The 72,089-nt window shown below is 38.4% G+C and overlaps 5 protein-coding genes across 7 annotated transcripts; 2 read left to right on the top strand and 3 right to left on the bottom strand.

Moving 5' to 3' along the window:
* Positions 1 to 14,577: 14,577 nt before the first annotated feature.
* LOC126782296 (extensin-like) lies at positions 14,578 to 15,487 on the bottom strand. The gene has a single exon (XM_050507516.1). The coding sequence runs from the start codon at positions 15,485 to 15,487 to the stop codon at positions 14,579 to 14,581; it is 909 nt and encodes a 302-aa protein (XP_050363473.1). The 3' UTR covers position 14,578.
* Positions 15,488 to 23,814: 8,327 nt separating this feature from the next.
* LOC126782526 (pEARLI1-like lipid transfer protein 1) lies at positions 23,815 to 24,567 on the bottom strand. Its single transcript, XM_050507782.1, has one exon. It carries the CDS (start codon positions 24,468 to 24,470, stop codon positions 24,006 to 24,008), a length of 465 nt encoding a protein of 154 aa, XP_050363739.1. The 5' UTR covers positions 24,471 to 24,567; the 3' UTR covers positions 23,815 to 24,005.
* A 15,242-nt stretch (positions 24,568 to 39,809) lies between these two features.
* On the top strand, positions 39,810 to 41,098 carry LOC126805548 (vesicle-associated membrane protein 711). Its single transcript, XM_050532345.1, has 4 exons — positions 39,810 to 40,091; positions 40,163 to 40,353; positions 40,434 to 40,597; positions 40,755 to 41,098. Exons 1-4 carry the CDS (start codon positions 39,875 to 39,877, stop codon positions 40,843 to 40,845), a joined length of 663 nt encoding a protein of 220 aa, XP_050388302.1. The 5' UTR covers positions 39,810 to 39,874; the 3' UTR covers positions 40,846 to 41,098.
* A 98-nt stretch (positions 41,099 to 41,196) lies between these two features.
* On the bottom strand, positions 41,197 to 44,571 carry LOC126805547 (protein FAR1-RELATED SEQUENCE 6-like). 3 transcript variants are annotated; one of them, XM_050532343.1, is made up of 3 exons: positions 44,442 to 44,563; positions 43,954 to 44,016; positions 41,197 to 43,252 (listed from the first exon to the last, which is right to left on the bottom strand). In XM_050532343.1, the coding sequence occupies exons 2-3, from the start codon at positions 43,957 to 43,959 to the stop codon at positions 41,243 to 41,245; spliced, it is 2,016 nt and encodes a 671-aa protein (XP_050388300.1). In that variant the 5' UTR covers positions 43,960 to 44,016; positions 44,442 to 44,563; the 3' UTR covers positions 41,197 to 41,242. The 3 variants fall into 3 exon arrangements, with proteins under 3 accessions (XP_050388300.1, XP_050388299.1, XP_050388301.1); XM_050532342.1 differs by having other exon boundaries at positions 43,954 to 44,113; positions 44,442 to 44,542; XM_050532344.1 differs by lacking the exon at positions 43,954 to 44,016 and having other exon boundaries at positions 44,442 to 44,571.
* Positions 44,572 to 47,280: 2,709 nt separating this feature from the next.
* LOC126782623 (uncharacterized) lies at positions 47,281 to 55,005 on the top strand. The gene is made up of 10 exons (XM_050507905.1): positions 47,281 to 48,775; positions 49,345 to 49,809; positions 49,891 to 50,192; positions 50,692 to 51,411; positions 51,493 to 51,771; positions 52,002 to 52,163; positions 52,321 to 53,259; positions 53,354 to 53,569; positions 54,097 to 54,357; positions 54,505 to 55,005. The coding sequence occupies exons 1-10, from the start codon at positions 47,344 to 47,346 to the stop codon at positions 54,841 to 54,843; spliced, it is 5,115 nt and encodes a 1,704-aa protein (XP_050363862.1). The 5' UTR covers positions 47,281 to 47,343; the 3' UTR covers positions 54,844 to 55,005.
* The last annotated feature ends 17,084 nt before the right edge of the window (positions 55,006 to 72,089 follow it).

Genomic DNA, 72,089 nt, shown 5'->3' with positions numbered 1-72,089 from the left:
GACGATAGTCGTTTGTTAAGTTGATCAAGGACTTTAATCGTCTGTCAACGTCTTATTTCATAGAGGCCTGGATCATATGGTAGTGGACCACTGGATCGAGGGCATCATAATCTATTTTGAGATGATTGAGTATCCTGAGAAAGAGAAGAAGATGATATCGACACTTATTAGTGATAGTTCAGTAGAGGAGATGGTATGATTGACTCCTACATCTATGAGAAACTCTTTATGTGTCACTTCGCATTTGGAGTGTTCCTCGAATTGGAGACAATGAAAGGCTTGTCCTATTGTGATTGGAAGTGGAGAGTTCTCTGCTTATTTGATCGTGATTCCGGATCACACCTATGATGTGATCATAGGAATTGATTGGTTGAGTACACAGTACACGGTGATTGATTGTTTTGACATGGTGGGTTTATTCGTAGACCCATGAAACCAGAGTTTCGTATCTTTGAATCAAGGCGGATAATGCCATGAGAGTTTGATTCATGGCATATGTTGAGTATGTGGATCTGAAGTAGCTATTACAGACATCGTTGTGATATCAGAGTAAAGTGAGACGTTTCAGGAGATACTGTGTTATAGCCCCTATAACGAAGACACCGTATGGATGGGACAAATGAATTCAAAGACTTAATGACTGGTGCGATCAGCTTAGAGAGGCTACAATACTCTCTGAGTTTGACATGCGATCCAAATACTGGAATGCTAACATGTTTGAGTATATAGTTTCCTATCAGGGCAGAGAACTATCAAGGAGTCTTGATAGAGAGCGTTGACCCTATATTGAGGGATGTTCAGTGTTTAAATGTTAAAGACTAGATTTTAGTTATGCAACTAATCTAAGTTGAAGCCTAACAAGGTTGAGATATTATGTTCAGGTAAGAGATGTGTAGACCATAGGTTGGAGGTGGTTAACGAAAATTTTCGTGACTGACATCTCTAACGCTATTGGTAACAGAGTGGTAGGGCGTATGATACGTCCATAAAGTGGTAATACAATTATTGAATTGAGATTCACATTTTGTCGACGTGACATTCCAAACTTGTTTTGGTTCGGCTATAGACAATTGATGTTACGCATTGTTCTTGGCTGAGCAAGAAATATAAGGTGATGGAGAAATCTCAATGTGGTGATATGAATTAATTATTTGCTAGATGAGCATTTAAATGAGAACGCTGATCTTTCAGGATTAAATTATTTTGGTGTTGGGGATTGGAACTTCACAATGCCACAGGTCCAAATGAGACGCAATGGCGGTGAAGTGACTCTATTGAAGGTAAAGTATGAGATGACCTTAGCTTAGTGGTGTTTTGATGAATTTTTCGTGACAAGCACCTTCCAACCGGTAAAGAAATGGTTGAGAATCAGATTTTCTTTTCAAGTGCAAGTGGTGTTAGTATTCGAGACTTAGATGCTCTTTTTCCCTCTATGCATCAAATTATTATTGTTGGATAAGGAGATGTTGACTCAAGTGTTCAACAAGGGATAAATTTTACGATAAGAGAGTGATCAATTATATTGCTGCTTGCATAGGAGTTATTTTGGCCGAATGCGTTGGCCATGAGAGTCATGATAAAAGTAAAGAAACAACTGTTAGAGTGGTAGTGCGGCAACAATCTTGGGTTAGTCTGGAGGAGATGGTGGACCCAATATCAGGATTCAGTTGTTGAATTGTTTACTGAATTTATTGTATTACGACTGTGGGAAAAATCAATACTATAGATGATGCCACTGGGGCGTTGTGTGGGACCATGTGTCATACATTTGAGGTATGCATGAACCAAGGGGTATTGTATATCTCAGTTGTGGTTGTGTTTATTTTGCACTGTAATTCCACCTAATTTTCATGTTCCACTATCGGGAGATAAATATTTTCTTTACCTGTCCTGCGACTTGAAGCAGGTAGCTGTAACTTCTTTTCCGACGGTAAGCTTTGGTGAAGGTGGTAGGATGCGTGATGCATCTCTCTTGTGGTGGTAGTAGAATTTTCTACAGCCTTTTGCGTATATTAGTCGATTCTCTGATGAACTGTTTGAGAGTAATTCTTAATCCAAGGTGGTGTTCTGTGGTGGTTGTGAACTCAATGAGTTAAGAGTTCTTTATCGTGTTGCCGATACAAATATGGTACTTGAGTGGGTATCATGCACGACAACTTTTTATGGTTATAATAAGATGATCATGAAAGGGGATTATTTTGTTGATTGGAAGGAATGGTAGGTTCGTTATTCTAACGATGATTTGTGGTGAAGTCATGAAGGTATTGTCTTGATAAAGCACGTTTATTTGAAAACCACTATGTGTGATGTAAGTAGTAGGCATGTGTTAATCATTGATTTGACTCATGTTAGATGTTGAGAGTTTTGACCATGCTTAGTGGTATGAGCTAACTCATGACGTGAGGATAGTCTGTCAAATCGCAAGAAAGTGGTGAACTAGACAAAAGAGGGCGTGGACGCCTCCATGCTGAAAACATCATTATGTTTCGGGAGGATGATTATATTTTGAGTAGCTCACATGCGACTATTATTGTTAGGAGATGTGACAGATTGTCTGATGGAGGAAGTTTGAGGTAACGGAAGATAGGTTGAGAGCTTGTATGCTGGATTTTAAGATAGCTGTGAAATCATTTGAGATTGATTGAGTTCGCCTACAACGACAGTTACCATTCCAGCATCGGCATGGTACCCTATGAGGCACTTAAGGTAGACCATGTCGATCACCTATCTGTTGGGCCAAAGTTGGGTGTAGTGAGATTTGACAAGAAAGAAAAGTTGGCGGAGGTATGTTGGGCCTTTGAGATTCTCGAGAAGGTGGGAAAACTAGCCTTACCTACTAGCATGTCGGACGTTCACAATGTCTTCTACATTTCCATGTTGAGGAAGTATGATCCTGATGTGTCGCATATGTGATCGATCATAACACCATTGAGGTGAAGGAAAATACCACTTTTGTTTTGAGCCGGTTTGTATTTTGAATAGATCCACAAAGACGTTTTGGAGGAAGGAAGTGGAGCTAGTCAAGGTATTGTAGAGCCATCATGATGAAGGTGATGCATCATAGAAGCTAGGGTCGGATATGAAGACGAGATACCCACAGTTGTTTATTGAGTGAACTTGAATTTCAGGACGAAATTCCTTTTAAGGGGGGGGGGGGGGGGTAGAATGTAATAACCTGAATTTTTAGAAACTAAATATCGAGTATTTTCAAAGTGTTAAACTTGTGAAATTAATTCAAGACAACAATTGGAGGTTTGCGACATTTCGAAACGAAAACGGAAACGTTCTCAGATCGTTTAATTAGAAAACGTAACGTTACCGCAACGTATAGATCGACTTTTATTCTGTCGCTCGGTTGCGAAAGCTTCCTTCACGAAAGTCGTAGAGCTCATCGATACGAGTTCGTGGACACGTCACACATTCGAATCGGACGTCGGACGCGAAAGTTATTAACGTCGGAAGTTCGTTTCCGATTTTGGAAATAGTATAAAAGAAAGGAAAGGAGATTAAAAATCAGATTTTTCTAAAAATCAGCTCGGGTTACTGTTCACCCGAGCTCGGTACTGTTCACCCGACCAAAAAAAAAACTTCTCCGGCCGATTTCTCCACCATCCGACGTCGCCTCGTGTCGTGCCACCTATCAAACTGACGGGCTCGACGAGCTCCATCTTTTGGGCTATGCCTTGCACTCCGGCGACAACCACACACGGTGTAGCAACCACCGGAAGTTACTGCTGTGGCGGCGCCACCTCCTCCGGCCACCATGGCTCGAGATTCTTGGGGGGTTTTGCTTGTCTCAGTCCCAGCAACATTCCCACAAAAGGAATCGAGCCAAATCGAAGTGTAAGTACCCGAATCAAAATTTCAATTTCTAGGGTTTGTGAATAGTGCCGAATATATGTTCTTCGGTGTTTGGACTGTTTAGGCTCGGATTTAGAACTTTGTGTCAACTAGGAAGTTGTTGGAAATGTTGTTTAGGTTGTGGTGCTGAAATTTGGTGATGATTGGTGGCGGTCGGTGAACAGTAACGCCGCATGAATAGTGACTGTGAATAGTACCGTCGCATGAATAGTGGTCTGTAACATTAACTGTGAATAGTAAACTGTAACAGTAATTTGAACAGTGACATGGTAACCAGTAACTGTGAACAGTGTTTTGGTAAAACAGTAACTGTGAACAGTGTTTTGTAGAAAACAGTGATTAGTAACATGAACAGTGTTCCCGTGAACAATGTTTTATGAACAACACTTAGCTGTGCTGAACTCGTTACCTGATATTTTAAGTATCATTTTCTAAGCATTTATCGTGCTATTAGGTGACTGACGAAACGAGTGAGGAAATTACTTTCAGGGTCGTGGAAGTTGCACGCAGGAAAGAAGGTGAGTAAAATCTCACTTATTTACGAATCTACCCTTGCGGTGATTCCAAGATTTTTGCAAGAGTTTTTAATATTGAATTACGACACGTATACAATATAGTGGATTACGTATATATTGTATAAATGGTAATAAGTACATATATATATAGTTTGCTATATTATATACTGTTATGAATTCATTGGAATTGGTCATTTCGAATGACGAGAATTAAATGTTGAGCATGTGATGTGATTTAAATGGTACAATATGATGTGAGAATATTGTACGTAATTCTTCAGGTGTTTATGAAATATGACATGTATAGGATATAGTGGACTATGTATATATTGTATAAATGGTAAATAAATACGAATATATATAGTTTGCTATATAATATACTGTTATGATTTTTATTATGGTGATATCGTGAAAGTTTTAAAACGTACAATATGATGAGTGATTATTGTACGTGATTTTAACATTGTGATTGTTAAAATGTTGATTTGTCTTCGGACGTGATTGGTACAATATGATGTGAGATTATTGTACGTGTTTGGCAAGTCGGAACCTAGCCTTTGGCCGGGCGAAAGTTACGATACAGTTAGAGCTCTAGTCTGTCTGCCTTAGTACTGCATGTGAGGTAACGGGTGGTTATCTGCTCATGGGTACTCAGATTGTTTTGGATGTTGGGTAGCGGGTGGCTATCCAATATCGGCGGTGTATTACGAGAGGGGTAACAGATGTGTACCAGCGTTCTTGGTACCCGTATTATAAATGCATTTGGGTAACCAGAAGGGTTACTTAATTCCTCATGAGCGCTTCTTTTTCTTTGGGACAACCAGATGGGCCGTCCACTGACTCATGAGTGCATTTATATTTGTTTGATTTGTGGATTTTCGTATATATTGATATGCGAGTTATATATTTTCATTTTACTCATACGAGCTGTAAAAGCTTACTGGGTTTGTGTTTACAATCCCGGTGCACCAATTCGATGGTGTAGTGGATAACTCCGCATGTGTGGATTAGCGGGAATTGACGGACCGCTCAGAGGACTTGAAGTTATTTATCTCCAGCTTGTGTGAGGATTTTGTGTGACTATCTTGTGAGGTTGTTGTGAGGATTATACATTTCCATTTGTTATAATGTTGAATTATAATTTGGTTTGTAATAATCGGTTTGACTGAGTTGTATTTTGAACTCAGAGATGATCCGCTGTGGCATTTTAAATGATTTCGATTTCATCGAGATTGTTTGGTGTTTAACGACTTTGAAATTTTGAGTTTTTAGGCTCAAAATTTTGGGGTCGTTACAGCTCCTCCTCTTCGGTCGCGCTCCACCGCTGAGAGCTCTCCTGCCCCTCGGATCTCCTCCGTCAAAATCGTCCATTGTCTTCTTCAACTAAGCAAATGCTGTCCTCCGATCCGATCCGGCGATTTTCAGTGAATTTCTGCCCACTCTCGACCCGAACCGTCCCTCTCTCCACCCGGCCCACTCTCAACAGGACCCGGCCCGCTAGACAGGACCCGGTCAAGTTGACCCGACCCGGAAACGTGACCCGACTCGGTCCACCCGACCCGACACGTCCAGAAATACTTTTTCTTATCAGTGCATACGCACCGTCAGTGCACGTGCACCGGAGACAGATTCTGCTCCATTTTGTCCTTTTTTGCTGCCGTGGTCAAATTGGTATGGCTTTCAATATTTCTCACTCTGTTAGTTTGGATACATGGATTATTGATTCTGGTGCATCTGATCATATGACTTATGACAAATCTTATTTTACCGTATTGTCCGCTCCACCCGTACCCTATCTTATTAATGCTAATAGTGAGGTATTTCCCGTGTTAGGGACAGGGTCTGTTCGTATTACTCCCACCATAGAGCTTAACAATGTACTCTATGTACTTGCTTTATCTCATCATTTGATATTCGTTCCCTAATTGAACGCTGACGCTCAGTGCTCTGTGACATTTTTTCCTATGTATGTGATATTTCAGGATCTTCTCACCGAACGGGTAATTGGTCGGGGGTATCTGAGGGGCCGGTTGTTTCATCTAGATCTGACATACACAGGAGAAAAACCAGGGGAACAGTCTCGGACCGCTTTACTCTCTACTTCTGACAAGCTAAGTGAAATTTAGTTATGGTATCGTCGCTTAGGGTATCCATCTTTTAGTGTTATGAAAAAATCCATGTCTACTTTGTTTATTAGTGTGGACGAGTCTTGTTTATGTTGTGAGACATGTGTTTTGGGTAAGAGTCATCGATCTACTTATTCCCCTAGTACTTCTACTAAAAGTTTTCTTCCTTTTGAATTAATTTATTCTGATCTTTGGGGATCCTCTAAAGAGTCTACGGTGTCAGGAATGCGATATTTTGTGTCATTCATTGATGATTGCACACGTCATTCATGGATTGTTCTTCTTAAAAATAAAGATGAGTTTTTTCCAGCTTTTCGTGCCTTCCATACCTCTGTCCAAACACAATATAATGCCACCATTCGAGTTCTTCATTCTGATAATGGGGAGGGGGGAATATGTGAATCATGTCTTTCATGAGTTCTTTAACACACACGGAATTGTTCATCAGACAACATGTCCTTACACACCTGAGCAAAATGAGGTTTCTGAAAGGAAAAATCGTCATTTACTTGATATGACTCGATGTATTCTTTTTAGTGCTCACATGCCTAAATACCTTTGGGGTGATGCTGTCATTACTTCCGCCCACCTCATTAATTGTCTTCCATCTCGTGTCCTTTAAGGGAAAGTTCCCTATGAGGTACTTGCATCTCATGTCTCATTACCCTCTTTTCATAATCTTCCTGCCCGTGTTTTCGGTTGTGTTGCTTTTGTTCATCTTCCACAACATCAGCGTTCTAAGTTGGATGCTCGGGCAGTTAAATGTGTGTTTGTTGGGTACGGAGGACATCAGAAAGGGTACAGGTGCTATCATCCCCCTACCCGGAAGTACTATGTCACTATGGATGTTACATTTTTTAGGACATGAATTATTTTTCCTCTTATGATACTGCTCTTCAAGGGGAGAGTTCATATTTTAAAGAGCTGTATCATGGAGAGGGGGAGACAAGTGAGCCAGTCGATATGGTAACAGGTTCCGTTGAAATTACCAATGTGTCAGCGACACAGGAACCACCGGAGGTCGTCACTCGAGAGATTCAGGCACCAGAAGCTGACAACACAACTGCCCCTCATGTTTCCCGTACAGCTGTTTATACCCCTGACCAATGCTCTCCTGGTACAGAAGATCACTCATCTGAGGTTAGTCATTCTATTAGGGATAATAGTAGACAATATGTTTTGCCAAATAGGTCTACTCGGGGTCAACCAACAAAAAAATATGAACCTACCCTTCAGACTAAAGCCAAGTATCTTGTGGCAAATTTTATATCTACCAAAAGATTATCTAAGTCATATGAGTCATTTGTGAATCAAATATCTACTGTATCAGTACCTAACAAAGTGCAAGATGCATTGGGAGATCCAAAATAGAGGAAAGCAATGGAGGAAGAGATGGAAGCATTACAAAAGAACAATACTTGGGAGCTTGTACCTCCACCATATGGCAAGAAGACTGTAGGATGTTGTTGGGTATTTACAGTGAAGCATAATCCAGATGGGTCAGTAAGCCGGTATAAAGCACGTTTAGTAGAGAAGGGGTTCACTCAGACATATGGCATAGACTATGATGAGACATTTGCACCTGTTGCAAAGATAAACACTATCCGGGTATTGCTCTCTGTCGCTGCTAACTTGAACTGGCCACTTAGGCAGTTTGATGTTAAGAATGCATTCCTTCATGGAGAACTAACAGAGGAAGTATACATGGATCTTCCGCCTGGATATGTGGCTGCTTTTCCAAGTAACTCCGTATGCAGATTTTGAAAGTCTTTGTATGGTCTTAAACAGTCACCTCGTGCTTGGTTTGGAAGATTCTCACAATTCATGAGGAAAATTGACTACATGCAGAGTATTTCAGACCACACATTATTTCTCAAACACCAACAAGGGAATGTAACATCCCTAATCATATATGTTGACGATATAGTAGTTACTGGTAATGATACTATTGAGGTGGACAGATTACAAAAGCAGCTAGCTACAGAGTTTGAAATGAAGGACCTAGGTACACTCAAGTACTTCTTGGGCATTGAGGTAGCCCGGGGAAGTGATGACATCTATCTGTGTCAGAGGAAGTACATCCTTGATCTACTAACGGAGACATGTATGGTAGATTGCACTCCAATTGATACTCCTATTGAGCAGAACCATCAGTTAGCAGAGTACCCAGATCAAGTGTCTACTGACAAAACTCGTTATCAGAGGCTAGTTGGACGCCTGATTTATTTGTCACATACCATGCCAGATGTTGTGTATGCAGTAAGTGTAGTGAGTCAGTTTATACATAATCCGAGTGTGGATCACATGGATGCTGTTGTGAGGATTTTGAGGTACTTGAAGTCAGCTCCAGGGAGAGGAGTAATGTTTTCTAATCACAATAATATCCTTGAGATTTGTGGCTTCACAGATGCAGACTGGGCTACAAATATTACAGATCGGAAATCCACATCAGGGTACTTTACCTTTGTTGGGGGTAATCTTGTTACGTGGAAGAGTACAAAACAAAATGTGGTAGCTCGATCCAGTGCTGAAGCAGAATACAGAGGTATGGCTCAAGAAGTGTGCGAATTGTTATGGCTTAGAAATTTGCTACAATATTTGGGTATTAAGCCTAAATGTGCTATGCAGCTGTACTGTGACAACAAGGCAACCATTGATATTTCACATAATCTTGTGCAACATGATCGTACAAAACATGTGGAGGTGGATCGTCACTTTATAAAAGAGAAGCTAGACGCGAAGATCATTAGTTTTCCTTTTGTTTCTACAGAAGAGCAACTTGCCGATATGCTCATAAAATGAGTGTCTAAAAGAGCCTTTTATGATTCACTTAGCAAGTTGGGCATAGTTGATATGTATGCACCAACTTGAGTGGGAGTGTCGGTGTGAATCCGGCGCAAAACACGGGCCGTGAATCACAGAATAAATCAAGTTAAATTAGGCTATATAATTGTTGAATCTGTATAGGAATGTATTAAGCAAATAATCAGTTTAATTCAAGTATTTGTAATGTATATACGTGTTGCTTGAACGTGGTTTCAGCGTTGTGAACTGATCGATGGATTACATGCAACAACTATCTAGAAAAACATATATATAATTAACATAGACAGATCAATGGGTACGTAGGGGGACACTCAATCTAAAAAAAAATGGGTAGGGGGACAGATTTGAATTATAGATCGCGAGTATAATTAATTGATTTCTATAATTATTTTGAAATAGAACTCATGCACTGAGGTATAAACGTAGATGGTCTTTGTCTATATTTCATTTTCATTTAACGCGGTCAGATTTTAGACATACTTTCAAATTTGAAAAACTAGACGAATTAAAATTAGTTGTACTTGTTATTAGTGATCTATATGTGCGTTGATTGAACACACAGGTTCTCAGTTCTCAGCTCTAGAGTAGTGTCTGAGGGTAAGGACTACAAGGAAAACCCCTTTAGTGACAAACTTATCTTGTCTCCGATTCTATCACTTTGTCGCCTATTTCTATGGGTGACAAAAATTATTTTGTTAAGTTTGTCTCTTATGCTATGTGACAGATAGTTTTTTGTGATAAAAACTATATTTTATCACCCAAATGGATCATAGAGAAAATATTATTCGTCTCTAAATCCCTATTTTCGTATCTAATACTGTTTAGAATTCACAAAAATTTCACAATATGACCGGAACTTCAGCCGGTTTTTCTTTTCTTTTCAGTTTTACGTTATTATTATTTTCTAAAGTAACATAAATCATATATAATCAAAATTCTAAAATAATTAAGAAAAATAATAATACTGAATATTGTATTAAACTTATTTCATTTGATAGAAAAACATTTACATTGTACTCATCATAATACATAGAATATTTGACTAAAAACTTGAACAATTGTCAACAAATGTCTTCTCCCTCTTTGCTCAGCATGACTTAAAAATCGAGCGGTATCCCCACAAATATGCATCTATTATTAGTCACCCAATCTAGCAAAAACACGTCTATTCGTTAGTGAACAGCAAAACATAAGCCCAGTGATAAGCCTATATATGAAGTAATGTCCATATCGAGCGTAGTCTGCAAGCACATAAGATATCTTTTAAATAAACAAAGCACCAAACATAAAGCCACTGTGAAAAACACTGGAAATCATTTCAAAAGATAAGCATGCCTATGAAATCCATTTGTATACATAAAAATACCCCCCCCCCCCCCCCCCCCCCCCGCGCTTTACTCTTCTTTATCTGTATGTTGTCTCTTGACAAATCAAAGATGTCTGTGTGTAAGAAGACGTACAGTTAATAGTAGTGTCATCATATTCAACTATCTATGTTTATGTCTCAAAGGATAATGTATTTGAGTCATTGCAGTTCTGCATACCTTCTTTTATTGTGTAGATCTCCATCTATAAGAGAAACAAACAGATGAAGAAAATTACATATATATATAAAGGCGTTGCGATAATTATGGATTCTAGTGAAAGATAAGTATATCAATACCATTCAAAATTTGATACAGTACTTGCCTTTTCCTTTGGAAACCTTAATGCAATCAAACAGTCATATCAGCCACTCTCAAACTAACCCTCTCCTACAAATTGCATATCATTATGCTCAGCGTGAGGTTCATGAACTCAAACAACTTCTATTAGAACATTACCTCCACACTGATCGTGCAGCTGATGGCATCAACGTACAACATCTGGATCATCATCACCAGCATTAATATGAATAAGAGCATTTCATAAGAAAATAATAAAATTTATTAAAGTAATACACTAAACCATATTATGTTGTAGTTGTAGTCTTGTAGAGGATTAAGATTATAGAGCTAACCTCTCATATTCCTCTCATTACTCCACTTACCAGTGTTGAAAACCATGGTATATGTATTTCTCCACTTTTCCAAAATTCCAACCCATTTGGTCCAAACTTATGGTTGTAGCGACCTGACCATCTTATGGGGATAATTTTAGAAGGTACAATACTTGGTAGACTAATGTTTTATACAAACACTGAAAAACTCATATTGTAAGTTAGCTATCACCACATATATAGCAATGTCCACAACCTCACAAGGAGCAATTTCAGAGGTCACTTCAACAAAGACTAATAAGAGAGGAAGAAAGAAGCATAACAGCTAAAAATAAGAACCATGATTATAATCGTGGAATATTGAAAGTTAGAGATTTAACTCACCTCTAACACTATGCCCCAAGTTAACTTTCCTCTTTTTTTTTTCCAACCCTCCCAGTCTCTGTCTCTTCCTTGAACTTAATTGGCAAAAGAAACCTCCAAAAGAATTGCTTCAGGTGTAAACTTATATAAAAAGATGCCGAGACACATTACTTAAATAACAATAGCAATACTACTAATAATAAAAAAATAGCCTTAGAAATTAAATTTCAAATGTTTATACCAATTAAACAAAACAAGAAATATAGTGCCAGTCAAAGCAAATAACATAACAATAACCATTTTTCAAATAAAGGAGCAAGAACTCTCATCTTATCATCAACTCTCTCCAAACTAGAGGACAAAGTTCCTACCATGCAACTAGTATGCACCCTAAAAAAAAGACAAAATAAATGACAAATATCTTTTCAAACTCCAGTAGTTAATAAAAACCAAAACAAGAAAAAAATGCAACATCTAATATAATATAATAAACAAAGAAATAATTTCCTAAATAGACTAATAAATGTGAAGCAATTTGTTGAAGCAATCCTCCTCTCAATATATGATTATCATCTCCGAGGTTCTATCTTTTTAAAATTCAGATCAACTAGTCAACATGTTGTAAAGTTTCTTAAGTAGCTCAATTCTATCTTCTTCAACAAATATAGGAATCACTTTCTAGAACTTGTCAGACATTATTTGGTACTAATCTTGGCACATAGAGAGAGAAAAGTAACTAGTGCTAATCTTGCATTTTTGGCTAATGAGGAATGCATAATATGCATTTTTTCTGGAATATATGTTAATTGTTACTGTTCTTGAGATAACTCAATCCATACATATAATTAATTGAATGTCTATCCAGCTCAATCATCATGATGAACTAGCCATAATTTCACGTACCCATGATTCTCCCCCCAAATTTTTTAGTCTGCAACATACTCCCCATCATCCTCTCCTTCATATGGATTACTCCATAGTCCATACCCTAATATTAGTCGTCAATTGGTTATATTTACAAAGCAATCTTCAAACAATAATATATGGGCAATGTCTCCCCCACATATGCAGTGGAGTTGAGGTTATTATATTTTGTAATTTATTATGCTAGGGAAGAATCAAAACCAGCTAACTTGCTAAGTTTATATCAATGAGAATCCCTCACCAAGAAGAGAATTACAAAGGAAACTCCTCTCAACTGAAGAACACTCAAACATTCACGATCTCAAATTCTCAATCCCTCAACTACTTTAACTCACTTGATAAGTTTTCACAAGTGGAACTTTATTGATAAACACATGTCAAGAAACTAATTGCCACGACCAATCTACAGTTTATGCCACTAATTACACTGTATCGATTTTCATAACTTCCAATAGTAAGGAACATTAAGGATATCCAGTATTATGGTGCAGTAGAGAGCCACATTACTGGGAGAATGAATAGAGTGGGCTAGAGAGCGAGAGATTTTCAAAAACAGAAGAATTTCATAAGAAACAGAGGATTCTTAGCTGTACAAGGGAGATACAAAATGACGAAATTCCCTAGAGGATCACAAGACCAAGCCTTTAGTAAAATATTATTTAAATTTAAAAATCTGATTTGAATTTGGATTACAGTAGGTAACCATTTCTATAGGTTTCAAACACAACTCTTATACTACAAATGGTCATACCAACAGAGACAAAGGATCACAAGACCAAATATTTTAGGATTCAGAATCTTTACCACTCAAATCCCTAATACCCACAACATAATTAATCTATGATGTTCATCCAAATGAAAGGATAGATCAAATAAACTAACCCATAATCAAATAATAATTGCAATCATACAAAAAGGAAGAATCATTTGAAACGGTGTGTCCACAATCGTTAACAATAATTAAATTCAAATATGGATCGATCTTATGGCGATTTAGAGAACTTACAGTATTAAAGATCTAGAGAGCTTTGCCGCTTAGCTAATCAAATAGGAGAAGCGAAAATTGAGAGAGAGAGAGAGAGAGAGAGAGAGAGAGAGAGATGGAGGGATCGTCGGTTTATATTAGGTTCCCTTGTAATTTTTTGGTGTTTTCAATGGTACACATTATCATATTGAAAATTTCATTTATTTGCGTGCACCTCCGTGTTTTTTCCGATTTAGGAAACTATGAAATTGGAAACAAAATCTTATTTTGATGCTAATAAGAGACACATAAATTTTTTTTGTCTCGCAAACATAAGAAAGATCTGATTTAAGTTGACGATGTTTAGGTGACAAACTCAATTTTTTATACCCATAACTGGTATTAGAGACGGAAATAATGTTTTTCACCTAAACTTTTGTCACTAAAAGGGTTTTTTATTGTAGTGGCGGAATCCATGAGCTCTAAGGGTACGGAATTATGGTTGTGCCCTTAAATCCTCTGGCTAGTAGTGTCTCATTACAACCGGGTAACATACATCAACAGTTTTTGTTATTTTATAAACTTTTTTTTGTTACATTACGCTGTTGTTTCTGTTCAATCTTTTTCAGAAAAGTTTAGGAAATGAATTTTTTTTGTTTGTTTTTGTAGTAGTTTATATAAAATTATTGATGGTAATTAATATCAATACCGCTAAATTATCTAATATATACTGGGTCACTTGGACTACTGATGTATTCATTGAACTGTATTGATAAAAATCAAGGAGATCCAAGGCAAACATGCAAAGCATATAATTACTCAATCATGAGCTGAATTCAACATACATTATTACAGAAGATTTACTCAGACAAACATGCATGTTTGTTCTTGTTATTGTACCAAATTGGGCATCATCAGTGCCCTATACACGTACGCCTAGAAGGCAAAGCAAGACATAGTGCAAACAAACCCCAATTAAGACCACTAAAACAAAGACAAGAATATTATCTTATATATGGATTTATGTGCATTCAAAACCAGGAGGGATAGTTTTCTGGCAAGCACCAACAAGCAGGCTCAAAGCAATTGGCACGTCCAAGTTAATACCAAGCACATTGGCCTTAAGCGCGGTGCATAGACAAACGGCGGCTTCTGAATCAGCCAAGCCCTCAAGTAGTGAACAGCATGGACTGGTTAATGGAGATCCAATTTGAAGGTTCACAAGCCCCAGAAGGTTTGCACAAACCCCTAACTTCAACGTGTCTCTCGGGCAAGTTCCCGAAACTGGTGCTGGTGTTATTGGTGATAGCGCTGGTGTAATAGGTGATGGACATGGTGCTAGTGATGGTGGTGCTAATATTATTGGTGTCGGGGCCGGTGTTAGAGGTGATGGTGCTGGTGTTATTGGCATTGGTTCGGGTGTTAGGGTTGCTGGTGCTGGTGCTGGTGCTGGTATCATTGGTGTTGGTGTCGGCGTTAATAGTGCTAATGCTGATGCAACTGGTGTTGGTGTTATTGGTGTGAGTTCTAGTGTTGGTGGTGCTAGAGCTGGTGCTGGTATTATTGGTGTTGGTGCTACTGACGACGGTGCCAGTGCTGGTGTTGGTGCCTGTGTTGATGGTGCTAGTGCTGGCGATGCTATTGGTGGTGCCTGTGTTGATGGTGCTAGTGCTGGCGATGCTATTGGTGGTGCCAGTGTCGATGGTGCAAGTGCTGGTGTTGGTGCCAATGTTGGTGATGCAGCTTCTGGTGTAATTGATGTAGGTGCCGGTGTAGGGGGTGTTGGGCATGGTGGCGGTGTAGGTGGTGGTTTTGGTGGTTCTGGTGCAGGTCTGCATGCATATGTCCCGCAAGCAGTGGAGAGTGTTGAAGAGTAGAGAAGAACTGAGAAGATGAGAAGGGTTGCAGAGAGGTTGGTGGAAGATGCCATTGCTATATGATGGAAGGTTATTTGAGTGCTTCATTGAAGGGAGGGGTGCCTCGTTTTATAGGCGCGCAGATGTGTGAGGTCACTGTTCTGGGTAGCTGATTGATTGGATAGAATTGAGCGAGAGTGACACGTACTGTACATACCAGCCTGAAATTTCTTTGCAGAATAGTGCACGTCGATAATGTGAAGCAATGAGAACTTGTCTTTTCTTAGTCGACTGGCTAGCTCGATATGATGTATCATACACCAAATAATGTCAGTTTCCTACTACACATATCCTAACCCAATTAACACCTGCCACGTTTTAATCCCCTCCTTCCTCACTCATCCACGTACGTCTGGGATACTTCATAGTTCATAACTTCATATGATTAAAACGCCATCCAGAGGAGCTAGGGTTGTGGTACGTGTGGTAGCTACACGGTGGCGGATCGAGTCCTCAAAGATAGCTAAGCGGAAAAATAATTCATGAAGAATAAATGAAAAAAAATTATATAAGTCAAAATATAATTCTTATATAATATTCATCAAGATTTCAAAAGAGATATAAAAATTGTAAATAAAAAAAATTAATTGACACCTATGAAAATACATAATCTCATTATAAATATTATATGCTCTATTTTACGCTCGACGATGTCTAATAGATTCAAACTGTTCAAATACAATATCTATATCCCAATTCATAATTTCATAAATAAACCACCCATCACAGAATATATAAAACATATATTGGATTTGGAAATTCAAATTATATAAAACACAAATTTTCATAAGTTTGAGACTTTAGATTGTTTAATATGCGATGAGATTTTGAAATTGAGATTCATTATAAAATACAATCTCATTTTAAACAAGTAAAAACAACTCAATATCCAAAATTAAAGAAAGAAAAATGAAAAGAATGCACAAAGAGAACTCCAATTCTAAAATCTAATTCTAAATCCTTAATTAAGTTAAGAAGAGACTTGAGTTTAGACGGCTAAGAGGTCTCTTTCCATTGGTGGATATGTATGGGAGACAGGAGAGTTGAACAGTAGAGAGAAAATGACCACTGAGAGCAGAGAACATGGCATGCCCAACTTTCATCTTCGGCTAATGGGTTGTGGGTTTCTGATTTCACCCCAGTAGGATTTTTTTTGAACGTGACCCAATTTTTCTTGCATACTGCTAGGTCCGCCTCTGCAGCTACCATTATTTTCATTTGCACAATGAGATGCACTGATTCATTCATCTTCTATCGTTCTATTCCAGGTAATTAGTTGAACAAGTTGGACCAAATATGAAACAGTTCTCTTAATTGTTTCCTATTTATTTTGAACTTTTATCATATACCCCCATGCTCATGTCGGTTCCGGCTGCTAATAAGTTTATAAGACCATAATATATTACAGAAAAACACAGAATTTGGAGGAAGAAAGATGGCTTGCTCGAAGTTTAGCTCTGTCTCTGAAAAACAAACACGTACACCAAAAAGACGAGAAGATCTTAAACTCAGAAAGCTGCTCTGGTGGGTGGCTTCTGCATGCGTATATGGCGTATATGGATTGTGCTCTATTTCTGTTCTGAGCTGAATCCAGTTGTGCTAGTGTGTTTTTATTAGTCTTGCTTAGAAACGTAATATCTTAGCTAGATTCTTTCCAATGATTTTCCGGTAACACTCGTACGCACGTACCTCTTTGCTTCTTCATATATAAAGTGGATAACCCGAAGAAGAAACTACGAATTTATGAAGGCCAATTTTGGAATGGAATCAAACAAGATATATAGGATCAACCAGAAGCAATAATAGGAACACAAGTTTTGGTGGTACGTTGTGCGGGATAATGACCTATTAGGTCGGTAATACCAGGCAAATTTTTCTGGGTAGTATCAGCGCTAATGGATGAATGGATAATTGCACCTTCTGGCTAGGTTGAGACAAAGATGGAGCCAGAGGTGTTTTCATTTCTTGTATTTTGTTCAGTAATGGCCTAATGGGATATCCTTTCAAATAATCGAAGCAATGTGATATGACGTTCGAGTACGTTCACGTGAGTTGATAACATAAACTGCAGGCTCTGTATATAGTTTACACATGCAATACTGAAGAAACTTACTCTGACGCCATTAACAATTGAACCTTTAAAACTAACTTTTCTCAATACTTAATTAGAGATGTCGTTGTTGTTGTTGTGTTGAATAACATTATGTATGTGTATTAATTATATAATTGCTTTGAATTTACGATGATGATTGCTAGCTGCTCAGTCGGTGGTTCATAATCCATAGATCAGAACTAGGTGAAACTTCTCGATCTGCGAAGATGTACATGTATTTGGCGGCAATTGCATTAGGCTAACATACGTACATATGTGGTTGCCTGTTTCAGCCAGACCTTAGAGGCTTAGAACAATGTGGACACAATGCTAATCAAGACGAGTTTGGTGCTAATTAATTGCCTATTATTGGGGATTTTAACACTGTTGGGAGCTCAAAAAACATCAGGGGTCCTCCTCCATCTCGTATATGCTCTTCAGAGTTCCAGAATATATCAGATGCTTGTGATTTTGTCCATTTAGCTAATTAATTAGTTGCCTGAAGATGTGCAGCAGCGACTTGAACCAACTTGGATATTTGGTTCACCGCAGTGAGGATCAAGACTAAAGAATGACCTAATTTTCTAATCATTTCAATGGCTTACTTTGAAAGCTAGACAATTTTAAACTTTTTCTAAAACTGACCATATATTAATTGACCGTCCTTTACTCCAAAAAAAGAAAAAGAAAAAAGAAAGTCATTGATCGGCTTCCGCGAACAATTAATTAAGGGAGAAATTATTATATATACCCGTCACATATCTCACGTGTCGTACTCTTTTAATGTTATGAGTTTATTTTTTACTATAATTGTTTCTGATTGGTTCTTACATGTAAATAAACTTTTGTCATTTTCACCGCTAAGTACACCACATGACAGTGTCACGTGGTGTGGCGGATACACAAAATAATTACTCTTAATCGAGATCTCAACCTTTAAATGTTTTCCTTCACCATATACTTCTACCTCTATTTGGGATCCACTTGAGCGTAAGTAAGAGTGTAACTGGTTCTTCTCCACCATTAATTAATTTTTACCTCTATCTACTTAATTAAGTGAAACTGTTGAAACCCCAATTGAGATGTGAGAGATTTTAAATACACACCTCAAATTTCTTAATACACACTTATACTTAATACACCATCTATTTCAATTCTCATTCCAATATTTTTATTAAATACACCACATAAAAAACCTAAAATACCCTTGAATTAAAAAAATCACAAAATACGTCATTATTTGGATTTACAAGACTACTTTTTACCATGATTAGTATATTAATATATATATATATATTCTTCATGTTGTTTATCATTTTTATGGTTAAAGAATTTGAAAAAAAAACAATTGTAATCTATATGATTCGTAAGAACAAATAAGAATATATATATATATATATATATAAGAGAAATGAATAAATTGATTGTTTTGAAGAAGATTAACATTTCTTTGTTAAGAATGTATGAAGATGAAATTTAATGAAGGATGAAAAATTATAATTCTTTTTCATGAATGACCTTTGTAATAACCCTAAATTTCAAATGCATTATTTGAATTAATTTGAGTTCTTTAAAGACATGAATTTCAGTTTAAATGAACATGATTGTTGCAAACGTTATGAAATCGGAAACGAAAACGTTATCGGAACGTTTAATTCGAAAAACGTTACGTTTCCGAACGATTGTATCGACTTTTATTCCGTCGCTCGAATTCAAAAACTTTCTTCACGAAAGTTGTAGAGCTCGTCGATACGAGTGCGTGGATATGTGACACATTCGAATCGGACGTCAGACGTAAAAGTTATTAACGTCGGAAGTTAGTTTCTGATTTGGAAACGAGTATAAATAGAATGTTTTGTGATTAGGGTTTTCCACTTTTGGAAACCCTCACTCTCTCCGCCTCCCTCTTTCTCCCTCTTTTCTCTCTCTCTCTCTCTCTCTCGGTTTTCTCTCTTTCCCCGACTCACCCTCCCCTCCTCAGAAAACGCCACTCCGATCTCCCTCACCTCTCCACCGTGTCGCCCACCGCCTGCCTAGGAAGCATCACGCGACCCTTCACTACCGACCCCTAGCTCGACACGCCGTTCCACACAGCGTCGGAGCTCCACCAGACCCCTGGATTCGGCAGAAGGGACGTCCCCATCCTAGGCGCATCCCCGACGAAGCACGAGCACGGAGGAGGACTTCTCTACGCCGATCCTCGCCTTGGTGCTCTCTGCCTGCATCTTGGAGACCATCGACGATCCAAGCCCTTCTGAGACCAAATCAGAGATTCAAACTTCGATCAAGGTATTAATGGATGTGTTGATTGGTTTTGAGTGTTTGATGTTGAATTTGGGATAGTTTAGAATGATTGTGGAGTGAGAATCGGAGGAGGAGGAATTTTAGGGATACCGCCGCCTTAGGCGGCGCGTGTGGAGGCGTGGGGTGGCGTAGGGGCTGCCTAGGAGCGGAGGAAGGAAGAGGGGAGAAAGGAGGAGAGTTTGGAGGCGGCGGTGGCGTGATACGCGCCGTGGTTAGCCTCGGCGCGTGTGGCACACGCGCCGCCGTGTGAGGCGGTGTGATTAGTTTTGACTGAAAGGGTATTTTGGTAATTTACTGTGTAACGGTAAATGTAAATGTAAATTTTATTTACTACGGTAAATGTAATTAATTTTTACCTTCGGTAAATGTAAATATAAATTACTTTCAGTAAATGTAAAAAGTAATTTGTAAAAAGGGTAATTTAGTAAATTTTATTTACTGAGATTGTATTTACATTTAAATCGTACGTATACGTACAGAAATACGTATTAATATTTATACGTACAGAAATACGTATTAATCGTATATTTGTACAGTAACCGTGAATAGTAACAGTGAACAGTAACACCGAACAGTAATTTCGTAAAACCGAAAATTGCTGAACAGTAACCGATTATTACTGTTTCGGCATTTAAAGGTTTACGAAACGATTCTAAATTCTTTTCTTATCTGTTCAAGGTGATCGATAAATCAAGGAAAGGAATTATCTTCGGAAATTGTGGAATTACGCTCGAGTCGATAAGGTGAGTAAAATCTCACTGAATTACGAATCTACCCTCGTGGTGATTCGACATTTTTGCAAGTGTGATTATTGTACGTGGATTTAACATAGTGTTTGTTAAAACGTTTTGTCTTCGGACGAGTTTTGTTTTCGAATGAGTTTTGTTTTCGAATGAGTTTTGTCTTCGGACGTGTTTATGAAATATGACATGTATATGATATAATGGATTATATATATATTGTATAAATGGTAAATATGTACATATATATAGTTTGCTATATAATATACTGTTATGATTTTAGCGTGTTTTATGTCATTTTGATGACGAGATTTATATATCGAGCATGTGATTTTGATTTGTACAATATGATGTGAGATTATTGTACGTGATTTTAACATTGAGATTGTTAAAATGTTGATTTGTCTTCGGACGTGAATTGGTACAATATGATGTGAGATTATTGTACGTGATTTTAACATTGAGATTGTTAAAATGTTGATTTGTCTTCGGACGTGATTTGGTACAATATGATGTGGGATTATTGTACGTGTTTGGCAAGTCGGAACCTAGCCTTTGGCCGGGCGAAAGTTACGATACAGTTAGAGCTCTAGTCTGTCAGCCTTAGTACTGCATGTGAGGTAACGGGTGGTTATCTGCTCATGGGTACTCAGTTTATTTTGGATGTTGGGTAGCGGGTGGCTATCCAATATCAGCGGTGTATTACGAGAGGGGTAACAGATGTGTACCAGCGTTCTTGGTACCCGTATTATAAATGCATTTGGGTAACCAGAAGGGTTACTTAATTTCTCATGAGTGCTTCTTTTTCTTTGGGACAACCAGATGGGCCGTCCACTGACTCATGAGTGCATTTATATTTGTTTGTTTTGTGGATTTTCGTATATATTGATATGCGAGTTATATGTTTTCATTTTACTCATACGAGCTGTAAAGCTTACCGGGTTTGTGTTTACAATCCCGGTGCACCAATTCGATGGTGTAGTGGATGACTCCGCAGGTGTAGATTAGCGGGAATTGACGGACCGCTCAAAGGACTTGAAGTGATTTACCTCCAGCTTGTGTGAGGATTTTGTGTGACTATTTTGTAAGAGATTTTGAGAATTATTACATTCCAACTTACGTAATGTAAATTATAAATTTGGGTTGTAATAATTGGTTTTCTGAGTTGTATTGATAACTCAGTGATGATCCGCTGTGCACTTAAATGATTTCGATTTCTTTGAGATTTTTTTTGGTGTTCTAACGACTTTGAAATTTTGAGTTTTTAGGCTCGAAATTTTAGGGTCGTTACAACCTTGTTTGGGACTCTAAAAATAAAAATGATCTTTTTTGGTGAAAATTAAGGAATGAATTGATTGTTTGAATCTCTCGCTTAATTTTCCATCAAAATATATACTAATTTAAATTTTCCTGTAAATTTTCTTATTTTAATTGTTTCTAAAAATAAATTCTTAGTTTTGATAATTTAATTTGTTTTTAATTTTCTGAATTATTACATGTACCTATTTTGATCATTCAACATACATGCAAAATGTTATTTGAATTATTGAATAATAAGAGTGTATCAAGAGTTTATGAGTGTGTATTTAAAACTTCTCTTGGGAGGCACCTAAAAGATAATAGAAAGGTGGAGTAATTTGCTTAACGAAATAACGAAATAATGGTCGATGCAAAATTTTGATGACCATAATTGAAAATTTGAAGATTCATTACCCAAGTCTTTTACCCATTTGCAGCACGTACATGCAGGCAGTACGTATATTTTGTTTTCTTTGAAAGGTCTTCTATTATTGGATTGTCAAAGCTATATGTAGTGTCGTATGATACAACTCATACAAGGGCCGGTCAGTTGTGTGGATTGTTGCTGTTGTACAGTGATCGTTATGTTGCTTGAATGTGGTAAACTCAGTGAACTGATGGATGAATTGCATGCTATATTTGCTTATTATTATTTTTTTAAATTGATTTATAGCTGTATTTTAGAACTCTAGCTAAAGTTAACTAAATAATAATTTCCACTGTTGGAGATATGCAATACATGCATGCTTACTACTACAAATATGATGGCAAAGGGGACATTGAAGTTGGGGATACAAGTGTACCTAATTTCATTTATTTGGGATATTGGGGGACATATTTTAGCAAGTGTACCTATTGAAAAAGAAAAGGTATATGACCCATAAATATCCCCATTTTGACAACTTTATATGGACTTTCTGTTTTTCTTTAAGAATTCATACAAATAACGAGAATACGATGTTCTTGTGTAGATCGAATCTCGTCTCAACACCTAAGTATACTTCATTTCCTTCTCGCCAAATGAGGATGCTTATTATATAGCTTAGCCCTTGGTCGCTAATAGTCGGCCATCTCCCCCTTCAATGATCACCAGTTAGACACTATACGCGGGGTTCAATAGTGATTCTGGTATTCAGGACAGTTACGTACGTACCCTAATAGGCTAATATGAGTTATATGACCGATCAATTATACCGCCATATATAGTACGTGTGCTTATTATTGTTATGATCATCACCAATTCACCGAGATATTATAAAACCCATCGATCAATTCTCTTTTCCTCCAACGACATTTGAAAAAACTGAAAAATTCTATTGAATTATGTATATTTCATAGGAACTGTTTCAAATATTTTTTTTTGTGAAACCTTTTTTTATTTATTTAATAAAGGAATGGGCAAAAAACCTGACCTCCTATGTCTGATAAACTTCAACAAAAAAAGATATAAAAAAACTCAATCCGGCATGTGTATACTCACACATGTAAAACCATAGATATAAAAACTCCTAGCAAATAGTAAACACTCAGCCAATAAATCTTTAATCAAAAGACGGGATGAAACTGGTAGCATTGTCAGACAGTTGTGAGATGCCAAGAATAGAGAAAATAGACATCTCGTGATGCTTCTTGTAAGGATGAAAAAAATGCAGAGCATACTCTCTAAACAATTCCAAAAGATGAATTATGTATATTGCATAGGAACTGATTCAAACATACACCGAAGATTGATTACTGCTGTATTTTCTTGAGCTAGACAGGTAAAAAGTCCGTGCCATTTACTATAATTGGATTAATGCTACGTTTCGATACATTAATTCCAAGTCTCAACATCATCAAATTAGTAATCTTGTTCAGAATCAAATCGTTACAAAGCAGCCAAAAGCATAACTCTTACAACTAACAGATTACGACAAGAAGAGTTACTGAATATTTATTCAGGCAAACAGGCTCGCCTCGTTATTGAACCAAATTCAGCATTACTCCCACATACGTCGACTAAAGTACAAAGCAAGACAAAGTGAAAACAGACAAACACCAATACTCAAACATTAATTTAAAGACGACTTAGACTGTTTAAGCACAAGATTAATCACCTTATTCGCATTGAAAGCTAGGAGGGACATTTTTCTGGCAAGCACTAAGAAGCAAGCTCAAAGATATCGGCACGTTCAGGTTAATACCAAGAATATTGGCCTTCAGCGCGGTGCAAAGACAAAGGGCAGCTTCTGAATCAGCCAAGCCTTCAAGCAGTGCACAGCAGGGACTGGTTGCCGGCGATCCAAGTTGAATGTTCACAAGCCCCAGAAGGTCCGCACAAACCCCTAGCTTCAACGTGTCTCTTGGGCAAGTCTCGGTGCCTGGTGCTGGTGCCGGTGTCACTGGTGTTGGTGTCGGTACTGGTGGTGCTGCTGCAGGTGGTGAGCAGGGTGGTGGTGTTGGTGGTGGTTTTGGTGGTTCCGGTGCAGGTTTGCATGTACCGCACGCACTGGAGATTCTTGAAGAGTAGAGAAGGATGGTGAATATAAGAAGTGTTGCAGAGAGCTTGATAGAAGAAGCCATTGCTGCAAAAGAAGTGGGATAGTAATGAACTTGTGAGGTTTCACTAGAGGGAGGGTTGCCTTGATTTATAGGCAAGAAGATTGTGAGGTTTAGCAATGAACTGATATTTTGAGAGATGAGAATGTGATTGATTTGAAGAGAGTGAAAAACAGAGAGGCTTGTGTGACACTTTAGTTATTTGTAAGTTAGTGCATGATGAGCAAGTGAAGCCACCTAATTTGGGTTCTGTTATTATTACTGAAAATTCGTTACAACGAACGCTGATCGATTAAACAAAGGTCATGATCATGCAGCAGGTGCTCGAGAAAGATTTAAAACTCAATACCATAACACACCACTTATGGAAACAAAGATTGCATGTGAACTTCAATGGAAAGTAATTTGGATATAAACCCCAAATGGATCCATCCCAAGTTCCTTGTTGACTCTTTAGAGCATATATATGATGAATTTTGATTTACTTCGTTGATTTCCGTAGGCATAGCTGAACTGATAGATCGTTATACCAAAATTAGTCGAAATATGAAAACAATTAATAACCATTTATAGTGTATACTCAGATGTTACGTACTTATACACACCAACTTCACAAGTACTCACTATTCATCCCAGTAGTCAAAACATCTACAGACATTTTAATGACCATTCAAGATTATTAATTGTACGTTTGATGTATAATGTTTATAGAGACTATCGGTGTACACATACTTACGATGGTATAGACACTATATATAAACAAAGGTGCGGTAAATTCATAAATTAATTTAAAAAAATAACATAAATTAATGCGACACTTGTAAATAGCAAAAGATCATTACACCTACATCACTATATTCGTACTTAATTATACGTTATGTCTCTTCTTGTAACATACCATGTGGAGCTCATCATGAAATGGAACACCCGAAAAGGAAAATACGAAGGCCAAGTTTGGACTGGAATCAAATTAGAAGACTCAATAATGAGAAATAGCAACACCAATTTTGGTGGTGGTGAAGAAAAATGACGTACGAAGTCGGTAATACAAAGCAAAGCGCACTGGGGTATTAACATTGATGGCTTACAGCTCTGTGACTAGGTTAAGACAAAGATGAAGGCAGGCACCTTTGGCTTCTGGTGTTCCAATTTTCTTGTGTTTTGTTCTGTAATGAGATACTCTAACAGATACTGGAAAGCAATGGGGAGTAGATGCTGCTAAGGTTCACATGGGCTTGCTATAAGTGTCGGGGGCAGGGGACTACGTAATTGCCAATTTTGGTCATCAAGAGGAAAAAGAGGTACGTCCAGAGGTTCGGTGATGCTCCAAAAATATTTCCAGTGATCGTTCTCCTATGAATGATATGAGAATTATGAGACCGATTGAGGAATCATCAGTGGATATCCTTCACCAATTTTCTCAAATCTATTCTCGCGAAAAACCATGAACAATGTCTTTGACGTGGTTCTTTAAATTACTAAGTGAATGAATTCGCTTCTAACCGCTCTCTTCATAGTTCATATAACGCTCGACGTAAGATCGAGGACTCATTTGATGCAATGGAAATGACGAAATTGAATGGCAAGGGTGAGCTCAACCTGTAGGAGGGCCACGACCATTGGCAATTTCTTCGGATATATACATACGTACCTTTTATTTTTGTAAATGATTTCATACGTACCTTGTTAATGATAATCACATGTAAGCATGCATGCATGCAATGTACGTTCCAGGATATAAATACCCAAATTCATAAAACCCTAGGGCCGCCAAAATACATTATTAACCATATGATCAACCAACTTAATTCTGTCCGCACATAAGTGGAGGACACTTTGTAAAATCTTTCTTCACTCAGACTGAAAAAGCTGTGATCTTCAATGAAGAAGGGGTGAGAATGGAAACTAAGCGAGCCACGGAAGTTGAGGTAGCCGGTGCTGCAAAAATGGTTGGCCACCCTATTATCATCAGTGGTGTGAATGGCTAGCTAGGAACGATATCTCTTGTCGAATCCAGTAACGGATCTAAAGTTCAATTGCGGAAAAAAATTCCAACAAGAACTTATATCACTAAGAATCAAATAAGATAAATAAATCAAATAAAATTCAAATAAGATAAATAAATCAAATAAGATTAATCTGAAGAACAATTGAAGGTATTTTTAATATACATTGAATTTTATTTTATCTCAATCTTTTTTCATTCATTTTTCTTGTGTAAAGTGATGTTAGAACTTTAGCCGTTCAAAGAGAGCAACATACGTTTTTGAAAGATGAGCCATGTAAATTAAGAAGAAGAAACAATAGAAAGTTCAAACATATGTGTGTAGTATTTGAGGTATGCCTTATTAGGTCACAAAGTAGGGTAACTATGAATTGGGCTTGGGTTGTAAAATAAAAACTTTAAGCCATCATTGACTCTTAATGACAACCATGTCTTGGGACTCGATTGTTTTGCTAGAACTTATACGTATTAATGTCATTTTCGAATGAGTTTTTGCACAACTTGTTCACTTTCATTATTACTTTCAAAATTCCAATAGAGAAAAAAAAATGGCCGGTAGTCCTTCTGGTTGTGAACTTGTGATGACATGTTTATTAGGCTACCGCCACCTTGTGCAGCAGCCATCCGCCTCATATTAACAAACCGTTTCCTTTTTTTATGAGCAATTAGATATTGAAAACTGAGGACATGGGCAACCTGAGGAATAACCAACTCTCTTCCCACATAAAGTACAATGTGAAGTAATCTTGTTAGTCTATTGGGAAAAGACAACCAATTCTATCAGTCCTTGCAACCGTGCAACTTATTTTCATGTAATGACAGTCATATACTTGTAGCTGAGAGAAATTGTACTGAGAAACATATTTAAGTGAACATACCAAATATTATGAATATGTGACTGAGATAAGATAGTTGTTGTGAAACTATGAGCAAGAGAAGATCACTGATCAGCAGAAAAACAAACGGATTTGGCATAATTTTTTCCAGTGTTGGCACTGCCTATATACATATCTTCCTCCATTTTCAAAATCAAGAACAAAGCAGTAGTAAATTTTTTTTTTCAATTTCAAAAGCTTCAACACCTCCATGAAGTACTGGAGCCTCTATTACATGAGCCAACACAACTGCTGAATCCGCATATGCTTGGTCATAAGTAAAGCCGAGATAGTGATTAATAAACTCCAAACATTATAAACCAGAAATTAGCAACATTCAAAACAATGTATCGAAACGTAGCATTAATCCAATTATAGTATCAAATGATGGTCTAAGCTCAATCTCTTGATTGTGTCTCTGCAACCCAATATGGCAAAACTCAAGAATATGTGAAAGTGCAGTACCAAATCGTAGAAATGACTGCAAATTTTTCTATCAAATCATTTCTCCACTAATGCTTTCCGAACCAGCTGAAGAAGAAAATTAACCAAGTTGTTGTCAATACTAGTAACCAGTAGGGAGTTCATCAGCTGAGTAGGAATAATGTCTTTAGCAGTATCATGTCTTAAGTAGTCATGCACATGGCTACACATTTTCCAAAAATACTGGACCTTTTAATTTCAAACTTTCAAATGAACTCTGGAGGAACACAAATGGCAATCTTGCCACCGAAAGTTCAAACAAACATGTAAAATACATCACAGAGAGGAGGCACATTCTTGCTCTTGCATGGTGCTCATTGAGTCATTGGTAGATAGTTCTCTACTTATATTAGCAACGCCTTGATCGAGCTCATTAATTATAATCACCAAAAAGAAATGCCAGAAAATTGGTTTAGTTGTCTAAAGCCATGGTTCCCAAAGGTAGGCAACATTAGAAAGCTTTTTGGAAACTAAAGTTGCAATACATGATTATGAAGAGCACAGTCAACATCCAAGATCACACGTCTTCAGCTACCACACACTATATCAGGAAACAATCTCTTAATCAAATCAAGGTTATGAAGAGCACCACTCTCACTCTCAGTGCACTAAGAATACTAAAATCATTTGGGGCAACAGAGAACAAATCACATGACAAGCTACCATAGACCATATCCTTACCCATGAATAATATCCACAAGCTACAATGTCTTCTATAGTTTGCATGTTGATAAAGAAAACAATCACAACCAATAAATGCTAGATGTTGTTACCCTCAAAATCAGTATCCTTAGAACATAAGTGTCTTGCAAACTTGAGCTCATAAACTCTGAATTGAGGTGTACATGATGCAATGAGGAACTTGGGTTGATAAACATCAAAACTGAATATTGTTTTCAGTGTGATTAACCAAGTTGCTACTTTAGCTCAGAGACCTCAACTGTTTGAGTGGATGGTGGGTATCAGAAGGAAGATACATGAAAACCCAGAACTGAGACAGTGTAATATGCTTGTCATTTGTCGAAATCTGCCCAGCGGATATAGCATATTAAGCCCAGCCTCCAAAATTTTCTCCCAACAGCCGCTGGGAACGCCGTAGCATAGATCCGCCTCTGGTCGAATCAGTATGTCGAACGATATCTCCAGGGAATTATGTAGACCACCTTTTGCAAATCTCTTTATCAGAATTATAGTATTTCCAAGCAGGCGCGGATCTAGTATAGAGCTGGGGAAGTCCTCCCCCTAAAATCTTGGAGGAAAAAATTTATAGTACTATTATATATATCTATGAAATTAAGTCCACCCTTAAAACTACTCAAGCCCACTTGAGAGAGGCACAGTCTAGCCCACATTTGGGTCCTCTTAATTAATCAATCAGCACTTCTTTTCTCAAACAAAAAAAGAAAAGAAAAGGAAATGGGTTGTATTTGTTCGACACTCCCTACTATCCCTGCGAGTTCTCCAGCATCTCTATCTTAATTTTTCTTCAATTGCCCTAGCTCTTAAAAAATTGGCAATCAAGTCTCTGCGAGCTCTTCATTCTCTCAGCCATCCTAGTTAAATCCAATATAAGTATTTCAATTCAATCAATTGAATCAATTTTAGGGTTAAACTAAAAATTTGGGGGAAATATAGTAATCTACATTTAGGAAGATCTAATCTAGATAGAGTGATTTGTAGATATCATTCAATGGCGGATGTGGATCCATTAGTTAGTCCATTACAAGTTTACAACTTTGTAGTCTGTTGAGTGCTGCTGAGGACTTAAGATCAATCTGCTGGTGTTTTGTTCTTCTTTGGTTGTCTTCTTTTAATTACAAGGTAAGACAATATGTTCTTATATTCAACTTTACATTACGAAAGGCAGTAATATGTAGTATTATAATATATATATATATATATATATATATATATACATACATTTAAGACATATTGGTTGATTTGTTATTTGTTAGTGACTTAGTGTGTTTCAATAATTGGATAATTAGGATTCAAATTTGAATATCTATGTTTTGATTTATATGGGTTAAATTATAATGTCTAAGTCTCTACCGAAGAGATCAAAATTTATTACTTCATGGTTTAGAAAAATGAGTCCTCAAGTTCAAACCCAATTTTTGAGCAATTTGTATGCACTACACATATTGATTATCTGAGCCAGATCTTCCATTCCCGAGCCAGCAAATAATGTTAATGCTCTTGAGCAGGATCTTGATTGACCGTTGTCCCATTTGGCAATATCCATTTAAGGATAGAGATAAGATTCAAAAAGACTATTGTTTTTGTATTGAATTTGAAGAGTAAGATTCATTATGTAAGTGTATCTTTTTTTTTTCTAATCAATAAAAAAATTTCACATCATCGAGATTTTTCATTATAATATTTTATTTATTTTATTAACAAACTCAAGTCCCCCCCCAGACTCTAATTCCTGCATCCGCCACTGTTTCCAAGTATGCATCCTCCTAGCTAGTTATAGAGCTAGCGTATCTTGGACATCGTACCATACTGATCGATCATCTATCAGCTTATTTTGGGTTTGATAAGATCGAACGTTGAAAGATGACGATGGTATGCAAATATGAATTAAAGAATTCTCTTGGGCGATCTCAGCCAAGCTTATCCTGGTTCACATATATATATATATATATATATATATATATATATATATATATATATATATCAGTCGGAGTCATATAATGTAATTTAGGGATGTAAATCATGTAGTTAGTACTTATTTTTTATGTATATAGTAGGACATAGTACATAGGGTTGTAGTATAATGTATTCCATATATGTAGCTTCTAGTGTGAGATGAATAGATATGAGAAAATTCATTTTATAAATTGTATCATATTTGACTTGGTATCAGAGCAAAGATCTAAAAAGACTTTGTCATTTTGTTTCAGCTGCAATCTATTTGTGGAATTAAAACCTTTTTGTTAGGGTTTGTTCAAGTTCGAGTGTTATACAATGTCCGACATCTTGGTGTTTTTTCCAAGCTTTAGCATCGTCCTGGTCAATTTCTGTTTGGTGTTGTCTTCAACTTGGGCACCAAAACATTTTGTTTGAGCACCCATTCATATCGACCTCATTAGATCGTTAGTCCCAAGCTGCAGTCCGGCGTTAGTTTCAATCGAACCAGTCCTGACTGGCATGATTCTAGTCGGTGTTTCCCGTTCAGTTTCAATCGACATTCCTAACCGTTCTTGTGAGCCCCAGAAATATTAACGAGCTATATTGAGATCGTATGGTAATTATTTTACGATCTCAAAAATTATTAAAGTAAATGTTCGAGAATATTTTTTCAGAGTTTTTTGATAAGTGACTCTCTTGAATTAATACTCGTATACATTATGTTGAGTACTTGAGAATGTTTGGTGATTTTTTTGAATTACGGAGTTATTTATATGATTTTTTGAAGTTTGGAAATGTAAATGAATTATTTGGAAAATCTGAAAATGTTTACAGTGCAACATGAGCCATCGATTAAATCTCAGCCCTTGGATTTAAGTAGGTGGGGGTGATATATATGTAGAGGAGAAGTGTACAAGAAAAAGAAAGGAAAAAAAAACAGAGAAGCAGCTATTTCTCTAGGGAGGAGTTTGTGCTAGGATTTGAGTATGCGCTAGAAAATTTCTAGTAATTGTGTTGAAATTTGGTGCAAAATTAAAGAACTTGTTATCTTGTTGAGTTTGATGAGTGAAGTCGAGCCAAATTGAGGTGCAAAATTTAAGAGCTTGTTATCTTGTTGAGTTTGATGAGTGAAATCGAACAAAATTGAGCAAAATTGGAGTGTGTATATGTTTGAGGAGCCAAATTGAGCAAAATTGAGGTTTATATATGTTTGAGCAATGAAATTCAGCAAAATTCAAGAGGTTATATCTTGAGTTTGAGTAGTGAAATCGAGCGAATTGAAGTGGTTGTTCTTTGTTGAGAAATTGGTGAGAGTTATAGTGAAAGTGGGATTTTGAGTTGTGTTTTGGTGTTATGGTGAAATTGAGAATCTGAGTAGAGTTCTAGTGTTGTGAAATTGAAGAGGATTTGTAGGTTGTTTAGTTGAGAAATTGAAGCAGATTTGTTGAGCTGTGGTTATTGTTTGTTGAGTTGAGGTTGCTGAATTGGAAAATTGAAGAAATTGTGTTTGATAATCTTCCGCTAGTTGTTGTTGAAAAAAAAACTCTTATTATATTGAATTTGTCACATAGATTCATATCAGAAATTTGCAATGACTCCACAAGCGACACAAGCTACTCTTGCTCCTAAGCCGAGTCTAACACATTCTGATGTTCACTATATTCTGAGTTGTATCACTATGCGCCTCAGCGAGAGAAATTTCATAAAATGGAGTTTCCAATTTCAGTCTACCCTTGCTGGTAATGGTCTCCTTGGTCATTTTGATGGGACTGAATGTGCTCCTCCTCGCTATGCTCTTACTATTGATGGAGGAGTTACAAATGAAGAATCATGAAGCTACAGGGTGTGGAAACAAACGAACATGGCCTTATGAGTACTAATGACAACTATAGATGAAGATATTGTAGATGTCATTCTTGGCTGCAAAGCATCTAGACAAGCATGGCTTGCACTCGAGGAGTGTTTCTCATCAACATCAAGGGTAAACATTATGCAGCTAAAGACTGAGTTGCAAACTCTCAGGAAAAGTGGAGAATCTATAGAGAAATATCTGCAGCGCGTTAAGAATGCTCATAATCAACTTCAGTCTGTTGTGATATTAAATGAATTGTCTGATGAGTACTACATGGTGAGAACTGTAATTGAAAGAAGATAAACTCCCATTTCTCTAAGGGATTTGAGGTCTTAGCTGCTTCCTGCAGAGAGGCGTATTGAGGGCAGTTTTTCTCTAGGCTCAAACATGGCTGCTATGGTAGCAAGGGGTGATGGAGCAAGAAATTGAGATAGAGATGGAAATAACAGAAACGAGTATAAAGCTAAAGACAACAAGACAAGTGGGAATAGAGATGTCTCTGAGTGTCAAGTGTGTGGAAAGAAGGGTCACACCGTGGATACTTGTTTTCGAGTGCATAAGTGTCAAATATGTGGAAAATATGGTCATCTTACTAGTACATGCTTTCAAAATCCAAGTTATAAAGGAAGTGTACAAGCTTCTCAAGCTGCTCAACAAAACAGATCTTCTGGTCCATCTCCTGAGTGTCAAATCTGCTCAAAGAAAGGTCACACAACTGCCAACTTCTTCTACATGATAGATGTATCCTCTAACCATCCTTCATTATCTATTCCGACTTGTCAGATATGTGGCTTAAAAGGTCATGTAGCATTAAACTGCACGCACATGACTAATTTTGTGTATCAAGGATCTGATCCTCCATCTACTCTTACTGCTTTGACAGCTCAATCATCTGGAAATTATAATGTTTCTTATCAACAGCCTCAGAGCAACTATGTGATTCACCATGTGTCGTCTAGTTTAGCTTTTCCGGGTGGCTATCACCCTAGCAATGGTGCATCTTCTTCCAACTCTGTGGTATCAAATGCTCATGTAACAGTGAAGTCTGGGTAGGTGACTCTGGAGCTACCCATCACATGACTTCAAACTTGAGAAATCTCACTCTTGCTCAACCCTATACAGCTGACAACAAGATTACCATTGGGTTGGTACAGGTTCGCAAGTTACTCATACTGGTTCTAGTCTCATTAAACTGGCCGATCATATACTGAAACTTAATACCATTCTACATGTCCCAAATATTGCAATGAATATTTTGTCTTTTACTAAGCCGTGTAGAGATAATAATTGTTTCATAACACTTCATGAAAGTGACATTTATGTGCAGGACAAGGCATCCAATAGAATTATGTACCAGGGTGTTAACGTAGTAATTACCGGATGGGCGGCTGATCACACAGTTAGCTATTAGTGAGTGTTAGTTTGACACGAGAAGTATAGTGGTTCACCTCCCTCTCTTGGGGTAGGCTACGTCCACTTGAATCCACTAGTATAGGCAAATAGCCTTAAGGTATACATGTCGTGATCCCCTTCTAAGTGGGATGAGAGGTCCATTTTATAGGTGAGGGAACCCCTCTCATTTACATATTCTTCAATGTGGGACAAGTCCCCTCTAGGCTTACTATGGAGCCATCTTGATGAGGTCGGAAAGGTGACTTCTCGGTGGTGTCTTGGTGAGTTCCGACTATCATTGGAAAGCTTGTATGACGAGGTACGCTATGAATATCACGGTTGAGCCACATAGTGACTTGTAGATCCTCCTAGAGAGTGATGATTATGCTCGGTGGCATGCCATACTAGCTCTGTGCTAATAGGGGTGCCAACATGTCCCCCCGCAGTCCATAAGTAAGAGGAACTTCTTGCTTGGGGAGTTTATCAATCAACATGTCACCGAGCATAAGTGTCCGGGTGGTGGAATACCCCTAACAATCCCCGAACTCCTTAAGCAAGAAGAGACTCTCAAACCTGCAAAACAAAGATAAAAGCATATGTGCACGAAGTATGTCCGTTGTCATGGATAGCATAAGAATGTACGAGCGCGATGTGTGTGTGACACATGATGATGCGTGTGTATATGTATGGTCCCGAATATGATCTAGTACGCAAGTGTGCGTAAGTCCTCGAAACTCCTAGTCAGCGAGGCGGTTTCGAGTGACATGGCCTATGTGTGCAGTGTGCTTAGGCGAAGTAGTCTTCCGTGATGACGCTTTGGACTTATATGGCCACTACGGGCGAGTGTGGCTTCTATATGCCAATTTGGCCTTTGAAGGCTAGTGAGACCTCTATAGGCTGGTGCGTCCTATATTGCAGTGTGCGTATGACGGCGTTGAGCCACTGCGGGCGTAATGTTTCCATCTTAGCGCAGAGTTTTGCGCGTAGGACGTATGAGCGCTGACATAGAGCGTTGTGCATCCATCTTAGCGTAGTGACCTACGTGTAGGACTTCTTTTGGACGTTGAATTAGAGCGTGGTGCTTCAATCATATCGTAATGGGCTACGCGTATGACGTCTTTTTGGCGTTGAATTAGAGCGTGGTGCGTCAATCATAGCGTAATAGGCTACACGTATGACGTCTTTTTGGCGTTGACATTTGAGCGTAAAGCTACTATCGTAGCGTAATGAGCTTTACGCGTAGGATGTCGATCCCTCTTGGGTGTAGTACGTCCTCTGAGCGCAGTGTGCTTTGCGCGTAGGACGGCTTGAGCCCTCTTGGACGTAATGCGCATATTTACTCGGCTTGAGCCCTCTTGGGCGTAGTGCATCCATCGTAGCATAGATAGGCGTTACGCGTAGGACGTCTGGATCCCTCTTGGGCGTAGTGCGCGTATTTACGCGGCTTGAGTCCTCTTAGGCGTAGTGCATCCATCGTAGCGTAGATAAGTGTTACGCGTAGGACGTCTTTGAGCCCTCTTAGGTGTAGTGCGCGTATTTACGCGGCTTAAGCCCTCTTGGGCATAGTGCATCCATCGTAGCGTAGGTAAGCGTTACGCGTAGGACGTCTTGAGCCCTTTTGGGCGTAGTGCGCGTATTTATGCGGCTTGAGTCCTTTTAGGCGTAGTGCATCCATCATAGCGTAGATAAGCGTTACGCGTAGGACGTCTTGAGCCCTCTTGGGTGTAGTGCGCGTATTTACGCGGCTTGAGCCCTTTTAGGCGTAGTGCATCCATCATAGCGTAGATAAGCGTTATGCGTATGACGTCTTGAGCCCTCTTGGGCGTAGTCTCTCACTTTTTGGTGGGGAGAGAATTTCTGATTCTGTGATGTCTGAGAACATGTGATGAAACAGTCTGCATAAGGAATTTAATTGTTCTCCTGAACAATGGTTAGAAAAATTCCTAGTTTCATTAGCACAATCAAGTTGGACATTCAAGTATGTGCGTCACACATTCTCTAAGCATATAAGATATGGCTAAGTGCCATTGCTAGCTAACTCTACAAAGTGTTGTAGGCAATGCGTGAAAACCATGCGGGCATGCATATCAAGTGTGGTATGTTGTAGGCATGCTTTATAGCGTAATAAAATCATGCTAAGACATGGTAATAATTAACTATTCAGTAGGAGTAGGGAGGCATAGCATTTTACTTATCTTATGCCGATGTGGAGTGGAGTTGCGCTTTATGCAAGTACCAAAATCATGTTGGAGGTGTCCAAGCATGACGCTCCTTTGCGCGGGGAATGATTACAAGTAGCCGCTTTGGATTTGAGTGAGGAGATGTCCGGTTTGAAGAGATTTTCCTTTCAATTCTCTGTGTTATGGTAGTGGTTTGTTGCGGGTTGGTTGGCTTTGCCAGCAAGTCCCGTTGTGCCAATGATTTCTTTTCTCTAGCGACTACCGAAGGCTGCAAAGTCAACCGTGGAGCAGGACTATGAAAGCCGACTGTGGAGTAAGACCGTGGAGGTTGACTGTGGAGTTCCACCGTGGAACTATGGGAGCATCAGTCATGGGACTACGGGAGCAGCTGTGCACCGTGCTAGTAGTCGCGTACTACGCTAGCAGTCAAGTGACTACGATAACAGTCTTACACCGTGCTAGCAGTCGCGTACTACGCTAGCAGTCATGTACTACGCTAGCAGTTATGGGACTACGGGACTAGCCGTGCACCGTGCTAGCAGTCGCGTACTACGCTAGCAGGAGCGTGGAAGAACGTCCACCGTGCTAGCAGGAGTGTGGAAGAACGTCCACCGTGCTAGCAGGAGCGTGGAAGAACGTGACCGTGGAAGGCATGGACCACGGGAGGGTTAAAATTTTTTTTTTTTTTAAATCTGACTGCGCCGTAGTGAGCTCATGCACTGTGGGGTATGGGGGACCATGGGAGGTCTGTTGGTGGGGAGCGATGAAGCTAATTGTGAGCTTCCCACAGACGGCGCCAATGTTAACGTAGTGATTACCGGATGGGCGGCTGATCACACAGTTAGCTATTAGTGAGTGTTAGTTTGACACGAGAAGTATAGTGGTTCACCTCGCTCTCTTGGGATAGGCTACGTCCACTTGAATCCACTAGTATAGGCAAATAGCCTTAAGGTATACATGTCGTGATCCCCTTTTAAGTGAAATGAGAGGTCCCTTTTATAGGTGAGGGAACCCCTCTCATTTACATATTCTTCAATGTGGGACAAGTGCCCCTCTAGGCTTACTATGGAGCCATCTTGCTAATTGATACAATAAACTTGAGATGCAAGTCTATTTCTAATTTGTTACTTTTCCAAGGTACTACGCGCTTGTGGGGGAGGAAAAACTTTTGCAGAATGTGGTGTTTCTCGTCCGGCTGCGCAGCAGCGTTGGTGCCAGCCTTCGGCCGCGCTGGCGTGCGGCTTGTGCAGTCGGACGAGATGGCAGGCTTGTGCTCCGGCTTTGTGATCGGAGACCTAGGCAGAGTGGATCTGAGATGAGACCGAGATCTGTGGTGGTGATTGCACGGGATGGGGCTCTGTGGTGGAAGAGATGGTCCGGCCTTGTGATGGTGACGGTGCTCCTTGTAGCGATGAGGGGAGAGATCAACAGTGGTTTTGGGAGAAGAGATGTTGAGTGTCCAATCATGGGCGGATCTTTTTTTCAGGATCCGGGCTCTCGAATTACTTGGTGGTGGTGGGTGATGGATGCCGGATCTCTGCCAGCAATTGTCTTTCGTCGAATGTATTGGACCAAGTGTGGCGGCGGCGCAAAGGACTGGGTGATGGTGGTCTCGGTGTCACGGCGGTGGCGGTCTCAGTGCAACGACAGTGCATTTCTTTGTCCAATCCTTGGGCATGTTGTGCTCTTCTATAGTTGTGGGCCTGGTGGCTTCTGTTGGGCCTTGTTTGGCTTGAAATTAAGGATTGGGTTCAGTTTTTGGGCCTTAACCAGATTGTTTGGTTTGTTAGTGTGTTTAATTTTTTTGTTTTGGTTGATAATTCCCTACATAAGTTTTGTAGGGGGAGTCGGCCTTCATGTCTGTGTGTGCACTCTTTGTGCCTTGTCTGCTCTAGGTAGGCGGCGAGTTCCTTGCTTCGTCAAATGGTCGTTGCAGCCTAGTGGCAGGGTGAGACTAAGTGTCGTCGGATTGATCTTCCTGCGACAACATAGTTGGAGAGCTGTTGTATTAGACATTAGGATATGTAACTGTTGCTTCATTGTTGTTAGGGTCTCATATCTATTGTTCTCTCCTTCTATATGTCACCGCTGTTTTAAAGCAAATAGTCGCCATCAGTGTAGTACATTTGCTAGTTAGTGCTTTGTTGAGTACTCTTTGCTATATGTCACCGCTGTTTTAAAACAAATAGAGTCGCCATCAGTGTAGTACTCTTTGCTAGTTGGTGCTTTGTTGAGTACTTGTTTGTAAAGAGCTTTGATATTATGTTAGGTGTTTGTAATCATGGGTTTAGGCTTCATGTCCCCCCCTTGTATTCGATAGTTTCATTAGTGAAGGCTAGAGGGTAGCCACACCAGCCCTCCATTTCAAAAAAAAAAAAACCTTGAGATGGAACTGTTTTAGGCTTTCTGCTTTCATATATGTTAACTTGAATATTTGAATAGCGAAGGGCCGTAGAGAGTTTGTATCTATATGAGAAATGAATCGAAATATCGAATGATGTTTAGTCATATATTTTTACAATGCAACTACTATAAAAGCGAGTAGCCACATTTCACCAAATTGGGAATATGTGAATTTGCCTCTCTGACACAGACTCTTACAAAAAAAACAATCAGGAATATGATGGTAAAAACTAGAAAATGAAAAGAAATTCTATTGTTGTATATACACGGAGGAAAACTATGAGATCACAAATTCACTTACTCAATAATCATCCACGTAGTTTCCCACTCTCACACCCATAGGGTGTGTACATTTTCTAGTAACTATATGACTAAACAATTAGAGTCGAACAAGAATAATGAACTTGCAATTCTCTTTTGCAGGTTCCTGCATCAAAACAAGAATTTCGCTAATCACAAATGAGGCCGAATAAAACAATACAAGTAGTCACTGATAAATACGTAATGTAATACAAATACGTGTAACATTACGAGACGTCCATTGGACTACCATGAAGCTCCTATGTTGGTGGGACAAACCCAAATCCAACGATCCTCAATAATCCACACAGATGAAAGTACATATATTTGCCTCTATAAAGTTGATGAAGAACCAAAGAGAGTGGGAAGAATCAAATATGCTAAAAGAAATATTGATGGAGTTTCCTAGTAGGACTAAGAATTCTTTACGACATGATCTACTTACCATATAGGTAGTTTGTCGATTTGATCTTTAAAGGGTAGTTTGAGATATATTTGGAATGGTGTGTTCAAATATATTTTTCAGCAAAATAGGGAATAGATTTGAATAGAGATTGATATAGAAAAAGGGTTTTGATTAATGGATATATTTCATATTTATGTGGGTTCTTTTTCTAGTTAGAAATATATTAGGGAGGTTGTTAAGAGGTATTCATATCCGTATCAAGGAGTTGTTGAAGAGATCTCGTTATATATATTCAAATGAACAACACAAGGAGGGGTGGTGAATACCGAGAGAAGAAATTCAAAGAAAAAAGAAAAACTTTGTGCTAGGAGATTTGAGTGACTTCGTTAAAGACTTTAGTGACATAAGAGATCTGAGTGACTTCATTGAAAACCTATGTGGCAACATCGATGATTTAAGTGAAGTCGACATACGGTATGCTTACAATGATCTTAATGAGGTTGTATCGACACTTGAAACAACGATTGAAGTTGTTTCAATACTTGAGTGTGACTATTAAATAAAATATTTTACTCTTAAAAATAATAATATTATTAATTAAAATATAATTTTTATAAAATAAATTATTAAATAAAAAATGAAATTCTTTTACATATTCCATGTTATTACTCTTATTAATATACAGTTCGAAAACCAAAACTTTCACCATCGCGGTATATTTTACCATTGTTGGCCGACATCAGTGAAAAAAAAAAAAGATCAGAAAGGTCCACCCGGTCCCAGTCGCCATCAAATTCCAGCTCTACCAACAAACGAAGCTTCTCTTCTTCACATCGCGTTTTCAAATAACCCCCCGACCTCTCTGATCCCCCGACACGACGTCGTTGCGGCCGCGATGGCGGTACTCTACACTCTCGTGGCGCGTGGATCGGTCGTCCTCGCTGAGTTCAGCGCCGCCGCGACCAACGCATCCGCCATATCCCGCCAAATTCTCGACAAAATTCCCGGCGACAGCGACACGCACGTCTCCTATTCCCAAGATCGCTACATCTTCCACGTCAAGCGCACCGACGGCCTCACCGTCCTCTGTATGGCCGACGAGACCGCCGGCAGTACGTCATCGTTTTTTCGCTCTTCAATTTCCGATTTCTTTTGAATTTTGAATTCGCTGATTTTGGCGCAGGGAGGATGCCGTTTTCGTTTCTTGAAGACATCCACCAGCGATTCGTGAGGAGCTACGGCCGCGCCGTGCTGACGGCTCAGGCCTACGGCATGAACGACGAGTTTTCTAGGGTTTTGAGCCAGCAGATGGAGTACTACTCCAACGATCCTAATGCCGATAGGATTAATCGCCTCAAAGGCGAGATGAGCCAGGTGAGCAGACATTTTCTTTCAATTGTTTTTCGATTTTTCGAGTTTGATTATTGATTGCAGTTTGATTTTGAATGTGTTAGGTGCGTAATGTGATGATTGAGAACATTGATAAAGTGTTGGAGAGAGGTGATCGGCTGGAGTTGCTGGTTGATAAGACTGCTAATATGCAAGGGAACACTTTTCGATTCCGAAAACAAGCTCGCCGCTTTAGAAGCACTGTTTGGTGGAGAAACGTTAAGCTCACGTATGTTTTCGAATCCCATTACTAAAAATTAGAACTTGGGAGTAGTCTGCATTGTGTAGGGTAGAGCTTTGTTGCTGTTTTAGAACTGTGGATGGATTTGAAGTACTAATGTTCATGCAGTGAATGCCTAGCTTACGAGTTACTTTGGATTTTGCAGGATCGCATTGATACTTGTTGTGCTAGTGGTAATCTATGTCGTGCTGGCTTTTGTTTGCCATGGCCTTTTACTACCCACCTGCTTGGGTTGATTGTGGGACTCGAGTCGGGGTGGAATGTGTGCTTTCTCTCTTCAGATTTGTGTCTCCTGGGCGTATGGGATTCTTCCAGTAGTGTCAGATTTGAAGTGTTTATGTGTGTGTAGTCTTCTTGATTCATTCAGGTTGTAATTTCCTTTTTCCTTTGGCCAAAAGGCTCTTATGTTTCTTGAAACTATAGCTTGATGGGTTCATATTTATTGAGGTTTATATGGAGTTCTGTTGCAGAGTACAACTCTGATGTTTACCCTGTTTTTCATTTTATCTCTGAAAATTTTGCATTACCGAGCTTCACATGAACTCGCTCACTTTCCATATAGATGACAACTTACCATAAAGGGGAAATGAAATGGAGGAAGAGCACTGTACTCAAGAAACTATGTGTATAGTATTACTGTTCTGTTACATTGAGGGTATCCTCTACAAGATGAAACTTATTCAACAACTCCTCCAATGCTTGTAAGGTAGTCTTATAATGTACCTCGGATTGTGCCCCTTCTTCTGCAACTGGAAGAGCGAGCTTATAAAGATGGTCGTGCCAGTATGCTGGGTCGTTCACGTCAATATTACTCGATCCTTCATGCAGAAGATGCCTGCGCTTGAAATCTCTACTCCACCGTGGCAATATGTATCGGGATGGGATGACTTCCACACCATTGTAATTTAGAACGCTTAAGGCATGCCTGCACAGATACCCTTTGTAGTTGAACAAACTGCAGATGCATCGGATATCTACTTGTGTAGTTTCATACAGAACCTCGTAACATCGGATTTCCTTCTCAGTTCCTTCAACTTCAACTCGTTGTTTAACCATGTAGGTTACTATGGGCCCATTGACATTGACTTGCCTTGTATTGAAGCAGGAGGCCATTCCCTCAACCTCCAATTGGAACCTCTTGAAAATTTCTCTCGTGTACACTTTACATAGTTGCACTTCGAAATTGCATCTTGTTTGCAATTCAAAGCTTGACGTTCTCGACTCTAGATCTGCCACAACCTCTTTCATTCGCTTCCTATGAAGAGCTAGGTCATACTTGTCAACAAACTCCTTGAAAGATGTATGTTTATGTACATAACCGTCAAAAAATGCAGGCAAGCTCTCATTTTCACGGATAGGAATCATTCCGGCAAAAAATGTGTCCTTTAAGTAGACTGGAACCCAGTTTTTCCGATCCTCATACAATGTCTGAAGCCATTTATTATTCCCCAGTTCATGCCGCTTGATCATTTCATCCCAGGATGTTTCAAACTCAGATATTTTCAAGGATTCAAAGACTGATTTCTGCAACTGTCTTTTGATTGCTTCATATCCATTCAGTCCACCCAACTTCTCTGGAACTCTCTGCATGACATATGACAAACTATAGCAATGGCGAGCTTCTGGGATCACCTCAGAGGCTGCAATTTGCAACGGTTTGCATTGGTCAGTAATGATGACCTGTGGAAGGCGCTCTAGCATGCATTTAAGCCATGTACGGAGCATCCAAACATAACAATCCACTGACTCAACCCCAAGGAAGCCACAGCCCAACAGCACCGATTCTCCATGATGATTTATTCCAACAAATGAAATCAGGGGGAGTTCAAATTTGTTTGCCAAGCACGTTGTATCTACGGCAACAGTGTCAGAGAAGTAGCCATACGCAGCCCTGGACCTGGCATCAGCCCAAAACACATTCCTCAGACGTCCATCATCATCTAGATCCATCAAATAATAAAAATTCGGATTCGTCAATTTCATTCGACAAAAGTAGTTATAAACTGCAACAGCATCTCCTTCTCTAAGTTCCAAGTGATTAGAGTGATCAATGGGATTTAAACCTTCAGTTTCACTTACAGTTGAGTGTCCATTGCACCCAACATCCATTACAGGCGTTCGATACAGCTTGATTGTATGAATTTCTGTAACAGGATCTGGCTGTTGTTGTGCATTTTTGGCAGCAATTATCATTTTCTTATGCGACTTGTAAAACCTTTTGATCTGTGGACTCACCTGATGGTTGTGTTGAAGCTCTAATTCAACTATTCTCCACCTTTGGGAGTCTACCAGCTTGATAACCATCATTGCAGGACAACCAGTTCTTGTCTCTGGTCTTGGATTGTTTGCATCACTCTTTTTCTTGAATCCCGCACTGCTGCAACTTATTTTTGCTCTATACCGCTCTTTTCTCTTTGACCTGAACCATGAATTGCTTACTCTAATGCCAAATCCCTTTTCTTTACCAAAGACATTGTAGAAGTCATATGCTTCATCAAAAGAGTCAAACTCCAATCCCACAGTAGGTTGTGGGGGGACCTGTTTACTTTGTGTCTCCCCAACTCCAATATCCTGCCCTCCCTCCAAGGCATACTCATCGCCTTCATCAAACACTGGCTCGCTATTGAGACAAACTTCTTCCATCTGAAATAGCAAACATAAAAAGCAAAATGTTTTATTCGAGGTTCCCCCAAATTGTTGCATGATTAAATGTAAATTATAATTTCAAATTTCATGATTTACAGCGACTCTAAAAGAACTAGACATCCAGCTGCCAGAAGAGGGTTTCAGCTCTAGTAAATTTTTGAACATATTTAGAAGATAACAGGGCAGACAGAAAGCAACACAGAACATAAATTTCTGAAATGTTCTAGCATACCACAATTGACACATAGTATTGGTATTAAGCGGATACAAGCTATTTGAGATTTGCTCTTATCACAGTCAAATCTACTTGTAATCCTATTTTGGCATGGTAATGGAAACATTTGGAGTTCACTATTAAAAATGATTTGGCAGCTTTCATTCCTTTCAATGAACAATTGCGATTCTCGATGACACAAACTTACTTGAGACCAGTCTATATAAAAACGATTTTTCTAAATTTGAAATGTTCAAGAACATGACTGAGAATGCTTTCAGGAACAGGTTGAGCATGCTACAACAACTGCAGCATATCACAGCACCCAAAACATGTCACAACAACCGCAGCTCATCAAATTTGAACACTAAAGATGGACACTCAAACCGAGTCAATTACATAGACTGAAATGCATAAAATGAAGACTGAGGAACACTCAAGACAAGCAACGAAAGAATATATAAAAAGTCATTACGACTAGTACCTCCATATCAAACAAAATTGCTGTCAATCATGTGGTTGGTGCTGAATAATTTCCTTCCAGTCCCTAATCAAATTCATAAAGCTCTGATAAACAAGTAGATGTACTCGAATTTACTGCAAACTATTCACTTCAAGCTATAGATTCACACTCAAATCTCAGTCTGCACATATACAACCAGTAAACCACTATAACACACTGGATTCTTTATTCTTAGTACTTACTGTACTACTCAAAAGACGAACCCTCAAAAGATTCAAACTTATTATAAGCTCAGTAATTGGATACAAAAGAGATCATGGAAAGTTAACAGTTCCTTGTTTTTTCTGAGATTAATGGTTAAAAGTTTAAACATTAGTTTAGTTTTCCCACCATTTCTGGGGGATGTAGAGTTCTAGGTCAAAATGAGGGGAATTGAAATCCATTATTGGAAGTTGAGAAAAGGAGAGAAGGAATTGGGAGAGAAGAGTGGGAATTTAAGCGGATCTTACAGCGATGAATCGGGTCGGACTGGGTTGGGCGCGAGGCGGGTAAATCAACGGAGTGAGAACTTGGGGGTGTCTCCGACTTGGCTGTTGCTGGAGAAAATGTGCGAGTCACACTCGGGATTACGGAGCTTCCACAAATCTATTCACCCTTCAGGTGACACGTGTGGGTTCGATACCTCCCTGTATATTTTGCTCTCTAGTTTTTCCAATTAATTGCGTCTTTTTCAAGTATACTGTCATATGTAATTTCATATATTTAAGTCGATGAGGTGAAGGAAGATGTGTAATTGACTAAATTGTGTGTTGTCACTTGTTACTAGAATCAAATTGAAGTCCATTTCTAGGATTCTTGGAGCCACGTTCTGACAACATACTATAAAGTACAAACAACAAATTCGCAATGAGGTTATACACTCCTTTTCATAAAACTAATCAAGTTTGGTAGGGTTTAGGGTATCATTAGGTAGAATTTGGTAGTGTCGTTGAGTACACATATTTTATGGTGCATGTTATTTTTCAAAAATTATTTAAAAGTCGGTTTTTTTCTAAGTGTTAATGTAAAGGTGAAGTTGTCTCTGTAAATATGCTTGAGGTTTTTGGTATGTGATACTATTAGAGCAGTTATTTTCTTCAGATCGGCGGCAAGTAGGTTATCGACTATTTTTGGAATAAGTTTTTTACATAATTGAGCATTCTTAGTTCATATCTATTGCATTTTGCGATAGTCTTATGACTAGCTTTGTTTTCTTGTAATTTTTTTTTGTGATATATATATATATATATATATTTCATTTTCTAAAAAAAAGAAGAAGAAGTGATTACTATATATGTATGGGCCGGGAACCAGTGTAACAAAATGGTGTAATTCTGACGTACCAAATTGCTCACATGTCCTTCATTTCATGGTAGTAGAAAGATCATTATAACATTCTACTTAAGTCAATATTTCGAATAAAGAAACTTCTCCAATTCAATTAAAAAGAACACCACCCACATTTAACATAAGACTGATAAGAGTGATAAGACCATACAATTTAGAGTTTTTTTCACCAACAGTCCCTCAACTCTGGTGTACCTACCAATGTGATACCTCAACTCTTAATCGTACCAATGTGATACCCAGACTCTAGTATTGCTATCATTGAAGTACTTCCGTTAGTTTTTTTTAACTTTTCCGTTATCTTGGTGACGTGGCAGGTACGTGAGGCCCACAAAGAGGGTTAAAAGACAAAATTAACCTCATCTGAGAGGAGCAATGTTTTTCCCGCCCTTTACCTTGAGAAAGACACCCAACAATTCCAATTTTGGCGCCAATTTTCTCTCTCTACTCCTTAATTTGTGTCTCTTATCTAAATTAAAGAACTACCGCCAACCAGTCGACCACAATTTGATAAAACCTAGATCAATCTCATTTTCTATTTTTACCCTAGCACTTGTTAAACTAAAAAAATAAATATAGAAATTTATATGGAACATCTCATTTCCACAATCTCATAAGAATATAAAAACACATAACTTAACGAAATTCAAATACATGTTTAAGTACCATTAGTTGCCACCTTTTATGTTGATCTGTCATGATTTTTGCTTGTAAGAACTAATGGTACATGTAGTTGAATTTCGTTAAGTTATGTGTTTCTATATTCTTATGAGATTGTGGAAATGAGATGTTCCATATAAATTTCTATATTTATTCTGTTAGTTTAACAAGTGCTAGGGTAAAAATAGAAAATGAGATTGATCTAGGTTTTATCAGATTGTGGTCGACTGGTTGGCGGTAGTTCTTTAGTTTAGATAAGAGACACAAATTAAGGAGTATGGAGGGAAAATTGGCGCCAAAATTGGAATTGTTGGGTGTCTTTCTCAAGGTAAAGGGCGGGAAAAACATTGCTCCTCTCAGATAAGGTTAATTTTGTCTTTTAACCCTCTTTGTGGGCCTGACGTACCTGCCACGTCACTAAGATAACAGAAAAGTTAAAAAAAACTAACGGAAGTACTTCAATGATAGCAATACTAGAGTCTGGGTATCACATTGGTACGATTAAGAGTTGAGGTATCACATTGGTAGGTACACCAGAATTGAGGGACTGTTGGTGAAAAAAACTCTACAATTTACCAGTAATTTGTTCTTAAAGACCAAAACCAATCAAAGTAGAATAAATTGACCAAAACCAATCAGATCCATCAGACGGACGCTTCAAGCCCCAGTAGTGGAAGCAAATGTGATGCGCCCAACATCAACGGCAAAAGGCATTAGAATCATGCGACTCGTGACATGATTGGTCCAAAAGTTTTCAGACGTGGCCCTGTAACTCTGCAAACTAGGGCACAACCCCTGCGCCCACATAGGATCTTCCTAAACCACGTGCTTCCAACTATCTTCATTCGTCCGCGTACCCGGAAGCTCCACCTCACGTGCAATAAGTTTACACCTGCACCGCACCAGAGCATAACCCTGCAGAGACTAAAATTAGAAAAAAAAACATGTAGGGGCAAAATCGTCCTTTCATTAACATATCCGATCGCCTCTGGCGACCTCCGCCGGCTGTCTTTGGTTCATCCGATGGGTATTCAACATCATAGAACTTTTTCTCCTTGGCTATTGTTGGGAAGGAGGCATAACCGCATAAGTGGTCGGAATGCAGCAAGATTGCACGAAGACGCTCAGGATATATTGTCTGAAAAGACAACTTTACCCCTTTGAGGATCTCGGAGGTCAGCTAAAATGCGCGGCATTTTGTCCTAAAGCCTCTCACCCACACACCCTCTCGTGTAGGTCGTGTTCCTCCTTCTCTTTCTCTCTAAAAAGAAAAAGAAAGAAAGGAAAATACAAATAAAAGGGAAATTAATTAAATCACGCAGAGAGTGAGAAGAGAGAGAGGAGTGCTGCACACACACGAACCAAATGAAGCACCAGCAGAGCAGCTCATCGTCGCCGTCGCAATCGTCTGAGGCGGTCCCGTTGTCCTCGTCGCCATCATCTTCCTCCTCCTCCTCCACCTCGTCGTCCACAGTGACGACGGACCAATCCCATCCGGCCACCGCGAATTCAGCATCCGTGGCGGAGAAGCCGCTGCCACTACCGGCGGCTGCGGCGGAGGACCAGGCGGTGGGGGCGAGAGACGGCGGGGGAGGGGCGCAGGAGACGGTGACGGTCGATCGGAGAGGAGAATACTCCGCCGTGTGCAGATGGACGGTCCAGAATTTTCCGAGAATCAAAGCTAGGGCACTTTGGAGCAAGTACTTCGAGGTCGGAGGCTACGATTGCCGGCTCTTAATATACCCTAAAGGCGACTCTCAGGCTTTGCCTGGCTACATCTCCGTCTACCTTCAAATCATGGACCCGCGCGGCACCTCCTCCTCCAAATGGGACTGCTTCGCCAGCTACCGCCTCGCCATCGTCAACGCCGCCGACGACTCCAAAACCGTCCACCGCGACAGCTGGCACCGCTTCTCCAGCAAGAAGAAGTCTCACGGCTGGTGCGATTTCACCCCCTCTTCTACTGTTTTTGATTCCAAGTTAGGTTTTCTGTTCAATACCGACTCCGTTTTGATCACCGCCGATATTTTGATACTCAATGAGTCTGTTAATTTCATGCGAGATAATAATAACAACGAGCTGCAGTCGTCCTCTGCCGGCGGCTCGGTGATGTCATCATCCGTCGGGGCCGGTCCGGCCTCCGACGTGTTGAGTGGCAAGTTCACTTGGAAGGTGCATAATTTTAGCTTATTTAGGGATATGATTAAGACTCAAAAGATTATGAGCCCAGTGTTCCCCGCCGGCGAGTGTAATTTGAGGATTAGTGTTTATCAGAGCACTGTGAATGCGGTCGAGTATTTGTCAATGTGCTTGGAGAGCAAGGACACTGACAAGACGGTTGTGTTGTCAGATAGGAGTTGTTGGTGTTTGTTTCGAACGTCTGTGTTGAATCAGAAGTTGGGGTCTAATCACATGCACAGGGACTCGTATGGGAGGTTTGCTGCTGATAATAAGAGTGGGGATAATACGAGCTTGGGGTGGAATGATTATATGAAGATGTCGGATTTCATTGGGGCAGAGTCGGGGTTCTTGGCTGATGATACTGCGGTGTTTAGTACCTCATTTCATGTGATAAAGGAGTTTAGTAGCTTTTCCAAGAGTGGGGGATTTTCGGCAGGGAGGAGTGGTAGTGGGACGAGGAAGTTGGATGGACATATGGGGAAATTTACTTGGAAGATTGAAAATTTTACGAGGTTGAAGGATCTATTGAAGAAGAGGAAGATAACTGGTCTTTGCATCAAGAGCAGGAGGTTTCAGATTGGGAATCGTGACTGTCGGCTCATTGTTTATCCCCGAGGTAGGCATGATTACTGCATTGGACAATTATTTATGTCGTTATTCTTAATGACTGGTTGTAACCTTCAATAACTATTTGTTTTTGTGAATTATTGTGTTGCAAAGTTATGAAATCATGTGGTACATCGTTTACATACAGATAAATGAGGACTAGTAGTACCTTTATCATCCTATTTGAATATGGTTTTACATGTCCCTCACTATAATTCCACCTCTTGAACGTTTTGGAGCTGCATCTGTAGTTACTTGCCATCATGGGCCACTGCAAATATGGTATGTATTAATGCTATCAAAGATTTTGATAGCATAATTGCATAAGCCACATGGATTGCATCTTTTTGTTTATACTCTGATCATTGTGCTGACTGGATGCTTATCTGATCATTGTGCTCACATGGTTGCATCTTTTTTGTTTATACTTGAGCTTAGTTTGGTTGCTCATCTTGTTCATGTGATTGTGTATACTAATAATTTTGATATTCCATTCTTTTGCATAGACAGAATAGATATTGCTTAGCTTGTGCTTGAGAGAGTTCTGATGCAAAACTGGCCATATTTTTATGGTATCAGGGCAGTCTCAGCCACCATGTCACCTGTCAGTCTTTCTTGAAGTTACAGATTCTCGGAACACTGCTAGTGATTGGAGTTGTTTTGTGAGTCACCGCTTATCTGTTGTGAACCAGAAGATAGAGGAAAAATCTGTCACTAAGGAGTCTCAGAACCGCTACTCCAAAGCTGCAAAGGACTGGGGTTGGCGTGAATTTGTGACGCTTACTAGTCTTTTTGATCAAGATTCAGGGTTCCTTTTTCAGGACACTGTTGTATTCTCTGCAGAGGTCCTTATATTGAAAGAGACATCAATTCTGCAGGATTTGATTGATCAGGATACTGAATCTGCTACCCAGATTGACAAGAATGTGAAAAGAAGCTCTTTTACATGGAAGGTGGAGAACTTCCTGTCTTTTAAGGAAATAATGGAGACCCGAAAAATCTTTAGCAAATTCTTTCAAGCTGGTGGATGTGAGCTTCGGATTGGTAAGCAGTTGTTAAGCTTTTTTCTCCTTAATGCCACAGTTTATGATTGTGCTTAATCTTTTATATTTATTCTCATTGCAGGGGTATATGAGTCCTTTGACACCATATGTATCTATTTGGAGAGTGATCAATCAGTTGGTAGCGATCTGGACAAAAATTTCTGGGTGCGATACAGGATGGCTGTTGTGAATCAAAAGAACCCTGTGAAAACTGTGTGGAAGGAATCTTCCATATGTACTAAGACTTGGAACAATTCTGTATTGCAGTTCATGAAGGTTTCAGATATGTTGGAAGCAGATGCAGGGTTTCTTGTGCGTGATACCGTTGTTTTTGTATGTGAAATATTGGACTGCTGTCCTTGGTTTGAGTTTTCAGACCTAGAGGTTAGTGTTCATGAGCCTTTATCAGTTACTCCCTGTTATTTATTATTGAAGTTGCTTGAAAACTTAAGCATGGCTGTCTTTTCTTTAAGTCAAGATAATCAATTCTTAGTATAATGATATCAATTCTTAAGTCATAATTCCTAGCTGAAGTTTCTTTCCACATCATGCTGGGGATTGCTGGCAGTTTTACATCTTGTTTTTTTTTTTGGCTTCTCTAGCTATCATATGCTCTTGGATTTATCCATGGAGTTCTCATTGATGGGGAACACGATTTTATGTCTAGTTCACACCCATTATATGTGAAAATGTTAACAATGGTATCTATTGACCAGCAGTCATCTGTCTTCAGCTATCATGATTGAAAGTGATTTTAATTCAAATTGGTCGAGTTATATGTCTCAATAGTTTGGTCCAATATCAGAGAAGAATTATTTTACAAAAGCAGTGATTTGAATGTTTTCCCTTCATAATACCAATATTGATTTGCATCTTGGCTCAGGTTTTTGCTTCCGAGGATGATCAGGATGCGTTGACAACAGATCCTGATGAACTCCTTGATTCTGAAGATAGTGGAGCGCTAGGTGGTGATGAAGAAGATATCTTTAGAAATCTGCTTTCCAGAGCTGGATTTCACCTCACATACGGTGACAATCCTTCACAGCCACAGGTCACTTTACGAGAAAAGCTTCTGATGGATGCGGGTGCCATTGCTGGTTTCCTGACTGGACTCCGTGTTTATCTTGATGATCCTGCTAAAGTAAAGCGCCTGCTTCTTCCAACCAAGCTTTCTGGTAGTGGTGATGGAATGAAGGTCTTAAAGAATGATGAATCTTCCCCTAGTTTGATGAATTTACTAATGGGAGTCTCAGTGTTCCAGCAGGCTATTATTGATTTACTTTTGGACATTATGGTTGAGTGTTGCCAACCTACAGAAGAAAGTGGTGATGGCGATTTATCTGAATCGAACTCAAAAATTCCAGATGGAAGTGGAGCTGCTAGTCCACTGCAATCTGGTAGAGAAAATGGACCGACAGAATCTGTACATTGTCCCGTGTATGAACGATTGGATGCTAATGGTGATGAAAGTACCAGTGGTTCAGCTGTTCAAAGTTCTGATATGCATGGGGAGGGTATCTCAGGAAAACCTCTTCCAGGGAAGCCAATTTGTCCCCCAGAAACATCTGCAGGAGGATCAGAAAATGTGTCCCTTCGTTCAAAGGTAATAATACACTTGTTGCTGAAGTAGCTAATCACTTTGCCTACGTTATTGTACTTACTGTTTGAGCACCTTGTAATGTAGACCAAGTGGCCAGAGCAATCTGAGGAGCTCTTAGGATTGATTGTAAACTCACTGAGAGCTTTGGATGGAGCTGTTCCACAAGGTTGTCCTGAACCAAGGCGTAGGCCTCAGTCTGCAGAAAAGATTGCTCTTGTACTGGATAAAGCTCCTAGGCATCTGCAGCCTGATCTGGTGTCTTTGGTGCCCAAGTTGGTTGAGCATTCAGAGCATCCACTTGCTGCCTTTGCTCTTATTGAACGGTTGCAGAAGCCAGATGCAGAACCTTCATTACGGACTCCTGTAAGATTCTTTCTGATGGCTGTTGATGTACTTATTGTTTTGCAAGATGAGCTTCCTATTCCTGGATGCTTGGTCAAACATGATGTATGGAAACAAAACCTTTCATTAAAGAAATATTCTGAATATGTTAGTTTAAGTGAGAAAAAGTCTAGCTTGCTTGTTCATATTTGCTCAGATCGGTGTGTTCTGCTTGCATAGTTCATCTCTAAGTTGTGTGTATCATTTCCCAGGTTTTCAGTGCGCTGAGTCAACTGGACTGTGGGAGTGAAGTGTGGGAACGGGTTTTATCCCAATCACTGGAGTTTTTGTTAGATTCAAATGATGAACCTCTTGCTGCAACCATAGGTTTCATATTTAAAACAGCCTCCCAGTGCCAACACCTACCTGAAGCGGTAATGTATATAAAGTCTTATTTTTATGTTTTTATTTGGGTTATTTGATTATATGATTGTCAGCAAAAAAAGAACAGAGAAATCTTAATTATGTTATTGCAATATAATTTAAACATGGTTTCGTTTAACCTTCAAACTTCTTTCTTCATCTTTGTAGGTCAGATCTGTTCGTGTTAGGCTGAAGAATTTGGGTGTCGATGTTTCTCCTTGTGTACTTGAATTATTGAGTAGAACTGTAAATAGCTGGGGAGATGTTGCTGAAACCATACTTAGAGATATTGATTGTGATGACGATTTTGGTGATAGTTGCTCGTCTATGCATTCTGGGCTTTTCTTGTTTGGAGAACATGGACCCAGTTCCGAACAGTTTCATTTGGTGGATGAGCAGGCTTTCCGTCCTTGTCGCCATTTTTCTGATATTTTCATTTTGATTGAGATGTTATCCATACCTTGTCTGGCTGTAGAAGCTTCTCAAACATTCGAGAGAGCTGTAGCTCGTGGTGCTATTGTGGCTCATTCCATGGCCATGGTTTTGGAAAGCCGTCTTGCCCAAAGATTGAACCTTGATGCTAGATTTGTTGTGGAAAGCTTTCAGCAGACAGATTTGGTTGTAGAGGGGGAAGCAAGTGAACAGCGGAGAGTCCAACAAGACGATTTTACTTCAGTTCTTGGTCTTGCTGAAACATTGGCCCTCTCTAGAGATCCTTGTGTTAAGGGATTTGTTAAGATGCTATACACATTATTGTTCAAATGGTATGCTGACGAGTCATATAGAGGGAGAATTCTAAAGAGACTTATTGATTGTGCCACTAGTACTACAGATAGAAGTCGTGAAATTGATCTGGATTTTGATATATTGGTGACACTAGCTTGTGAGGAGCAAGAAATTGTTAGACCAGTTTTGAGTCTGATGCGGGAGGTTGCTGAACTTGCAAATGTCGATCGGGCTGCTCTTTGGCACCAGTTATGTGCTAGTGAAGATGAAATCATGCGAATGCGGGAAGAAAGGAAAGCAGAAACTGCTGTTATGGATAGAGAGAAAGCTGTCATAACACAAAAACTGAGTGAATCCGAGGCCACTAACAACCGTCTTAAGGTACTTGTCTTAACTGGTGATATGGCTAGGATTATTGCATCTTATTTATTCTTTTCGGAGAATATTAGAATTGATGCATGTCATGATGTGGCAGTCTGAAATGAAGGCTGAGACTGACTGCTTTGTCCGAGAAAAGAAGGAGCTGTTGGAACGAATACAAGAAGTTGAGAGTCAGCTTGAGTGGCACCGCTCAGAGCGAGATGATGAAATAAAAAAGCTCACTACAGATAGGAAATTGTTCCAGGATCGTCTTCATGATGCAGAAACACAGATCTCTCAATTGAAGTCCCGAAAACGTGATGAATTGAAGGTATATGGTATTATTATTACTTATTAATATTCTTGTCATCTCTTATGACCTCTCAGCCTTTTATTAGAAGCTGATTATCTTCTACAATTCATATTTAACTCAAAATGGTATTCTCTTTCCAATCTCAGTTCACTTGCTTGACCTGCAATTTCTTTTTTTAATTATGAAAATAAGTGTTTTTGGTTGCTATGTCTCCAACTTTTCTCGGCATGCCAACTTGAGTTCGAACTCTCTACTAGTTCCAATTGTGATTGTGGATCCTCCAGTAGTTTGTTTCTTCTTTGCTACATCTTTATTTATGTTTTGGGCAGAAATATGATTTTGAGTTCAGTCTCTAGTCCATAAATCTGCTTGACCAGGTGCCTTTATTTAGTCAAGGTTCCTAGTTCAACATTTTCCTGCTTAACCATCACTTGAATAGTCTAAATCTTTTAATTCATCATAAACTGTTGATGATTTTCATAAACTGTTGATGGTTTTTGTATGAAGCCAAACCATTTTCTCACTGCAATTGATAAATTTGACAGAAAGTTGTGAAGGAGAAAAACACTCTAGCTGAAAGGCTGAAAGGTGCCGATGCTGCACGTAAAAGATTTGATGAAGAACTGAAACGTTATGCCACTGAGAAGATGACTCGAGAGGAAGTTCGACAATCTCTGGAGGATGAAGTACGAAGACTGACACAAACAGTAGGACAAACAGAAGGAGAGAAACGAGAGAAGGAAAAGCAGGTGGCTCGGTGTGAAGCCTATATCGATGGGATGGAATCAAAACTGCAGGCCTGCCAGGTTTTTGCCTATGTTTTTTCTTTTCTTTCTTCTATCCATGCTCATCCTCTTCCTATTCTGGAGGCTTAAGCTTCATTTCTTATATCTTATATGCAGAAGAACAACAGTCCAATAGTTTTACTGACACTTGCTCTCTATCGTTCACAGCAATATATTCATACCCTCGAGGCGTCACTTCAGGAAGAAATGTCCCGGCATGCTCCTCTCTATGGTGCTGGTTTGGAGGCTTTATCAATGAAGGAGTTAGAGACGCTATCCCGTATCCATGAAGAAGGGCTTAGGCAGATACACACCCTCCAGCAGCATAAGGGGAGTCCAGCTGGCAGTCCTCTTGTAAGCCCGCACCCACAGAACCATGGGTTATATCTCGCCGCACCCCCACAAATGGCCGTGGGAATGCCTACTTCACTCATTCCTAACGGTGTTGGGATTCACAGCAATGGGCATGTGAATGGTGCTGTTGGACCCTGGTTCAACCATTCTTAGATGCCTAGGGTCATGGCCTTTTTTTTGTGCCAATGTAGGCATTCGTTCTCCCAATAGAGCTGGATGATGTTGCCTATTTTTGTTTTCTCCAGCTATTTGTTGGCATTTTGGCTGTTTAAACTGTTGGGGTACGAATGGAGGAATAAGATGAAAGATGAAAGATATGGCTTCCAATCGAATGTGAGAAGAAATTCCAATGGAGTCAACAGTTGCAAATGCCAATACTCATTTGCTTCTTCAAGTTTCCAAAAAGAAATAGGTTTCGATGCTAATTCCATTGAGTAAATCATAGAAACAGTGTCCCACTTTTGAAAAATATCAGATCGGTGTCTCACCTTTTCTATCATTATTACCGGAGATAACGGCTCCGGTAAAGTTAACAGAAATTTATTTATTTATTATTATTAGGTAAAATTGTTAAAATACACCTCAAATTTAGTTAAAATTGTCAATTTGCACCCGAACTTGTATTTGAATCAATTTACCTCCTAAACTTGGTAAAAAATTACCGATTTGCACCCCATCTATTAAATTTAATTATTTCTATTCAATTTTGCGTCACATGTCATGCACATGAGGGGTAATGTTGTCTTTTTCTTAAAAACAAATAAAAATATTATTTAAAAGGAAGATTATTTTTTAATCAAATTATTTATTTACATATTTTTTCTACATACTTAACCCTACTTCGAATTATATATTCAACATATCCACCCATTCAAATATAGTGTGTTGTGTATATATATATATATACATATATTTATATGTACACATTATTGGAGGAGGAACGAAACAAGAATAATAATGACGTAATGGAACAAAACGTAACCGTTTAATTATTGATAATGAGGCATATATATAGACACTACATAACCACAATCCCGTAGGATTCGGAGTCCTAATCTATTACATAGATGCGAATTTATTTCTAACATGAAACCTAATAAGGCTAAGACACATAAAATGGTAAAATAGTAATTCTCCCAGAACACACATTTATTTTTAATTTTCAATGTATTTATTTATATTTTTCTAATATCTTTTAACATACCATATCTCGTAAAATAATAAATATATAAATCAATAACATGTTTCGAAAAAAAACATTGTAACAAGTGTTCATCTTAAGTAATTTTATTAATTTATTTCATTATTAAATATGAATAAATATATAATTGAAATATTGCCCCTCAAATGCACGACATGTGACTTAAAATTGGATGGAAAACATTAAATTTAACGGATAGAGTGCAAATCGGCAATTTTAACCAAGTTTAGAAGGTAAATTCACTCAAATGCAAGTTCATGGTGCAAATTGACAATTATTACCAAGTTTGGGATGCAAATCGGCCTTTTTGCCTTATTATTATTATTATTATTATTATTATTTTACTAAAAGTAGACTCAGGTATTCTTACAAGTTTATAAACATTTTCCTATCAAGCACTAACCTTTCATTATGCCAAAAAAACCACATAACGACCTCTTGTCTACGGTTACTTAAACTTGGCGGGATCATTGTTGTCTTATCCAGGAAAAAGGTTGAAAAACCTATAGTATCAACCTAGATTACTTTAATCCTGTCCTAAAATAAAAGATGGTGTATTGGGCTCACAATATGAATTTATTTACTTAAACATATATACAAATTAAAAACCCAGAGCCTCAACTCTTAAGTAAACAACTAAAGTTGTTTAGTTACACATCTAAAGCTGTTTAGTTACACATGACTTAAAATATATATAAACTTACTTGTAAGATAAGCACACCACACCAGATGATTACAGTAGTATGATACTTCACACCATAAGCATACTCACACTCCAACCATATTATACATTCACTCTTACACTCACACTATACTAGAACACTCTTTGACTGACTTTCTCCTTCCTTCTGAAAGATGGTGAGAATTTTTGATTTTCTCTTATCCTCTCCTTGAGAAGATTGAGCCTCTTATATAGACTTCAGACTTCAAATCAAACTTAAAATTGACATATAATAGGTGACAGACAAGAACAATTGGCAGACAAGAGGATTCCTCTTTAGCTTGAATAATTTGAACTTTACTTTAGGAAAAACAAAGTTAGTTGTTTTGTAGCGTCAGACCGTCAGTAGCAAAAAATGTCTTAGTCAGAAAAGAAAAGAATTTTGGCTTAATGCGTTGGCAACTACTCAGCATTCCATCTAGTTGATAATGTTGAGATGTGCTTCCTCATCAAAATCATAGGATGCTTCTGAGCCATAATCCTCTATCTTAGATTCAAGATCTGAATCATAGATAGAAATCTTATGTTTTTCTTCCTTCTCTATCTTTTCTAACTAGGTGGTAGTGGCTAGAGTGCAATCAACCTCTTTTCTCCCTAAGGATGTAAAGAAGTCGTTGTTCTTTGGTGGAGGGTGGTTATAGAGAAATTATTATATATACCCGCCACATATCTCACGAGGCGTACCCCCTTAATGTTAATGGTTCATTTTTTACTGTGATTGTTTCTGATTAGTTCTTATATGTAAATAAACTTTTGTCATTTCCACCGCGTGCATGTTAATTATACCATGACCTAATATGATTGGCTGGGTATACCACATGACAATGCCACGTGGTGTAGCGGGTACACAGATTAATTATTCGGTGGTTATAACAGGTGACAATTTTCTCTCCGCTCGCTAGAAGGCTTGAACTTATGTCTCTCAAAACTCTCTTTCTTGTTCTGGCAATGGTCATGACCTTCATTCATGGAATACTTTGATTAGGCCTGCCATTTTTCTTTGTGACATAAGACATTTTTACCGAACTTTGAATCAATCTAACATAATGATATGGAGAAATGTAATTGTGAGTCTTGAGAATTTTACTATACTAATTGGTGAGATTACGACAAAGTTAATAACTAATGGTAAAATTTTAAAGTAATACATCATTTCTTCTTACGACCATTTCTTAACTTCGTCAACTCTCTAATTTCTAGCTACGACAATTAAGTCCATGTAGTTATGAGTTCACCAGTATTTTTGGATTATTGTTTTGAGGTTCGAGCTGCTTTCTATGATTTTTCAAAGTTTTGCAATATTAGAAAATCATTCATATTTTTCAGAAAAAATAGGTGGGAAGATCTTGGCCATTTGCCTCTTCCACCTCTTCTCACATTTAATCTTAGCCCTCCATTTTACTTTACTTCTCCTTCATTTAAAATTTGTGACCAAGGCTTTTAATTCTAGCCTTTGGATCAACCTTCACCTCTTGATCTAGGCCCTCCATCCATTTATATAAAATAGAAGGGAAGTCAGCTTTTGGTCAAAACCAAAGGAAGAAGGGAACGTTGAAGCTTCTTCTCCCTCTCGTGATTTCTCTCTTCTTCAGACCCAGAAGAAGGACGCCGACCCGACCCGACTCTTCCGGCCAGCTTCGGCGGTGGCGCGACTTCGGGAGATCCAAATCAGCACTTCTCGGTGATGCTATCCTCCTGGTGCTGACATGCAGGCAATTGGAGAAGAAACCAAAGAGATGAAAATTCAAGTTCTCCACATCCACTGTTCATCATCTTCAACCTTGCCAAATTTCGATTCTCCATAGCTTTGGGTAAGAATCATACTTCTTTCATTGAAGTTCTGGGCTCTTTTCCCTTACTCTTTAAAATTACAATTATCAGTTCAACCAAACTCATTTCATTCACTTCCTCTGTTTTCCCGTATGTGTTCATCAGTGTATTCGTCATTTGAATTCTTTTGTTTTGTCACCGAAACGAGAAGGAATTTAGCTAAGAGGAAGGGAAACCAAAAAGGAGTTTAATCGAAGAGAAAATGACTGATTGAATTGGAAGGGCTACGTTTTGTAACTTATCGAAAAGTCGATTTTGTTAAGGTAATTGTTTCTACCTTGAACTCAGCAGTCATAAAAAACCACTTCTTTTTAGAGCTTGTTTTGGGAGAGAGAAGAGCAGTGAGACGACTAACTTGAGGAATAAAATCTCTCGCAAAATTAACAACTCCTAAAAATCTTTGTAGAGACTTAGCATCTGGGATGGTATCTGGAAACTGACTAATCTTTTTAACAATATGGTCTTGGAGACGAATCTCCCCATCCTTAACATGTATGTCAAGGAAATCTATTTCACCTTCAATAAGATGAATTTTCTTTTGTCTAAGAATGATTCATTTCTGGACAATAAGCTCGCAAATCTGTTCGAGGTGTTTTAGATGTTCATTCATAGTTTTAGAGAAAACCAGAATGTCATCAATATAAACTATGCAGAAATATGTATAAGACTTGAATATATTATCCATCTTTCTTCGAAAAATGGGCGGGGGTTGCTTTAATCCAATCGACATGACTAGCCATTCATAATGTTGTTAAGGGGTTCCGAAAGCGGTTAATGCTATGGAAGATGCATCTTGACTTGCTAAAATCCTGACTTTGCATCAAACTTGGAGAAGATTTGCTCCCTTAAGTCTGTTGATGAAAACTCTCACTTGAGCTATCTGATAACCATCCTTGATGGTTTTCTTGTTCACATCTCTATAATCTATTACCATTCTAGTTTTTCCTCTTACTTGTTTTGCATGATTTCTTATAAGGAAAGCCGAAGCATGATGATGATTGTTAGATGGCCTAATTAACTTCTTTTCAGGAAGTTTTTAAATCTGGTTGTCCATGTCTTTTCTCTATCCTGCTCTCTGTAATCAGGAATTGCCTTTTTCATGGCAAATAACATTTGCATCATGCATCTTTAGTTCACAATATATTGGATTTATTTCCCAGTATAGTTGAAGATCTTCATTGATTACAGGTTTTAGTAAATTCTCAATTTCCGCAAGGGTAGGAACTTTTATTTGTTCAACCTTATTGGCATATACCTTAAGGTTATGTTCCATTATGAAATCTTCTTCTCCATCGGAGCTTGAAGTCTTATTATCAGAATTTTGAGGATCTTCCTCTGATTCTGAGTCTTCCGAGTCTTCTAAACTCATTCCAACTGTTATTATTTCTTAATGCTCATTTAGCTGATCTTTTAACAGCAGAACCAGCTGCATTTTCGGTTCATAACCTGGTTTGTGATCATCATACTTCGCTTGCGATCTCTGATATTGCTCTGCGAAACATTCTCATGTAATTCTTACTGCAACTGTAAGTCTGGATTCCTAGTCAAACTTGTTATATTTTTCAAACCCGAGCATGTCTGGAGTTTGAGTTACTACTTGTTGAAGGAGAAAATCATTTCCTATCGACAAATCAGCTTCTTGAGTTTCACATTGCCAAAATGCTTAACGATAAAATTTCCTTCAATGAAATTTTAACATTCTTCGTGGAGATATTCATATATATCTCGTTGTTTCCCATTCCAATTCTTGTGGATGGTTTGTCAGCTTGTTCCCAATATTCTTCAGGAATAGCATAATTTCTTGCTAAACTGTATTTTGATCCATTATCTACAAATACATGTAGATGATATTTCTTATAGTTGGGAAACTTCAGACCTACAGTTAAGGGTTGTTGTAACCACTCGTCTGGACTTGTTTTAATGGTTTTAGTAAATCACTAGATACTTCAATAAAAGGATTGATTATCTTTTCCTCTTCTTGTGTAGAAGACTCTTCGACTTCTGTTGATATAGAATTACTTAATGAAGTTACTAACTTCATTTTTTTTTCAATATCATTTCCAAGACTTTGCTTGAGGATTTGTTCTTTTTCTTGCTTATAGAACATCTCATATTCTTGATCGACAAAGATATAGCATCATTCTCCATTGTCGTTCTTCTTAGCTCTGTGATAAAGCATTCCTTATGATATGTTTCTCTCGTTCTCTCAAAATGTATAGGTAATGTGCTGTCATCTTTACATTTACAATAGTGACATGTAAATACTCCTGGCTTTGGGCAGAAAATACTGATAATATCATATTGCTCTTGTTTCCAATTTTGGACATTTTTCAAAAGAATCTCTTGAAGTACTTTCTGTCTCACCATCAGATGAGTATTCAAGAGAATATATGGAGTCATTCTCTTCATCATAATAGACAACTTCAAACCCTTTTAGGTTTTCATATTCTATAGCTTCATCATATTCAGCTATTAATGCCTTAGAAGTACTCTTATCTTTCTTAGGACATTCGTTGGTATAATGACCTTCAGCTTTGCAGAGCCAACACATGTAGGTCTTCTTAGTATCTCTGGAAGAAATATCTTGTCTTGGTTTTTTCTTCTTGAAAAATATCTTTTTAGGAGATGATTTTTCTTTCTTCTCTTCAGAAGATTTTGGTTTGGAAGATTTCTTTTTGAATCTAAACTTCTTATAAGTGAACTTCTGTCCATGTTCTTTGCTCGAGAAATTGCTTGAAAACCTGTTTTTATGCTTTATGTCCTTAGAGATATTGAAACAACCCCAAAATTTCAAGCATAAAAACTCAAAATTTCAAAGTCGTGAAACACCAAAACAATCTCAATGAATCGAAATCATTTTAAATGCCACAGTGGATCATTACTGAGTTCTCAATACAACTCAGACAAACCAATTATTACAAACTAAATTTATAATTCAATATTTCATAAAAATGAAAATGTAATAATCCTCACAATCTCTCAAAAAACCCACAAATAAATCCTCACAAGTTCTCACACAAATCCACAATAGAAACCGCACCACAAGCAGGATAATGAACGACTTCGAGTCCCTAGAGTTGTCCTTCGATTTCCACTAATCGACACATGCGGTAGTATCCCCTACACCATCGAATTGGTGCACCGGGATTGTAAACACAAACCCGGTAAGCTTTACAGCTCGTATGAGTAAAATAAAACAAATATGACTCGCATATCAATATATACGACAATCCACAAATCAACAAATATAAATGCACTCATGAGTCAATGGACGGCCCATCTGGTTGTCCCAAAAATATGAAAATAAAAGTGCTCATGAGAAATTGGGTAACCCCTATGTTTACCTAAATGCATTTATAATACGGGTACTAATGAGCGCTGGTACACCTCTGTTACCCCTCACGTAGTACACCGCCGACATTGAGCAACCTCCTCGCTACCCAACAACCGACATTGGGAACCTCCTCGCTACCCAACGTCCGACATCGGGCAATCTCCTCGCTACCTAACGTCCAAAAATATGAGTACTCATGAGCCGATAACCCATCTGTTACCTCACATGCAGTACTCCGGCAGACAGACTAGAGCTCTAACTGTATCGTAACTTTCGCCCGGCCAAAGACTAGGTTCCGACATGCCAACACGTCCGAAGACTGGTCCGAAGACATAAACACGTACAATAATCTACTTATTATTTGTACAAATCGCATCAACATGCTCAATATTTAGTTCTCATCACCACTGTGATCATATTCACAAACGAAATCCTAACAGTATATAATATAGCAAACTATATATATATGTACCTATTTACCATTTATACAATATATATAATCTATTATATCATATACATGTCATATTTCATAAACACGTCCGAAGACAAAACGTTTTAACAATTCTCAACGTTAAAACCACGTACAATAATCTACTCATTTTTTGTACAAATCGCATCACATACTCAATATATAATTCTCATCACCACTGTGATCATATTCACAATGAATTCATAACAGTATATAATATAACAAACTATATATATATATGTACTTATTTACCATTTATACAAATATATATATATTCCACTATGTCATATACATGTCGTTTTTCAATATTTAAAACTCTTGCAAAATCTTAAATCTCCGAAAGGGTAGATTCGTAATTATGTGAGATTTTACTCACCTTATCAACTCGAGCGTAATTCCACAATTTCCGTAGATAATTCATTTCTTTAATTTTTCGATCACCTTGAAAAGATAAAAAAAGAATTTAGAATCATTTCGTAAACCTTTAAATGCCGAAACAGTAATAATCTGTTACTGTTTAGCAATTTCTGGTTTTACGAATTTACTGTTCACTGAGTACTATTCACGTATTTACTATTCTCGTATTTCTGTACAAATACTCATCCATTACATATTCATGTATGTGTACATACTGTTTACGTATTTTTGTACGTATACATACCATTCAATTGTAAATACTATCTCAGTAACTAAAAATTACTGATTTACCCTTCTGAAATTACTTTTTACATTTATTGAAAGTAACTTACATTTACATTTACCGTACGTAAATAAAATTTACTTTTACTGTACGTAAATTATTTTTTACATTCACCGTCGTAAAATAAATTTTACAATTTTACTGTGCCGATTCACTGTTCACGCGCCACTCGCCGGCGACTGCGCATGGCGCTCACGCGTCACTCACTGTGGCAGCGCGTGGGGCCCACGCGCCGAACCTAAAGCCGGCGCGTAGCACGCCACCGCGGCCCAATTTCCCCTCCTCTCCCTCTCCTCTACCTTCCTGCGGCATCACGCCCCTCCTCACCTCCTCCACGCTACCTCACGCGCCGCCTAAGGCGTCGGTATCCCCTTCATCCAATCCTCCTCTGATCTCCACAATTCTAACCCAAATTCAACCAAAATTATTACACAATCACATACAAACATCAATCGCATCTAATTCGTACCTAGATCTCACGGTGGAGCCCACGAATCGTCGTCGGGAGAGCTTGAGGAGCCGGCATCGTCGATCGAGCAGAGGTGTGGGCGTGCGGCGACTCCAGGTTCGACCATCGTCGTAGAGGGCTCCAGAGATGAGGAGGGGTGGAGGCATGCTTTCCATGAGCACGGCATCGACGAAGGAGCTCGGTGGAGGCAGTCCCCGTGCTTCGATCTGTCGCGAGGAAGGTTGCGGCGGCGAGATGAGGTGCACCGGGCTAGGGGTCGACTGCGGAGGTCCCTGCGGTGCTCTAGGAGTTGGCGGTGAGAGGCACGGCGGCCTGGAGGCGGAGATCGCCGTTGTGGTTTCGAGAGTGAAGGAGAGAGAGCGATCGGGGAAAGAACGAGAGATAAGAGAGAAAAAGTGGGAAAGGAAGGCGGGGTGAGGGGTTTTCTGAAATGGAAACCCTAGCTCCATTAATTGTCTATTTATACCCGTTTCCAAAATCGGAAACGAACTTCCGACGTTAATAACTTTCCCGTCCGACGTCCGATTCAAATGCGTGATGCGTCCATGAACTCGTATCGACGAGCTCTACGACTTTTGTGAAGGACGTTTTCACAAACGATTGACGGAGTAAAAGTCGATATTCACGTCACGGAAACGTAACGTTTTTCTAAATAAACATTACGATTATATTTCCGTTTTCGATATACCACTTCGCGAAGCATATAAAATTTATTTTTAAATAAATTTCACGAATTTATGAACTTAAAAACAATCCAAAATTCATTCCGAAAAATCGGGTTATTACAGATATGGCAACCCCACTGGGTTGGAATATCCATGATTTTAGGATACATATTCTCTACTTCTCTAAGTTGTTTCTTAGCTGTTCTTGACTTTAGGTTATCTGTGCATTATTTTCTCATGAGATTCTTGACTCGTTATGCTATTACACCAACCGTGAACTGAGGAAGGGGATTTTCTTCAACATATTGGGCTATTGCATCGTTCCATGGTTCTAGATGCTTTCTGTAATATGTTTTGATGAGATCATCATTTTATATGTCTTCAATTGTGCAGTAGTAATTCTGAAATTCATTCGTATATTCCTCGAAATATCTCATAGTACAAATATTCAGTTTCTGAATATTTACTCTAGCTATTTTTTTGACTTGCTCATTATGCCCTGTTATGTCTCCATAAAATTTAGCATAAATTAGCATTGCAAAGTCTAAAGGACTATTGGTTTGAGCAAGTCTGGTTGCCCAGTTTGACCACATCGAACTTTGCTTATAGGAATTATATCATTTCTGGATAATTTCTGTCAAGGCTGCCTCATAGTATGAATGAGCGTCCTCATAAAAATACTTGGTTAAAACGAGATGTAATAACCCTAAATTTCAAACAATATTTGAGTGGATTTGAATTCTATAAAATTGTGAAATTTAAATTAGAATGGATGTGTTTGGTTACGACGTTACGAAACGAGTAACGGATACGTTATCGGAACGTTTAATTCGAAAAACGTTACGTTTCCGAACGATTATATCGACTTTTATTCCGTTGCTCGGTTGCGAAAACTTTCTTCACGAAAGTCGTTGAGCTCATCGATACGAATTCGTGGACACGTCATGCGTTCGAATCGGACGTTGTGTGTAAAAGTTATTATTGACGGAAGATAGTTTCCGATTTAAGGGGGGTATAAAAGGACATTTTGTGAAGTAGGGTTTCTATTTTCAGAAACCCTCTTCTCTCTTCCCTCTCTCTTCCGCCGCCCCTCTCTCTCTTTTCTCTATTTTCTCTCTCTTTTCTCACTTTTCTCTCTTTTCTCTCTCTTTTCTCTCATTCTCTCTTCACTCTCTCGGCTATCTCCCTCTCCCTCTCCTCACCGAGCAGCTGAACCTCACCACCGTCCCTGGGAATCGCGAGACCCCTACCACCACCTCGAGCACGCCGAGCCTCCTCCTGCCGCCAAGGAGCCACAACGAAGAGGAAGCTCCTTTCAAACGTTCCCGACGGTTTTGGACTCCGATCTAGGTAAGGAGGCTTTTAATTCATGGTTGTGATGTTGTGTGATGTTTTTTTTGGATGAAATGGGAGGTTGTTGGTGGAGATCGGAGGGAGAGGTGGAAGGAGGGTTACCGCCGCCTAGAGGCGGCGCGTGGAGGAGCGTGGGAGGAGTAGGAGGCGGCCTAGGACCGGAGAGAGGAAGAGGGGAGAAAGGAGGAGGGTTTTGGAGTGGTGGTGACATCACACGCGCCGGTTTTGGGCTCGGCGCGTGGGCCCCACGCGCGGCCGGCCGGAGGTGGCGCGTGTGCCACACGCGCCGCCGTGTGAGGCGGTGTGAGCAATTTCGACGGAAGGGTATTTTGGTAATTTACTGTGTACGGTAAATGTAAATATAAATTTTATTTACGTATGGTAAATGTAATTAAATGTTACCTACGGTAAATGTAATTTATAAATTACTTTCAGTAAATGTAAAAAGTAATTTGTAAAAGGGTAAATTAGTAAATTTTATTTACTGAGATTGTATTTACCTTTAAACAGTACGTATATGTATATAAATACGTATATAGTATGTATATGTATAGAAATACGTATGTAATAATTATACGTACAGAAATACGTATATAGTATTTATACATACAGAAATACGTATACAGTACTTATACGTACAGAAATACGTATTAATTGAGTATTGTATAGTAACAGTGAATAGTGAACAGTGAACAGTAACTTCGTAAAAACCGAAATTTGCTGAACAGTAACCGATTATTACTGTTTCGGCATTTAAAAGTTTACGAAACGATCCTAAATTCCTTTCTTATCTTTTCAAGGTGATCTATAAAGCGAGGAAAGGAAATTATCTTCGGAAATTGTGGAATTACGCTCGAGTCTATAAGGTGAGTAAAATCTCACTGAATTACGAATCTACTCTCGTGGTGATTCAACATTTTTGCAAGTGTGTTTATCAAATGAATTACAACATGTATATAATTTAGTGGACTACATATATACAGTATAATGGTAATAAGTACATATATATATATAGTTCATTAAATTACGTACTGTTATTAATCCATTAACAATAGTCATTCGGTGACGGAAAATTGTGCATGAGTATGTGATTTAAATGGTACGATATGATGTGAGAATATCGTATGTAATTCTTCAGGTGTTTATGAAATATGGCATGTATAGGATATAGTGGACTATGTATATATTGTATAAATGGTAATAAATACGAATATATATAGTTTGCTATATAATATACTGTTATGATTTTTTTATTGTGGTGATATCGTGAAAGTTTTAAAACGTACAATATGATGAGTGATTATTGTACATGATTTTTATCACGGAGAATATGAAAAATTGTGATTTGTCTTCGGACGTGATGTGTGGTACAATATGATGTGAGATTATTGTACGTGTTTGGCAAGTCGGAACCTAGCCTTTGGCCGGGCGAAAGTTACGATACAGTTAGAGCTCTAGTCTGTCTGCCTTAGTACTGCATGTGAGGTAACGGGTGGTCATCTGCTCATGGGTACTCAGTTTATTTGGATGTTGGGTAGCGGGTGGCTATCCAATATCAACGGTGTATTACGAGAGGGGTAACAGATGTGTACCAGCGTTCTTGGTACCCGTATTATAAATGCATTGGGTAACCAGAAGGGTTACTTAATTTCCTCATTAGCGTTTTATTTCATATTTCTTTGGGTCAACCAGATGGGTTGACTATTGACTCATGAGGGCATTTATATTTGTTGTTTTGTGATCTTTCGTATATATTGATATGCGAACTGTATTGTGATTTTACTCATACGAGCTATAAGCTTACCGGGTTTGTGTTTACAATCCCGGTGCACCAATTCGATGGTGTAGGGGATAATTCTGCAGGTGCTGATTAGTGGGGGTTGAGTGACGACTACAGAGGCTCGAAGTCGTTCTTATCCTACTTGTGGTGAGGTTTTAGCGTGGGTTTGTGTGTGAGAAGTTGTGTAATTTCATTTGTGAGATTTGTGAGTGATTTGTGAGGATTATTACATTTCCATTTTATGTATGGATTATAAATTTGGGTTGTAATAATTGGTTGACTGAGTTGTATTGAGAACTCAGAATTGATCCGCTGTTACACTTTAATGATTTCGATTTATTTGAGATTATTTGGTGTTTAACGACTTTAGAATTTTGAGTTTTTAGGCTCAGAATTTTGGGGTCGTTAGACGAGAGCTTAAGTTAGTTTTAAGTTAGCGACCCAGTTGTCTATAGCCTTTCTCTTGTCTCCAACTTTTTCTAGATCTAAGTACACACCTCTTTCATTGACATATTGTGCCCATTTTGGCTCTGTAGGGATAAACTTCTGAGAGCTCTGTTCCCCAATCATTCATGTAGGAGCTTGTCCTTTTGGAAATTTAATCTTATTTTCTCGAATAATCCTTGTTGGATAATCGTAATATTTTGGATTATTGGTGTTGGTCTAGTATCTCTTTGCTTTGCATCCATGGATGACTCTCCAGGCTTATTTTTCGGTGCTTCTTGATAAGGAAAAATATTTCTCTTCTTCTTTTTATGCTGAATTTGAGAAATGTTTCTCATTATTTCTTCTAATCTTTTTGTGTAATCACAAGTTTCTGCTTGCGCATATAGCTCTTTTAATTCTTCTTCTCTAAGCATCCTTAGAGGTCTTTTAGAGTCTTCTTCCTCGAAGGATTCTTCGTGGAAGGTTGTGGCTCTTGACCCAGAGATACTGGCTTCATCATATCCAACAAAGGAATATCTATGATGGAATTGAAGTCTAATTTTTCCTCCTTTATCTTCATAAACCGAAGCATTTGAGCTTTGAACTTGTCTCTCCAGATGAGAGAGATTCCATTCTCTTGGGAATTTGACTTCGTTCCATTTCGTGACATGTTTTTGCTGATGATTATTTTTGGGATTGGTAAGTATGGACGTAGTAAGCCCAGGGCTGTTTATAAATTTAGTATTGGGCGCTACGTTTATAAACATCAGCTTGTAATAAATTATGTAATCTATTGCAAGTTCCATCATCCCATTTTTCATCGAACAATCTCAAACAATAAGATGCATCTCTTAAATGAGTGGTAAAATTTGGGAAGACATTAAAATATGCAACTTGGTTGCACAATGAAGTTTCAACTGTTCCTCACAGATTTTTCTCGAAATATGTTATTCTATCATCTTGTAAAACACATAAGACAGAACAGTCGATTTCATCTCTTGCTAAGAGCTTTATACCGACTTGAATAGCTCTGATATGCATGTAAGAGTATCTCTTTTGCATGGCATCATGTACTTCTTTATAGGTGATCAATCTTATGTCTGATTCTCTATTAGTTGTCGGAACTGTTAGCTCTAGGATCTTGAATCTATATGTGTCCAAGATAAAAGATTATCTTTTGTATATCTCATTGATTCTAAATCTAGGAGCATACGATTCTCTGATACTATATTCAATCTCACTGTACTCATATTCTTGAGCATTATTGAGTTGTACTGGTATTGTACTCTTCTTACTGAGAATTCTACTCAACATCTTCATGTCTCTTGTGGACTTCAGTTTTTTCCACTCGAGTAGTTTAGGTTCACTAAACTTTAGTTTATTCTCTCCTTTTGTTGAGGGCATCTTGATCCTACTAGATATGGCTTGTGCTAGCTCTTCTTCATCATTTTTTTCAATTGTTCATTCTTTCATTTTTTCTACAGATTTCTGTAGATTTAGGATTATGCTACTTAGCTCTCGAAATTGTTCTTTGAGACTACTTCCTATCTCTTGGAGGTAGGCTATGTTGTAATTCTGTTGGTGAATTATGGCTATTTTGTAATTCTGTTGGTGAATTATGGCTTCAACGTTTTTCACTGAGTTTTTCTGTAGGAAGATGAAAACATATGGCTTTACCATCTTTCTTTCTTATTTTTAGATATACTCTTTGATTCATCCTATTCGGGAAACTAGAGTTTCTAAAAGCTTTTTCAGGATTTTCTGTATATCTTTTAATTCAGCTGCTTGCTGATGAATGTTATTAGCGAGATTCTCAGTTCCAACTAACTTATTTTCAATATTTGAAAGATATTACTTCTCTTTTAGGTAATTTGGCTTGACTTCAAGTTTAGTTATTTGGGAATTAATCTCCTCGAGTTGATCTATTTGAAGGCTAAACATCTCGAGTTGATCTGAAATTTTGGCTTCATCTGTGCTTTTCTCTCTAGATAGATGATCTAGGATTTCAATTAGACTTGGTCTTGATGGATCAATTTCTGCTACTCCAATCTCTTTTATGGAGATCACTATGTTCGTCGTATAGAGTATTTAATATCCTGCAGACGTATTTGATGAAGTATTGGTTTTCTTGGATATGCCTTCAATGAAAGCACACTTGTCATTTATCACTTTCTTTTTCAGTATAAAAGAACTGATAATTCTTTGGTTTGAGTTTTTTCTTATTGGCTGAAAGGAGCCAACTTTATGGCATAAGCATGTTCTTTACCTATTTTTGAGTAAAAAAGACTCTGATACCAACTAGAGCGGATCTAACCAATGCTCAAAATATCAAAGGGTTTTTGATCTTCTTCGAAGACATCTCAAAAGACTTTAATATTTTCTTAAGTTTCAAAGATTCTACGTTGGACTATGTATATAATATTCCACTAATTTTTTTTATTGTTCTTCATGAAGTTCTTTAAAAGAGATTTTAACAAAATTTAATAATTCAAATATAGAGACTATTGTAATAAAAATAAATGTTTTTACCTTCGAGTGCAGATGATAGATTTTAACTGCAAAATGTCAAAATAAACAAACTTGAATATGGGTCCACTACGCTCCAATATAAAATATTTAACGGTGATACTTAACGGTATTAACGAAGTTCACTATTTCATATACCAAAATTGTACAAAAGTCTAAACTTGAGACACCATTTTGATATTTATGAAACTTGAGACACTAAAATGTGTATAATGCAAAATGTGAGATACTATCTATACAATTCTTCTAATTCCATTTGGCTTGAAAGCAATCAATGATTCAATGTCCAAGGGCCTAAGGTTATGACTTGGCTAATTCACCAAAAAAGGTTATGTAACGATCCTGAAATTCTGAGTATAAAAACTCAAAATTTCAAAATCGTTAAACACCAAACAATCTCAACGAATCGAAATCATTTAAAATGCCACAACGGATCATCTCTGAGTTCAAAATACAACTCAGTCAAACCGATTATTACAACCCAAATTATAATTCAACATTATAACAAATGGAATTGCGTAATCCTCACAACAACTCACAAGATAGTCACACAAAATCCTCACACCAGCTGGAGATAAATAACTTCAAGTCCTCTGAGCGGTCCGTCAATTCCCGCTAATCCACACCTGCAGAGTTATCCACTACACCATCGAATTGGTGCACCGGGATTGTAAACACAAACCCGGTAAGCTTTACAGCTCGTATGAGTAAAATGAAAATATAACTCGCATAACAATATATACGAAAATCCACAAATCAAACAAATATAAATGCACTCATGAGTCAATGGACGGCCCATCTGGTTGTCCCAAAAAAAATATGAAATGAAGCGCTCATGAGAAATTAAGCAACCCTTCTGGTTACCCAAATGCATTTATAATATGGGTACTAAAGAACGCTGGTACACATCTGTTACCCCTCTCGTAGTACACCGCCGATATTGGGCAACCACCCGCTACCCAACATCCAAAAATATGAGTACTCATGAGCAGATAACCACCCGTTACCTCACATGCAGTACTCTAGCAGACAGACTAGAGCTCTAACTGTATCTTAACTTTCGCCCGGCCAAAGGCTATGTTCCGACATGCCAATCACGTACAATAATCACACCTCATATTGTACCAAAAATCAAGTCCGAAGACAAATCAACATTTTAACAATCTCCATGTTAAATTCACATACAATAATCACACCTCATATTGTACAAATCAAAATCACGTACAATAATCACACCTCATATTGTACAAATCAAAATCACGTACAATAATCACACCTCGTATTGTACAAAACAAAATCATGTACAATAATCACACCTCATATTGTGCAAATCAAAATCACGTACAATAATCACACCTCATATTGTACAAATCAAAATCACATGTTCGATATATAAATCTCGTCATTAAAATGACATAATCACGATAAAATCATAACAGTATATTATATAGCAAACTATATATATATGTACCTATTTACCATTTATACAATATATATATAATCCACTATATCATATACATGTCTTATTTCATAAACACGTCCGAAGACAAAAACTCATTCGAAGACAAAACTCGTCTGAAGACAAAACTCATTCGAAGACAAAACTCGTCCGAAGACAAAACGTTTTAACAAACTCCTTGTTAAAATCACGTACAATAATCTCACATCATATTGTACAAAAATCAAGTCCGAAGACAAATCAACATTTTAACAATCTCCATGTTAAAATCACGTACAATAATCTCACATCATATTGTACAAAAATCAAGTCCGAAGACAAATCAACATTTTAACAAACACCATGTTAAAACCACGTACAATAATCACACCTCATATTGTACAATTTAAATCACATGCTCAATATAATTCTCGTCATCGAAATGACCTATTCACAATGAATTCATAACAGTATATAATATAGCAAA

The sequence above is a fragment of the Argentina anserina genome, chromosome 2 (assembly GCF_933775445.1).
Source record: "Argentina anserina chromosome 2, drPotAnse1.1, whole genome shotgun sequence".
Classification (NCBI taxonomy): domain Eukaryota; kingdom Viridiplantae; phylum Streptophyta; class Magnoliopsida; order Rosales; family Rosaceae; genus Argentina; species Argentina anserina.
The sequence above is the reverse complement of the archived record's forward strand: the minus strand, read 5'-3'. Positions and strand labels throughout refer to the sequence as shown.

Coding starts and splice junctions, on each gene's coding strand:
- LOC126805548 (XM_050532345.1), top strand. CDS start 39,875: ATGGCGGTACTCTACACTCTCGTGGCGCGTGGATCGGTCGTCCTCGCT. Junction 40,092..40,162: donor GGCCGACGAGACCGCCGGCA/GTACGTCATCGT, acceptor ATTTTGGCGCAG/GGAGGATGCCGTTTTCGTTT. Junction 40,354..40,433: donor TCAAAGGCGAGATGAGCCAG/GTGAGCAGACAT, acceptor TGAATGTGTTAG/GTGCGTAATGTGATGATTGA.
- LOC126782296 (XM_050507516.1), bottom strand. CDS start 15,487: ATGGCATCTTCCACCAACCTCTCTGCAACCCTTCTCATCTTCTCAGTT.
- LOC126782623 (XM_050507905.1), top strand. CDS start 47,344: ATGAAGCACCAGCAGAGCAGCTCATCGTCGCCGTCGCAATCGTCTGAG. Junction 49,810..49,890: donor TGGATGTGAGCTTCGGATTG/GTAAGCAGTTGT, acceptor TTCTCATTGCAG/GGGTATATGAGTCCTTTGAC. Junction 54,358..54,504: donor CAAAACTGCAGGCCTGCCAG/GTTTTTGCCTAT, acceptor TATCGTTCACAG/CAATATATTCATACCCTCGA.
- LOC126782526 (XM_050507782.1), bottom strand. CDS start 24,470: ATGGCTTCTTCTATCAAGCTCTCTGCAACACTTCTTATATTCACCATC.